The following is a 60,948-nucleotide window of genomic DNA, read 5'->3' on the forward strand; positions in this document are numbered from 1 at the left end:
AAAGCTAGAACTGGAACAACTCTTCCATCTCCAACATTCAGGAATCTTTTTTCTTCTTCAAATCTCTCACTGACTTGTAGTCCCTGCAACAAATTGCAAATATTAAAAGAACTACCGGTATCTAATACCCAAGTCGAATTATCACAAACAGAAAAATTGCAAGGTGTTATCATATAAGTACCTTGGTTGGCAACTGATTGCCCACTTTTCTTAGGCCTGTTCGGATCAAGGGATGCAGTGTAAAGAGGATAATTCCTCTTCCAATGTCCTAGCTTCTTGCAGAAGAAGCACTCCGCCTTACTTTGATCAACCTTTCTCTTCTTTGTCTGACTAGGCTGAGCATGATGCACTTTTTTATTTTTCTTTTTCTCTTTCTTAAAGGGACGACCTTTGGAAGATCCTCCCACTAAGTTTACGATTTTCTTCAGAAGTTGGTGATCATTCTCAAACATCGGTAGTAACCCCAACAATTGGTGATAATTCACTACAGGTTTCGTCATACGAAAATGAGTGAGAAAGGGACGGTATGATCTAGGCAATGAGTTTAGTATGGCATCCTTCCCTAATTGATTATGAAGGGGAAAGCCAAGAGAGCTTCAACGCTCGATCAACACAGTACATGATCAGTTACCGAGGTTCCATCTTTCATTCGGGCATTGAAGATGACACAACTGGTTTTGTGCCTCTCAATGTCGTCGGGAACACCGAATGATTCATTCAACACTTGAATGATATCTTCCGGCTGCGCATTCTCAAAATGCCTACTAAACTCATCATTCATTGCAGCAAGCATAATGCAACGAACTGTGATATGATCACTGAGCTACTTCTGATAAATATCTCTGACCGTACCCCGTACATTAGCAGCGGGCTGCTCAGGTGGTAGATCCGTTATCACATAAAGGATTCGTTCATGCTATGGCACAACTTTTAGTTTCCTATACCAATTATTGAAATTGAGACCAGTCAACTTGTCATTATCCAATAATGAACGAAGTGACAAACTTGTGGCCATTTCTGCATAAAAAAAAAATTTGGCTATTAGTATATGAATTGACTAAACACAGTAGACTTGAACTTTAGTCTAAAGATACTCCCACTATTTTATACAAATTGGTAGCCTCTACTTCCAACTCGAAAAATTACTCTTAATTCTTTAGTGGGCACTAGAACCCAATAGATCGTATATAGGCCCGGTGTGGCTCGGCCAACCCATATGCACCTATTGGTAGGTTCTTAACCAATTGCTTCAACAAGCAACTTCTAGTGATGATTTTGCCCTAGGTTCTTCGGCAGGCGTGTAGCGCCTCCACCGAATACCCTAGTTAGGTCCAACCATTAAATGATAGGGTTCAGTCAAATCAACTAATAGATGACTAAGCCCGAGTGTGGCTCGGCTTACCTGACCGCCTATTAAAGGTACACTTAACTCATCATATATTGAACGACAATTTCAATGCTTGATAAGTACCAGGCGTGTCGCGCCACCAATAATTATCAAAATATTGGACCCATTATCACCCAACTTAATGGGAGGCTATGATCTAGTTATCCCCATAACCATTTCATTTTAAGAACCTACTAATTTTAGAGGATTTCATAATTAGGATAGATGAGAAGATCCGGTTAGTCTAATTTCTCCCACTGACTTCACCAAATCAGATTAGACTCAAACCGATTAAGGAGGCACCTAAATCAGTCAAACTGATTTTCCTTATAGGCATGAGCTAACTTGAATCATTAAGTGATCCAATCAAAATATGATTGGCCATGTTGGCCAGGTAAGTGAGATCGGTGAAAGGGATATGCCATTAACTTGACAAAGATGAATCAGTGCGAGTAGCTCCCAATTAAAAACCACCGGTCGAGTCTGCCAAACTTACCTTAGACATCAACTGGTTAATCAATTTCGATTTGATCACTCAAATGACTCGGGCTCTACCTCTGAGCCTAAATCAAGTTTCATCTTGGTCTAATCAAAGACATGGAATTGATCAATCTACAACTACTATATTTGACCTAGAGTTTCCTTGACCTAATCTAGTTACTACTTAATTAGATTTGATCAATTAACACTAATTAGACCATGTTTGATTCTAACCCTAGTTCTAACCCAATCCTAAGAACTTGATTTGAGCTAATCCAAATGCCCCATGAATTATGCAATTGTCATTTAATTGAGTTACAATTCTAGATCTAGATTTTCATATCACTTAATTCTCCATTAAGTATAAACTTATGAAAATTCAGATCATTGCATAATTCTTAATTACATATTAATTATAAAGTTTCAGTTCTTAAAAGTTATTTTTCAGATCTGAGATTTGTAATTAATCATGTTAAAATTCAGATTTAATTCATGTTTAAATCTTAGATGATTTATGTTCATATATCATATATACAAACTAATATGAATTAACTCAAACAACATACATCTTATGTATTTATTTATTTTTATTATTATTTTTAGATCTGATTTGTTCTTTAAAATCAGAGATCAATTGAATCATTAATTTTATTTAGATCTAATCTAAATAATATTATGATTTCAGATTTCTTTATGTTACAAATCTTAACGCAAACATGCATCATATGCATTCAAAATTTCAGATCTAGTTAATCATGCATAATCAGCAATTAAATCAATCATAAAAAATACTTTAGATCTAATCTAAATATGTTCATGATTTCAGATTTAATTGCAAGAATTAAAACATAAAAGTTTAAACAAGAACCTGGCTCTGATACCACTGAAAGTGAATCCAAGATTCTTCGGTGTTAAGCATGCTGAATTTTTTTTTTTAAAACCATGGCTGAACCTGATCGGGTTGCCTACATACCCCTTCAAAAGGGGGATCAAGCCATACATAGTTATTTTTAAGTTTTAAAAACACAGCGGAAAAATCGAATCAAACAATTTAATTTGTGCATGCTTACAAGATCAAATCTAGAAATCAGTATTGTAAGCACACATAGGATTATGCCGGAATCATTTAAACAATTATGCTAAAATTTTATGTATGATTAACTATCAGATCTGAAAGGTAAACACTCTAGTCTGATTAATCTTCGAATATCCATCGAATGGATTCTGGAAATAACTCCATGAGGAGCCCCAAAGGAGGGTAAAATCTCGAGGAATCGGACCTAGACCCTGACTCCAAAATAAAAGATTAATCTAGAATTAATACCTTTTATGATGGAAGAAACTTATGGATCTGATTCTTGACTTTGCAGCCACGCACACGAATATCTTCTATGAGAAGTACACACGAAGCCCTAGGTAGATCGTTTTCCGCAGGACTGCTAGCTCGCGCAGGAACACTGCAGTGGCTAAAGCTTTCTCCTTCTAAACACTCAACTTTTGATTGTTCTTCAAGGAGATGGAGGATGGACATGAGGAAGAAGGAGAAGAAGGGATGAAGGCCATCAGAGAATTTTTTTAGAATTTTTTGAAATATCTAAATATTGTATATTTTGAACCCCAGGCATGGGGGTCTTTTATAGCCAAAAGATCCCCCCACGCCTCACACCTAATTTAGCCAATTAATTTGGCTGATAAAATCTCCAAAAAATTCTAGTGATTTAATATCTAAGATGAGATAAACATATCCAAATTTTGTGCATTTTGGATCCCTAAAAGATAGGAATTCATGCATCCAAAGTTCAGCCGCAGACCACCCTTTTTCATGCACCATGCAATCCCTACAAATAAATCTTTTTAGGATGATTTGAGGCACCATTTTTATAACAAATATAGCCCCACGCCTTCTCTCTTCTCACGCCAATTTTTGGCCAAAAATAAAGAGGATAGGCAAGGAAAATATTGAAAATAAATCAAGGTGTCATTCTTCTCCAAGAAGATAAGGATGGGTTTCTAAAATTTAGGGATTCTTCTCCTTATCCAATTCTGATTATTTGGACTCATAATCCTCATCAAATAAGGTCTTCTAATTGATTTGGATCAAGCCCAATCCAATTGGATCAAGTTCCATCAATTGGGTCAAGCTCAATCAACTTGGGTTGAACCCAATCCAATTAGGTCAAACCCAGATGCAGCCCAAATTGAATCCTATTCAATTTAGCTCAACCTAAGCCCAATTACTCAATCAAATTGAGTTCATTAGCTATCTAATTGCTAATTAATCCTCCAATAATTCAATAATTATTTTAATGCAACTTTTGCTTAGGATAATTTGTCAATCAAATTGACCAAATTATCCCTGAATAATTCTTAATCATCAATCAGCCATTTGATCGACCTAAAAATTTCTATACGTGTGACCTCATAGGTTCAAACCTAAGCCGGTAGTATAGGAACATCTTTCTATACTAATCGATGTGACCATCTAGCAATGGTACTCGACATCCGGATATGTGGAATATATGCGAAGCAAATATTCTAGAACCTTGGACTATGTTACTGTATAATTCAATCCCTTTGACTCCTAATGCCAGGATGACTTAGAGCTTACTGTCAACCCTATAATTAGTACATCTATTATGTGATTAACTTTAGATATTCCGTGACTCCTCACTGGGATTACCCTAGCCAAGGTTTTGCTAAATTAATCACAAGATATTATCACCTATTTTCAGGAGGGGTCAATTCCATCTCGACTCACAACTGACTATGCAAGTACTTGACTGCACCCAGTGACCTTCCGTCACTGAATTAGAAATTCAGGTAGTCCGGTACCAAAGTACAGTGAGTTGCTTGCTAGTCATAGGTTGCGGTCTCAGGTCAGAGGGCCAAATTTATACCCATATCCACTCGGAACATCTCTTGACGGTAAAGCATTCCAGAATTGGTCATGTTCAGTGAAATGTACTCCTACACTTCACATGTGTGGTATACCAATGTCTCCACACTCTTTGGTTAAGAGGACAACCAACGTATATGTCACACAACGATCTAATCTCGATAATGTTATCGTCCTAGTAACAACATATCATTTGGTCGCGAACAAGTTTAAAGACTCAAAGATAAATCCTCCTTTATCATAACATAATTCCTAAGGACTTCATCATATAAGAGTTCATTTGAAGATGAAATGATGAATAATGCCAAATTACACTTTATTAATTTGTCAATTCATTTACAAAATTTAATCATCAACATGTTGACGATTGATATTTAGGATACAATTCCCAACAAACTCAACAGCAAGGATAGTGTCTCTTGAACCTTTCAAGGCTTCTTCAGCAGTTACCAACATATTCAACAGTTTAGTCTTAGTGCATTCAATCTTATTCATGTGGTAGTTTACTATAAACTACCCAAATGAATCAGAAAGGGAGTGTAGGATCAGATCTACTTGCAATTCCTTGTGCAAATTCATACCGAGCTTCTCAAACTCCTCTAAGTCCTTGATCATAGTCAGTCCGTGATCATGGACAGACTGCCCCTTGCGCATCTTTGCCTTGAAGGGCCTCTTGGACACTTCAAAGCGAGTTGTTGTTGCCCAGAGGTGCAGCGCAAGAGGGGGGGTTGAATTAGGTCTTTAAAAATTAAGCATGTGAAGGATGTGAGTTATTGTTATCTTTCAATAACTTGCAGATTTAGCAGCGGAAATAAACTTGCACAAATGAATCAGTGAATAAGAAGAGGAAAGCAATCAGGAATATGCAGTGGAGAAAGAGAGAAAACCACAAATGCAAACACCAAGGTTTATAGTGGTTCGGTGCACTCTCAGCACGTACGTCCACTCCTCAAGCCAAGCTTGAGATTTCACTATAATCCAGCAGATTACAGCCTGATTATTTTTTGGGCTCACAATCAAAAATTTAGTTGGTTTTCCCAGGCAACCAACCAAAAATCTTTTGTTTTTCGGGATTACAAACAATCCAGTTGGTTTTTAGATAAACCAACCAAAAACTTTACATCGTTTGTTTTTTCGGACTCACAAACAACTTAGTTGGTTTTGAGATAAACCAATCAGAAACTATTTCTCTTGCTGAATACTTCCGATTCAGCAACTTCCAATCAAGGCTTGGAAAAGCCATTACAGGTTTCAAATGAATGAAACTGTTACAACGACAGTTAATCCAAATAAATGAAAGTTGTAACTGGAAAACTTAAAACTTTAGAATATATAGAATGAATCAATAAAAATAAAGCTGAAGCCGATGAAGAAGTTGGCTGTGGAAGAATGTCCAATGCTTAAGCAACAGCTATTCTCGATTCAATGAGAAACTTTGACTGATTTCCTCATAGGAGTAAGTTTCAGATGAGTGCCGGTGAGGATGATGAACGGTTAAGCTTTTTCTTCTCTTTTTCTCAGTGAAAACCTTTTTGTTTTTTTTATAGAATCTTTTTTCCTTTTCTTGTTGTTTCCATTCTAGGTTTCCTCGTATTTATAGACAAATTCTTCGGCGGAATTTGAAATTCTTTCTTCCCGTTCTGATGAGAATCTTTTTCTGTTACAGAAGAAGACAACAGTCGTTCAAAGCTTCCCGTTGTGGTCCCAGCAGTACAAGGGTCGACTCATGTATCTCAAGGGTCGACTCATGTTCACTTTTGTGGAGTGATTGATTAAAACCCTATTTGATTTTGATGAGCTCAAACAATTGAGTATATCTTTTGTTTACTAATGAATTCAATTGAGTGTTTCAGTGAAAATCTTGTCTAAGTGTTTCTAGACTTGGTTCAAGATATTTTGGATAAGTTAAGAAGTCAGTTTGAACCAAAGTCTGAGACTTGAGTCGACTCCGGGATATTACGAGTCGACTCCAAGCGTATCAGAATCACTGGCACGGGCTCGAGTCGACTCCGGATCATTACGAGTCGACTCCGACTTAGAACTGACAGACGAACAGAAAGACTCAACTCAAAACCTGTCAGCGAGTCGACTCCTGAAGTGCGTGAGTCGACTCCGATGATTACCGAGTCGACTCCGGAGTAGTATGAGTCAACTCCAAGGAGTTACAGACAGAAAAGTCAGAGAGCGATTTTCGACCCTGAGATTCGAGTCGACTCCTGTGGAACGCGAGTCGACTCCGATGGTTGGCAGGTCGACTCCAAAGAAAGCAAGAGTCGACTCTCAGTGGTACACAAGGCAAAAGTCAGAGAGCAGTTTTCGGACTCTGAGATCCGAGTCGACTCCCGCAATGCGCGAGTCGACTCCGAGACAGCGCGACCCCAAAAAGACAGAAGACCGAATTATTGTCTCTGAGAGCCGAGTCGACTCCCAGACAGCTCGAGTCGACTCCAAGGCAGTGCTACATCAAAAAGGCAGAAGGCTGTGTTTCGGAAACTGAGAGCCGAGTCGACTCCGGAACAGTTCGAGTCGACTCCAAGACTGGACGAGCCAAAAGACAGAAGATCGGGAGTTCAGGCTCTGAGCGCCGAGTGGACTCCCAGGATTGTCGAGTCGACTCGAGTGGGCCAAGTTGAAAAATTAGCTCCATGGACTTCATGGGATGAGCCGACTCCGAAAATGGCAAGTCAGCTCCAGAAGTTGGCGAGTCGACTCTAGGTTAAGTCGAGTCGACTCCCAGTCGCGGAGGTCACTTTAATTCAAATCCGGAACAGTTGCCGAGCCGACTCCAGAAAAGCATGAGTCGACTCCCGCTACAGCCGAGTCGACTCCAGATCGCGCGAGTCGACTCCGACCCCAACGGACATATTGTCAGGATGTGCAGAGTGTGCAGAACGGGCAGAAAAAGGTGTCTAACGGCTAGTTTCCGTGGGGGATGGCTTAAATAGCCATAGAGGACTGTAGCAAGGCAGAGAAGCACCATTCCACTCAAAGAAATCAAGCATCCTATCTCTGCCAACTGTTTTTCAACAGAAAAGAAGGAAGAGCGCCATTAACTCCATCCAGCTACCTCTTCCCAGCATTTAAAAGAAGTCTCCTTCTGCCTTCAAGTCGACCAGACATTCAAGAGGAGACTCACAGTTCAAGAAGCCCTACTCTACTCCTACTCAAACGTGTTTGAGGGCTCTTAACTTCTCTCTAGTTTATATTGCTGTATATCTGTTTTTTAGAAACTCTGTTTTTCTGTTTGTCCTTGTTCTTTCCATCTTGTCTTTGCTTGATTCAATCAGGGGATTGAATCAAGAGTGTAGAGGTTGGTTGGTGAGCCGAGGGTAAAACCAACGTGTAAGGGTTCGATTGTGATCCCGGGAAAACAATCGGGGTGGTTCTAGTCGGTGAGCCTGGGAAAACCGATCGAGTTCGTTGTAAGCTCGTAAAACAACAAGTTGGGTTGTGAGCTTGTAAAACAACCGGCTGTAATCCAAGGGGTTATAGTGAATTCCCAAGTGAGACTTGGGGAGTGGACGTAGGAGCAAGGGTTAGCTCCGAACCACTATAAACATTGTGTTTGTGATTGCTTGTGTCTCTCTCTCTCACTCTCATTTCACTCACAGCACATAGCAACTAATTAATCATCTTGCAAAAGTATTAATTAGTCATCCTCAAACATTTTAATTGCAAAATTATTTTAAAACCCAATTCACCCCCCCTCTTGGATTGTCTATCTGGGCAACAAGTGGTATCAGAGCCTAAACTCTTCTACCCTAGGAGTAAAAGATCAAAATGACAACCCCATTTGGATCTTTCCACATTGAGGGTCAGTCCACCCAAAGACCCCCATTCTTTAATGGATCCGACTACTCATATTGGAAGGCTAGGATGAGAATATTTATCCAAGCCCAAGACTATGAGATGTGGACCATTGTAGTAAATGGACCATACATCCCATCCATCTATGTAGAGGGTGTCACTGTACCCAAACTCGAAAAGGATTGGGATGACCATGACATGAGAAAGGCACAACTCAATTCCAAAACAATGAATGTGCTTTACTGTGCATTAGATAGGAATGAATTCAATAGAGTCTCTACTTGCAATTCTGCAAAAGAGATTTGGGATAGACTTGAAGTGACCCATGAGGGCACGAATCAAGTCAAAGAATCCAAAATAAACATATTGGTTCATAAGTATAAACTATTTAAGATGGATTCTAATGAAACAATCACTTGCATGTTCACTAGATTTACTGACATTGTCAATGGCCTAAAAAGCCTTGGCAAAAACTATACTAACAGTGATCTTGTCAGGAAGATTCTTCGCTGTCTACCAAGGTCATGGGAAGCCAAGGTGACGGCAATCTAAGAAGCCAAGGACTTGAACAAGCTACCACTTGAGGAGCTTCTTGGATCCCTAATGACGCACGAGCGAACAATGAAGCAACACAGCGAAGAAGAGTCCTCCCATAAGAAAAAGGTAATAGCTCTCAAATCTACATCATCTAACAAAGACTTGTCTTGCAGTAGCAGCAGTGAAGAAGAAGATCACGAGGGAGAGGATGATGAGGCTCTTCTCGTACGTAAGTTCAGAAGATTCATCAACCAAAAGAAGTCCTTTCATCAAAGGAGAGGCCCCTCAAATTTCTATTGAAAGGATAAAGGTAAGAAAAGGAAAAATGAGGGGATTGGATGTTATGAGTGCAAGAAGCCGGGACACATCAGAGCTGAGTGTCCTTTACTGAAGAAGGGGAGCAAGTACAAGAAGAAGAAAGCCCTTGTCACCACCCTATCGGACTCCGACACATCATCATCATCATCGGATGAGGAACAAGGAGAAAAGGCCAATTTCTGCTTCATGGCCAATGAAAATGAGGTAACATCCGCACCACATTTAGATTTTACTTTCGATGAATTATATGATGCTTTCAATGAATTAATGGATGAATACAAAATAATAAATGTTAAAAACAAAGAACTAAAAGTAACTAACCAAACTCATCTCCATAAGTATGATTCATTAGTTAAGGATAAAGATGTTCTTATCAAAGAAAATGCAGAACTTAAAACAAGCAACCAAATCTTGATACAAAAGAATAATACCTTAACTAAAGAAAATGAAAGGCTGAACAAAGAAACATTAGAACCCAAAAACAATAAACATATAAATGAGAGTCTCACAAAAGAACTAAATGATCTAAAAGCAGAAAAACAAACACTAACTAAAGAACTTGAAAAATACAAACTCTTGGTTGAAAAATTTACATATAGTTCTGAAAAATTGAATATGATACTTAATAGTCAACGAGCGGTATTCAATAGAGCGGGTTTAGGGTGTAAACCTAAACATAAGCAAAAACTTCTTAGTAACTTCTTTGTTAAAGCAGGAGAAAGTAAAACTAAGAAAATAACCTGCTTTTGTTGCGGAACTTTAGGACATAAAGCAAATGTGTGTAATTATAGGAAAGGGAAAACTAAAAGAAAAATTAAGAGGGTTTGGGTTCCAAAAGGAACCAACATTACTAACCATGAAGGACCCAAGAAAACTTGGGTACCTAAGATTATATGATTTGCTTGTGTAGGAGTGTCTTGCAGCCAAGGTCGACAAAAATTGTTGGTACTTGGATAGTGGCTGCTCAAGACACATGACGGGTGACAAGGATCAATTCTTCACCCTTGAAGCTAAGAAGGGAGGTGTTGTGACTTTTGGAGACAATAACCAAGGTCACATCATTGGTATAGGTAAAGTACAAATTACCCCTTCAACTTTTATTGATAATGTTCGATATGTTGATGGTCTTAAGCATAATTTATTAAGCATTAGTCAATTATGTGATAGAGGTTATAATGTTATGTTTAAACCATCACTATGCATCATAACAAACCCAAATGACAATAGTTTAGTTTTTAAAGGAATAAGACGTGGAAATGTGTATGTTGTAGACCTTGAGAATCTTGCCAAACACAACCCATGTTTAGTTGTTAATGAAACTAAGGATAATGATGCTAGTTGGTTATGGCACCGTAAGTTAGGTCATGCAAGCATGGACATCATATCTAAACTAGTTAAAAGAGATTCTGTGATAGGTTTGCCAAAATTAAAGTTTGAAAAGAATAAAATATGTGAAGCATGTCAATTTGGCAAACAATCAAGGAACTCCTTTAAATCTATAAATTGTGTCTCTACCTCTAGACCTCTAGAACTACTACACATGGACCTATTCGGACCAACTAGAACCACAAGTCTAGGTAGAAATAAATATGGTTTAGTTATCGTAGATGATTATTCTAGATATACTTGGGTCATGTTCTTAGGCCATAAGGATCAAGTATTTTCAATTTTCAAGAAATTTCATAGAGAAGTAACAAATGCTAGAGATACTTCAGTAATAGCTATTAGAAGTGACCATGGTACCGAATTTGAAAATCATTTATTTGATGAGTTTTGTAGTAAAAAGGGGATAACACACAATTTTTCTGCACCTAGGACACCTTTTTACAGCAAAATAGAGTTGTGAAGAGAAAAAATAGAACTCTAGAGAAAATGGCTAGAACTATGTTGTGTGAAAGTAACCTCCCTAAGTACTTTTGGGGAGAAGCCGTCAATACTTCTTGTCATATATTAAATAGAGTTTTATTAAGACCCATCATAAAGAAAACACCTTATGAACTTTGGAAAAACAGAAAACCAAAAGTGAACTATTTTCATATTTTTGGATGTAGGTGTTTTGTTCATAATAATGGAAAAGATAATCTAGAAAAATTTGACTCTAAATCTGATGAGGGTATATTCTTGGGGTACTCCACAACTAGTAAAGCCTATAGAATCTTTAATAAAAGAACCCTAGTTATAGAAGAATCCATACATGTTGTTTTTGATGATTTTAGTGATATCTCTTCTAGCAAGAGAGTTAATTTTGATGATGATGGTGAAATTCTTGAAGAGAAGATAGATGAGATGACATTACAAGATGATAATCAAAAATTAATTGGAAATGCATCATCAAGCCAAGAGGCTATTATGGATCATGGGCTGACTAAGGCTTGGAGGTTTGCTCACGGGCATCCTAAGGAATTAATTCTAGATGATCCATCTCAACCTGTTAGGACTAGAGCATCTCTTAGGAACTTAAACAATCATCTAGCTTTCGTTTCACATTTTGAGCCCAAACACATAGAAGAAGCTGAAAAAGATGTAAATTGGATAAATGCAATGCAAGAAGAATTAAACCAATTTACTAGAAATAAAGTATGGAATCTAGTTGAAAGACCTACTGAATATTCAATTATAGGTACCAAATGGATTTATAAAAATAAACTTGATGAAAATGGAATTGTAATAAGGAATAAGGCTAGATTAGTAGCAAAGGGTTATAATCAAGAAGAAGGTATAGATTTTGATGAAACCTTTGCTCCTGTAGCTAGACTTGAGGCAATTAGACTTTTACTAGCATTTGCATGCTCTAAGGACTTCAAATTATTTCAAATGGATGTAAAAAGTGCATTCTTAAATGGGTATATTAATGAGGAGGTATATGTAGAATAACCTCCTGGTTTTGAAAATCATCAATACCCTAATCATGTATATAAATTAAACAAGGCACTTTATGGTTTGAAACAAGCACCTAGAGCATGGTATAAGAGGCTTAGTAAATTTCTATTAGAACATGAGTTTTCTAGGGGTAATGTAGATACAACATTGTTTCTAAAGAAGAAAAACAAAGATATGTTGTTAGTGCAGATTTATGTTGATGATATTATTTTCGGTGCTACTAACAATCGCCTCTGCGAAGAATTTGCTGACTTGATGCAGAATGAATTTGAAATGAGCATGATGGGAGAGCTGAATTATTTCCTCGGGCTTCAAATCAAACAATCTGAAGAAGGCATCTTCATCAATCAAGCTAAATACATCAAGGAGATGCTTAAGAAGTTTGATATGGAGGGGAACAAGTCAATTAGCACCCCCATGAGCTCATCATGCAAATTAGACCAAGATGAATCAGGTAAATCTGTAGATCAGAAACTATATAGAGGTATGATAGGATCTTTATTGTATCTTACTGCAAGTAGACCTGATATCATGTTTAGTGTTTCCATGTGTGCTAGATATCAGTCTAATCCTAAGGAATCTCATCTAATTGCAGTCAAGAGAATCTTTAAATACCTAATAGGAACAAAGAATATAGGGTTATGGTATTCTAAAGAATCTAGCCTAAACTTAATAAGATACACAGATTCAGACTTTGCTGGATGTAAACTTGATAAAAAAAGCACCAGCGGGTCATGTCAATTCCTAGGAGAAAACTTAATCTCATGGTTTAGCAAGAAACAAAACTCGGTTGCATTATCTACTGCTGAAGCTGAATATGTTGCAGCCGGAAGTTGTTGTGCTCAAATCTTGTGGATCAAACAACAATTGGAAGATTATGGCATTAAACAAGATAAAATTTCTATTAATTGTGATAATACAAGTGCCATTAATCTAACTAAAAATTCAATTCAGCATTCAAGAACTAAACATATTGAGATAAGACATCACTTCATAAGAGATCATGTACTGAATGGTGATGTGACACTTCAATTTGTTTGCACTGATGATCAATTAGCTGACATTTTTACAAAAACCTTAAGTGAAGAGAGATTTAGTGTGCTTAGGAGGGGATTGGGAGTGATTGATCCATCCTAGTGGTATTTTCCACTAGTTCATTGATTTTGATAATTAGATTGTGGCTAATTTAGAGTTTCTTTACAATGATCATCAAATCAGATCATAACTTAGTGATTTTTCCTCATTCGGCACGAACATAGCATGATTTTTAGGTGTGTGCCAGAGTTCGAGATGACTCGAGCAAGTTTCAGAGTCGGCTCGTAACGGAGAGTCGACTCGCATACAGTCGGGAGTCGACTCGAGGTCAATAGGCGCATAAGGAGAGTCGACTCGCGCATACTTTGGAGTCGACTCGAGGTCGAGTCGACTCGCGACTCAGAGGAGTCGACTTGCAGTCGGGATCCGATTTTTTAACCCTAACTTCATCGTTTACTCAACACTTCTATTCACCGCCGCCACTGTTCACAAGCCCTAGAGCCGACTCCTAGAGCGTCTCCGGCCGACCTTAAGGTTTTTCCCGTCCATCTTCCTCGCTTCTTTAGGTTCCTTCCCCTTCCCTAGGTCAAAATGCCTCGTAAAGCCGTTGTCCGGAAGAGACCCCAACCCGCGACCGGTGCCGAGCGGCGTTCCAAGGCTCGGAACGATCCCGCGAGGCCACAACCTCCGGCTCGTTCCCCGCCGAGGGAGGTTCCCTCGAGGCCGTGCGCCGGGAAGGCGGTCTCCACCGGGAGATACGTCGATTTCGACTATCTCTCCCGGGAGGGCTTTACTATAGGAGAGAGACTGCGGGCCCAGGGCTTAGAGTATTTTTGTTCCCTAGATCTCCCCACATACCCTGGCCTAGTTAGGGAGTTCTACGGTACTGTACATAGGGGCGATGGGGGTATCGAGGGCATGGTAGCCGGTGTCCCATTGTTCATTTCGGAGGATATCATTGCTCAGATCCTCCATCTTCCACAAGTAGGGGTGGCTTCCACACACCCCGAGGATAGGACTGAGGCCCTTACGGCCATTCTAGGACATCCACCTCAGTCCCCCTTAGATGAGGTATCCGCTAGCTCACTTTCAGTTGAGATGCGGCTCCTCTTGAGTATCATCTCTAGGTCCCTCTTCCCGAAGACTGGCCGCTTCGATTTTGTATCTGAGAGAGACCTAGCTCTTATGTTCTACATCCTCCAGGACACCTCAATCAACTTTCCCAAGATGATGTATAGATATCTATGTGAGCCACTAGATAGACCTAGGCTCACCCTCCCCTATGGCATGATGTTCACTCTTCTATTTAGGGAGGCCGAGATTCCCATTCCTGAGGGGGAACCCTCTCGCGCATTGCGATGGACAGATCGCATGCGTCCGGGAACCCTACACAGGATGGGGTTTCGGAAGGTCGAGGGAACCTGGGTTAGGAAATCATCCACCTCCACACATACCACCAGACATTCTCCCAGTCCTGACCCAGACTCAGACTATCCTACCTTTCCCTCCACCTCTGCTCCCACGACCTCTGCCGGACCCTCCTCCTCAGCTCCACCTACTCAGCCCATGGAGGTCCGGATCTCTCCTGAGCAGCTCCGGGAGTTGCGGCAGGAGATAGTTAGAGATCTCCGGGACGACCTGCTTAGGGAGCTCCGAGGTTCAGTGCCTGCTCCCTCTCCTGCACCTTCTTCAGCGTTGGTCCCTTCCCTGTCAGCAGTGACTGAGATGACGGCCCATGTGCGGGAAGAAATCTACAATGTAAGGAGCCTGATCCAAGCCCAGTTCCACAGCATGAGCGAAGTCACGAGCACCACTCGGAAGATGCGCGATGACATGCGACACGACATGGGCACCACTACCCAGGGGGCCGAGCGCTTGGCGAATGTGCTCATCGCCAAGCTTGACACACTTCAGCAGTCGGTGACCGAGCTCGATACGACACATAGCAGGGCCACCTCGGCCATTATCCGACAGCTCGAGCACGTCACCAATGCTGTCACACTACTTGCAGAGCGCATGCCCCGGAGAGCCGCATCCTCCTCGAGGAAGCCTTAGATATCTTTTTGTATTTTGACATGTATTCTTTTTGCTTTACTTATTGTATTCACAAATGTATTTACATACACATCAATACAATGAGTAGACATATTCTCTTCAATTTTGTGCAATTTGCTCTCTAATTGATTGCGTGTTATACTCACTTCCTTTTTGATACGATGACAAAAAGGGGGAGAAATATTTAATAGATATGTAAATGGAATCAACATAAAAGAAATCAAAAATTAAAAATTAAAACATAATTTGTTCTTAGTGGATTTGGTACCTCGAGGCTCATTATCTCTCTGTTGGGGCTCCTAATGGAGTAATCTCCAGAATCTATTCAAGGGATATTCGGAGATTAGTTGAATCCTACTCAAGAACAAATTGACAGATTTTCTCTCTAAAAACCAAAAATTTCAGTTCAAAAACTTCAATGCATTAAAAGGAAATTCAGAGAATCAAAACAAAGTAGAATGCATATGTTGAGGGGGAGAATCTGAATTTTTAAGAAAGTCAAATCATTAAATATATATAAGCCAAATAATTGAGTGCATGACATGAAGGCTTATATAATTCCAAATGAAAGGGGGAGCTTTAACTCCAAAATTTATTGTCTCACACCTTTCAAGTTTGGATAAATTAAAAAAATCAGACACTTGAATTCATTTATAGATTTCATTTTCTTGTTTATTGAGCAATTCACTTTACATATACTCAATGTTTTGTCATCATCAAAAAGGGGGAGATTGTGGAGTGATTGATTAAAACCCTATTTGATTTTGATGAGCTCAAACAATTGAGTATATCTTTTGTTTACTAATGAATTCAATTGAGTGTTTCAGTGAAAATCTTGTCTAAGTATTTCTAGACTTGGTTCAAGATATTTTGGATAAGTTAAGAAGTCAGTTTGAACCAAAGTCTGAGACTCGAGTCGACTCCGGGATATTACGAGTCGACTCCAAGCGTATCAGAATCACTGGCACGGGCTCGAGTCGACTCCGGATCATTACGAGTCGACTCCGACTGAGAACTGACAGACGAACAGAAAGACTCAACTCAAAACCTGTCAGCGAGTCGACTCCTGAAGTGCGCGAGTCGACTCCGATGATTACCGAGTCGACTCCGGAGTAGTATGAGTCGACTCCAAGGAGTTACAGACAGAAAAGTCAGAGAGCGATTTTCGACCCTGAGATTCGAGTCGACTCCTGTGGAACGCGAGTCGACTCCGATGGTTGGCAGGTCGACTCCAAAGAAAGCGAGAGTCGACTCTCAGTGGTACACAAGGCAAAAGTCAGAGAGCAGTTTTCGGACTCTGAGATCCGAGTCGACTCCCGCAATGCGCGAGTCGACTCCGAGACAGCGCGACCCCAAAAAGATAGAAGACCGAATTATTGTCTCTGAGAGCTGAGTCGACTCCCAGACAGCTCGAGTCGACTCCAAGACAGCGCTACATCAAAAAGGCAGAAGGCTGTGTTTCGGAAACTGAGAGCCGAGTCGACTCCAGAACAGTTCGAGTCGACTCCAAGACTGGACGAGCCAAAAGACAGAAGATCGGGAGTTCGGGCTCTGAGCGCCGAGTCGACTCCCAGGATTGTCGAGTCGACTCGAGTGGGCCAAGTTGAAAAATTAGCTCCATGGACTTCGTAGGATGAGCCGACTCCGAAAATGGCAAGTCAGCTCTAGAAGTTGGCGAGTCGACTCCGGGTTAAGTCGAGTCGACTCCCAGTCGCGGAGGTCACTTTAATTCAAATCTGGAACAGTTGCCGAGCCGACTCCAGAAAAGCATGAGTCGACTCCCGCTACAGCCGAGTCGACTCCAGATCGCGCGAGTCGACTCCGACCCCAACGGACATATTGTCAGGATGTGCAGAGTGTGCAGAACGGGCAGAAAAAGATGTCTAACGGCTAGTTTCCGTGGGGGATGGCTTAAATAGCCACAGAGGACTGTAGCAAGGCAGAGAAGCACCATTCCACTCAAAGAAATCAAGCATCCTATCTCTGCCAACTGTTTTTCAACAGAAAAGAAGGAAGAGCGCCATTAACTCCATCCAGCTACCTCTTCCCAGCATTTAAAAGAAGTCTCCTTCTGCCTTCAAGTCGACCAGACATTCAAGAGGAGACTCACAGTTCAAGAAGCCCTACTCTACTCCAACTCAAACGTGTTTGAGGGCTCTTAACTTCTCTCTAGTTTATATTGCTGTATATCTGTTTTTTAGAAACTCTATTTTTCTGTTTGTCCTTGTTCTTTCCATCTTGTCTTTGCTTGATTCAATCAGGGGATTGAATCAAGAGTGTAGAGGTTGGTTGGTGAGCCGAGGGTAAAACCAACGTGTAAGGGTTCGATTGTGATCCCGGAAAAACAATCGGGGTGGTTCTAGTCGGTGAGCCTGGGAAAACCGACCGAGTTCGTTGTGAGCTCGTAAAACAACAAGTTGGGTTGTGAGCTTGTAAAACAACCGGCTGTAATCCAAGGGGTTATAGTGAATTCCCAAGTGAGACTTGGGGAGTGGACGTAGGAGCAAGGGTTAGCTCCGAACCACTATAAACATTGTGTTTGTGATTGCTTGTGTCTCTCTCTCTCACTCTCATTTCACTCACAGCACATAGCAACTAATTAATCATCTTGCAAAAGTATTAATTAGTCATCCTCAAATGTTTTAATTGCAAAATTATTTTAAAACCCAATTCACCCCCCCTCTTGGGTTGTCTATCTAGGCAACAACTTTGGATTGGCACTTCAAGATGTTGAGAAGGCTTATGCTGTGATATCTCCAAGGGGTCGACTCTTTATCCTAAAGGGTCGGCTCATCTTCATCAGGAGTTGCCTCTTCAGACGCAAGGATCGACTCATGATATATTTTTTTGGGCTGACGCTGAGACTGAGCAGGGGTTGACTCTTCAAATGCAAGGGTCGACTCTTCAATTTCGGGGGTTGACTCATTTTGAACAAGGATCGATTCTTCAGACTTTGTCTCAGGCGGTGAAGGCTTTCTGTTTACTTTGAACTACACAAGGGTCGACTCATATTTTGCAGGGGTCGACTCATTGACTGTGTTCTTTGAATAAAATATATCAGAGTCAACTTAAACTTATCCTTTTTGCTGAGGGGTTGACTCAAGTCTTTCAAACAGAAATCTTTAGACTTCATCTCTGATCTCCATGGATTAGATTAAGATCATTTTCTTTTAGATCATGTCCAATGAGATGTTTGCAAAGAACTTAAGATTTTGCAGTACTTCAATTCTTCTGATTTTTCTTGACTTGTAAAGCTTCACAATTAAACCAATGTCATTAGTACACAACATCATCTCAAGTATTTTGTAATCATCAAAATTCATCCTTTAGGGTTGACAATCTTCCCCTTTTTGATGATGACAAAACCATTGGGTTAAAAAGAATTTTGCAATAAATTTCATAGCAATTATCAAAATTTTATAATGAAGTTCAGAGCAAATATAACATTCAGAGATATATGCATAATTTCAATAAATTAAAGAGAAAAGTCTTCCCCTATCAATTACAAACATTTGAATTATGCAGAGTACCTGTTCTTTATCATAATTTAAATCTCCCCCTATATATTATCTTTAGTGTGGAGATTTGTATTCTGAATTCTTTTCATAATTCTTATATCTTATTTCTCATTTCTAAGATTAGAATTCTTTTCATATTTCTCATTTCTCATATTAGAATTCTTTTCATATTTCTCATTTCTCAGATTAGAATTCTTTTCATATTTCTCCCCCTTTTTGTCATCAACAAAAAGAAGGAAGCTAAAAATAATATCTGATACCAACATTAAGGAATAATTAAAGATTTTGATATGTATCAGATGCAATATGTATCAAAGCAGTATATAAGCTAATGAAGACATATATTTCAAGAACAGTAATCATTCATTGCATTGGGTAAATAAAGTACATTTGATAAATCAGAGGATTACAATTTGTATCAATTGATATCAGTCAGCATACAAGTGTGCCAAATAATCATGAAACTTCGCTTAGTACAAGGTTATGTTTTGAAAACATGGGTTTCAGTCTAAGCTTTGGTTAGGTTCAGTCTAAGGTCAGTCTAGGTTCAAGGTTTTGAGGATGAAAGTTCAAACTGATCTTCCTTTGGCTCTTCTATCAGCTTGTCATTTTTATTGTTTAGTGTAGTGATGGAACAAGTGAGCTGAGTGTGTTCTTCTTTCAATTCTTGTATTGAGCCTTGAATAGAATTTTCTTGTTCTCTCAACTATTTTTCAATCTCAATAATTCTCCTCTGCTGGTTAGCTGCTAGTTGCCTCAATCCTTGCAGTTCAGATTTTACTTCTTTTACCAAGTCAATGAGGTCAACAACCGAATTCCAATATACTCCAGAATTGAACATTGCTTTTATAATGTTATCTCCAATAAATTTTAGTTGCCATTTCTCAAGTCTGAGTAGAGGATCTGATGGCCTTTGGACTGGAGGAGGTTCACTGGCTGGAGGCTCTGTTGGAGGTACTTGTGTAGGGATTCTTTTGCCTTTAAGTGGTGTTGGAGTGTCTTGACCACTTCATCTTGAATTTCTTTCCCTTTATGAGTTCATTTGCCCTCATTTTTGACAAATCCCATTCTTTTCAATGATTTGTCATTGTAGACATCAGAAGACAATAGTTCCTTCTTGGTCTCCCCTTCTAGATTTACATTGAAGTAACAGAAGACTCGAGTTAAGACCATACCATAAGAAAGTGAAGCTCCTTTTCTCTGTCCTTGAGCTTCCATGTATCTAAGCATCAGATAGGGCAAGTTCAGTGGGAGTCTTTGTAAGACATGATGCATTACTAGTATATCCCGTTCTGAAACATGATCAAATTTTTTGGTCTTCGGGAGGAACATTTTGTTGATCATGTGATGCAGCAAGCGCATCTCAGCATTCAGTTGATTGGCACTGATTTCAGTCCAATCTTTTGTGATTTCTCTATTCAGAATGGTACTTATCCCTTCATTCCTATTCTCTAGGTGATCTCTGTTTTCTCCATCATTTGGAATCCGAAGGGTATCTAAGAATCTCTTCAGTAATTAAAATAGGGACATCTTTTACCTTAGATGAGATTTGTTCTTGTCCATATCTGGCATTGCTGTAGAACTCTCGTACTAGGTCTGGGTAGGTTGGCACATTCAGTAAACATAGGTATTCCTAACCCATATCCTTTAGATTCTGCCCAAGTGGTAAATTTTCCTTTTCCAAGAACTCGAAATCCACTCTCCTTCTTGTGGATACATTTCTTATAGAGAGAGGTTCTTGTTTCGAAACTGAGGACGGAGGTGACAGAGGGGCCGTAATGGGTTGAGGTGGTAGTGTTACTTCCCTTTGTGGGTTCATTTTCTTTTCTGCCCTAGCCTTCGTTCTCCTCTCTGTGTGTGGAGTGGTATTCTTCCTCTTTGGCCCAGATGTTACTTGCTTGATTCTCACCATTGGAAGATCAATCAGAACCTCAAAAAGGTTTTCTAGGGTTTTGGAAGTTTTTATTTGAGGGAGAGTTTGAAGAAAAAAAAGGCGCTCTACGAGGTATGAAATGTTTCAGGTTCAAAGTTTCAGAGAGAGAAGGAAAAAGCCTTTTAAAATCAATTTCGAATAGTTTCCACTTTAGTCGACTCATTCAACTCATGAGTCATCTCCTATGAACTAGGAGTCGACTCTTTTAACTTAAGAGTCATCTCCTGTAAGTTAGGGGTCGACTCTTTTAACTTAAGAGTCGTCCCTTACTACGTGAGTCGACTCCTCATTTATATGAGTCATCTCCTCAGACTGTTTAAGAGACAAAATCTTTTTGAATAAGATTTGAAACTCAATTGCAAACCACGGATCAAATCAACTAAAATTCAACCAATAATAGTCAATCAAAATACACAATTTATCATTCATAATCAGTGAACAAAATGGATCACAAATACATAATTCACCTCTAAATTTACAAAATACTTCTTCATTAAGAGGTTTAGTAAAAATATCTGCAATTTGTTTATCAGTATTTATAAATTCCATTTTTATATCCTCATTTTGAGCATGATCTCTTATGAAATGATGTCTGATTTCTATATATTTAGATCTTGAGTGTTGTATGGAATTTTTAGTTAGATTTATGACACTAGTGTTGTCCCACCTTATAGGTATTTTATTTTGTTTTATGCCATAGTCTTCAAGTTGTTGCTTAATCCATAGAATTTGGGCACAGCAACTTCCTGCAGCAATATATTCAACCTCAGTTGTAGATAATGCTACGGAATTTTGTTTCTTGCTAACCAAGAAATTAAGTTTGTTCCAAAAAATTGACAAGTTCGATTTGTACTTTTTCTATCTAATCTACAACCAGCAAAATCAACATCTGAATTTTCAATTAAGTCAATTGTAGATGTCTTAGAATACCATAAGCCTAAGTGTAGTGTTCCGTTTAAGTATCTTAATATCCTTTTAACAGCAATTAAGTATGATTCTTTAGGATTTACTTGATATCTTACACACATACAAACACTATTCATTATGTCAGGTCTACTTGCTGTAAGATAAAGTAAAGATCCAATCATTCCTCTATACAGCTTTGAATCAAGGGATTTACCATGCTCATCTTTTTCTAATTTACAAGAGAGGCTCATAGGAGTACCTATTATTTTTGAATCTTCCATACCAAACTTCTTTAAGATTTTTTTTGTGTACTTGCTTTGGCAGATGAAGATTCCATCTCTTATTTGCTTAATTTGGAGTTCAAGGAAAAAGTTGAGTTCACCCATCAAATTCATCTTGAAATCACTTTGCATGAGCTTAGCAAATTCTTCACATAAACTTTCATTAGTAGCACCAAATATAATATCATCAACATATATTTGAACAATTAGAATGTCTGCATTTTTCTTTTTAATAAACAAAGTTTTATCAACATTTCCTCTTAAAAAATTACTCTTTATTAAAAAATTTCTTAGTCTATCATACGAAGCTCTAGGAGCTTGCTTTAGGCCATAAAATGCTTTATTCAATTTAAAGACATGATCCGGAAGTTTATGATTTTCAAAACCAGGTGGCTGTTCTACATAAACTTCTTCTGTTATGAACCCATTTAGAAATGCACTTTTGGCATCCATCTGAAATAATTTAAAATTCATGAAGCATGCAAAAGCAAGTAATAGCCTAATAGCTTCAAGTCTAGCTACAGGTGCAAAAGTTTCATCAAAATTAATTTCTTCTTCTTGATTATATCCTTTTGCAACTAATCTAGCCTTATTTCTAATTACAATTCCATCTTCATTTAATTTGTTTCTGAAAACCCATTTTGTTCCAATTACAGAAATATTTTTAGGCCTTCTAACCAAATTTCAAACATTGTTTCTTTCAAATTGTTTTAGTTCTTCTTGCATTGCCATTAACCAATTGTTATCATTTTCAGCCTCTTCAAAAGATTTTGGTTCAATTTGAGAAACAAATGCAAGGTGATTACAAACATCTCTAATAGAAGATCTAGTTCTAATGCCTTAAGAAGGATCACCAATTATTAAGTCTCTAGGATGACTATGTGCATACCTCCATTCTTTTGGTAGACTAGTTTTATCTTTAAGCATTTGATCTTCTTCTTCTTGATTTTCATCATGCTTTGAATTTTCAGATGCAGAAACATCCTTTAGGGTTAAATCTTTGACTTGTTCATTTAGTTCTTCTGCATCATCATTGAGATCTACATTCTTCCTTGAAGAAGAGTCATTAGATTCATCAAAGATAACATGTATTGACTCTTCTACGACTAGAATTCTTTTGTTAAATATTCTATATGCTTTGCTTGATGAAGAATATCCAAGAAAAATAGCTTCATCTGATTTTGAATCAAATTTTCTCAAGTTGTCCTTACCATTATTTAGAACAAAATAGATGCAATCAAAAACATGAAAGTATGAAAGATTTGGTTTCTTATTTTTCAAAAGTTCATAAGAAGTTTTCTTTAGAATTGACCTAACAGTAACTCTATTAAGAACATAACAAGCTGTATTCATGGCTTCAGCCCAAAAATATTTAGGTAAGTCACTTTCACATAACTTTGTTCTAGCCATTTCAGTAAGAGTTCTATTCTTTCTCTCTACAACACCATTTTGTTGTGGTATTCTTGGTGCAGAAAAGTTATGATCAATACCATTTTCAGTGCAGAAATTTTCAAAGTCATGATTTTCAAATTCAGTTCCATGATCACTTCTAATCTTGATGGTCTGCAGTCCATGTTCATTTGAAATCTTTTTATACAGTTTAGTAAAAGCTGAAAATGCTTCACTTTTGTGTGCCAAAAATAAAACACATGTATACCTAGAAAAATCATCAATAACAAAACCATAATGCTTTCCACCTAGACTTGCAGTTCTAGTTGGTCCAAATAAGTCCATATGCAAAAGCTCTAGAGGTCTGTTTGTGGAGACAACATTTTTTGATTTGAAAGAGGTTTTGGTCTGTTTTTCTAGTTGGCATGCATAACAGATTTTATCCCTTTCAAATGATAATTTTGGCAAGCCGAAAATAAGTTTTTTTCGAATAAGTTTTGAAATTAAGTCCATGCATGCATGAGCTAATTTTCGATGTCATAACCAGCTAGCTTCACTGTTTTTGGTTTTCATTGCTACCAAACAGTCCATATTTTTCATGAGTATTTGATCTAAATCAACCAAATACACATTTCCATGTCTATGTCCAGTAAATATTATACCACTATTATTAGTACTAGAAACTAAGCATATTGATGATTCAAAAGTCACAATATATCCCTTATACAGAATTGACTAATGCTTAGCAAATTATGTTTTAATCCATCTACCTATAAAATATTTTCAATAAAAGTAGTTGGAGTAATCTGAATGTTACCAATACCAATAATTTTGCCTTTTCCATTATCACCAAAGGTAACCATTCCTCCATTTTTCTTTTTAAGGGACATGAATTGGGATTCATACCCTGTCATGTGTCTAGAGCACCCACTGTCCAAATACCATTTTCTGTTTGATGCTTGGGATGCTAGACACACCTGCAAAATAGAAATTTAATTTCTTATCCTTGGTATCCAAGCTTTCTTGGATCCTTGAATGTTAGCAATGATGGTTCCCTTTGGAACCCATATTTTTTTAATTTAAATATTGCTTATAAGTTTTTGGCTTTTAGGATTGCATGCAGTGTATTCTTGTTTCTATTATCTAATTTAAACAATGTAGATTTTGGTTGAACATAAGTTGGCTTTACAAATATGTTCTTCAATGATTTCTATTTCTTCCAACGATTATATCCTTAACCAGCTTTATCATAAACAACTTTCTGACTCTCTAGGATTAGATTTAATTTCTCAGAGTTTAGGATGAATTTATCTACTATAGGTCTCAGTTTTTCAAGTTCTTTAGCTAACTTTTATTCTTCTTTATGTAGTTCCTTCTTATTTTTTCAGAAGCAGAGCATTTTCTTTTTCCAACAATTGGTTTTTAATCTTTAGCTCCTTATTCTTTAAACTAAGCTTTTTATATTCAATCATAAGCTTAGAAAAAGCATCTTGAAGTTCATCAAAAATGAAATCATATTCAGTTTTTAAATATACCTCACTTTCTGTGTCATTGGACACAGATTTGCAGCTTCTTGTTGTTGTTCCTCTTCTCCACAGCTGGATTCATCACTGTCACTCCAAGTAGCCAGCATAGCTTTCTTCCTTAACATTTTTGGAGCCTTTTTTAATAGAGGACAGTCTGTTCTGAAGTGTCCAAGCTTTTTGCACACATAATAGACATATTGCTCCTTATTTTCTTTGCTTTGCTCCCCCTTGATTACAAGCCTTTTCTTAAAGTTTTCTCTATTTCTTCTAAAGAATTTTCTGAACCTTCTTGTAATCAGGGTCATTTCTTCATTATTTTCAGATTCAGAGTCCTCGCTCTCATCTTCATGTAGAGTGGACTTAAGAGCAATGGTTCTGCGCTTCTTGGGTTCGTCCTCCTCAAGGTTCTATTTCATTGAAAGCTCATGAGTCATTAGGAAATCTAGCAGTTCTTCCAATGGAAGAGAGTTGAGATCTTTGGCTTCTTGAATGGTAGTGACCTTTGCTTCCCATGCTCTAGAAAGAGACCTAAGAATTTTTCGAACAAGATCATTGTTCGAGTAAGATCTACCAAGACTTTTCAAGCCGTTTATAATATTAGTGAATCTAGTAAACATTTTAGTTATAGATTCAATATTTTCCATTCTAAAAAATTCATACTTATGCACTACTATACTGATTTTAGATTCTTTGACCTGGTTAGTGCCTTCATGTGTAACTTCCAGCTTATTCCAGATTTCTTTAGCGGTCATGCAAATAGATGTACGATTAAACTCATTTGTATCTAAAGAACAGTAAAGAACATTCATGGCTTTTGCATTTAGCTGAGCCATTCTTTTATCATGGTCATCCCATTCAATCTCAGGTTTGAATAAGGTGATGCCATCTACAATCTTAGTTGGTTTGCGAGGTCCATTGACAATAATAGTCCATAAATCATAGTCAAGTGTTTGAATAAAAATACGCATGCGTGCTTTCCAATAAGAAAAATTTGTGCCATTGAAAAGAGGTGGTCTGTTGGTAGATTGCCCTTCGGCAACAGAGGATCCCATAGTGGCTGTCATGACCTTTAACTCTTGATTGTTAGATCAAAAAGTTACTGTGAGTACCAGGCTCTAATACCACTTGTTGCCCAGAGGTGCAGCCCAAGAGTGGGGGGTGAATTGGGTCTTTAAAAATTAAGCGTATGAAGGATGTGAGTTATTGTTATCTTTCAATAACTTGAAGATTTAGCAGCGGAAATAAACTTGCACAAATGAATCAGTGAATAAGAAGAGGAAAGCAATCAGGAATATGCAGTGGAGAAAGAGAGACAACCACAAACGCAAACACCAAGGTTTATAGTGATTCGGTGCACTCCCAGCACCTACGTCCACTCCTCAAGCCTAGCTTGAGATTTCACTATAACCCAGCAGATTACAGCCTGATTGTTTTTCGAGCTCACAATAAAAAATTCAGTTGGTTTTCTCAAACAACCAACCGAAAATCTTTTATTTTTCAGGATCACAAACAATCCAGTTGGTTTTCTGATAAACCAACCAAAAACTTTACACCGTTTGTTTTTCCGGGCTCACAAACAACCCAGTTGGTTTTCAGATAAACCAACCAAAAACTATCACCCTTGCTGAATACTCCCGATTCAGCAACTTCTAATCAAGGCTTGGAAGAGCCTTTATGGGTTTCAAATGAATGAAACTGTTGCAGCGACAGTTAATACAAATAAATGAAAGCTGTAACTGGAAAACTTAAAGCTTCAGAATATATAGAATGAATCAATAAAAATAAAGCTAAAGCCGATGAAGAAGTTAGTTGTGGAAGAATGTCGCAATGCTTAAGCAGCAGATGTTCTCGATTCAATGAGAAACTTCTACTCCTCACAGGAGTAAGTTTCAGATGAGTGCCGGTGAGGATGATGAACAGTTTAGCTTTTTCTTCTTTTTTTCTCAGTAGAAATCTTTTTATTTTTTGATAGAATCTTTTTTCCTTTTCTTGTTGTTTTCATTCTGAGGTTCCCTCGTATTTATAAACAAATTCTTCGGCAGAATTTGAAATACTTTCTTCCCATTCTGATGAGAATCTTTTTCTATTACAGAAGAAGACAAAAGTCATTCAAAGCTTTCCGTTGTGGTCCTAGCAGTACAAGGGTCGACTAATATATCTTAGGGGTCGACTCATGTTCATTCTGGATCGACGCTTCAAGATGTTGAGAAGGCTTATGCTGTGATATCTCCAAAGGGTCGACTCTTTATCCTAAAGGGTCGGCTCATCTTCAGGAGTTGCCTCTTCAGATGCAAAGGTCGACTCATGATATATTTTTTTGGGCTGACGCTGAAACTGAGTAGGGGTCGACTCTTCAAACGCAAGGGTCGACTCTTCAATTTCGGGGGTCGACTCATTTGGAACAAGGGTCGACTCTTCAGACTTTGTCTCAGGCACTGAAGGCTTTTTGTTTACTTTGAACTACACAAGGGTCGACTCATATTTTTCGCGGTCGACTCATTGACCGTGTTCCTTGAATAAAACATATCAAAATCAACTTGAACTTGTCCTTTTTTCTTAGGGGTTGTCTCAAGTCTTTCAAACAGAAAACTTTAGACTTCATCTCTGATCTCCATGGATTAGATTAAGATCATTTTCTTTTGAACATGTCCAATGAGATGTTTGCGAAGAACTTAAAGATTTTGCAGTGCTTCAATTTTTCTGATTTTTCTTGACTTATAAAACTTCATAATTAAGCCAATGTCATTAGTACACAACATCATCTCAAGTATTTGTAATCATCAAAATTCATCCTTTAGGGTTAACAGCTGTGCAACTCTGCTCACCATACAACTCTTACAGGTGTGCCAATATCTCCCTAGCAGTCTTCGTATTCTCATGCTGGCATTGGAGTTCATTGGTCATGGATGCCATGATATAGCACTTGACCCTAATGTCATCATCCGTCCACTTTTGATGCGTCTCACGCTGATCATCAGTAGGACGTGCTGGTAACCTGAGGATATCATTTTTGAGGATATAGCGTAGTTTCTCGCAATTCAAAATGATTTTGAGGTTTCTAAGCCAGTACTTGTAATTGGCTCCGGTCAGTCGGTTGGTCTCAAGGATACGGATCAAAGGGTTAGAAACTGACATTATGATATGTAGAGAGTAAAGATTCTAGTTAGACTTTGTACTTAATCTTAATTTGTTCTAGGATCTTTTAGAACAAACATATCTCCCACTATTTTCTTGAATCTCTCACACTCCTCTGGTAGAGAAACGAAAACCCTACGCGACTAAGGTTTCTAATGGGTACTGCGGTCCCACCGATTTACATGCCACCTCACCTAACAGTTATTTGTGACACATAAAAGGATGAGTGTACAACTCTTGTACAATGCTTCTCAAGCATATTGCAGTGCTACTTGGTCTCTAAGTCATGAAGACCTCACCTAACAATTATTGGCCCCATTCCTTAGTTAAGTCAGGCCCACCGTATAACCGTAGAAATAAAGTCATCATGGCCCCAACCCTACCTTTACCCCTACAATATCTCATATCTATAGAGAAGTCCAGTCCCCCGATGCAACTTGCCCACTATGTCCAGCCGAGACAAATCAACACCGGAAAGTCCTTAGCAGCTTTACTACGGTGGAAGACCTATGGACTTAATATTGTGTAATCATGTCTTAGTGTTTGCAACCTTGAGCTCTTCATAAGAGGTAATAAAGCAATTAGCCAGATAAGTAGGTGGGAGGCTCCCCTTACTCAGAGAGTAAGGTCCTAATTAAGTAACCACCTTTCATGCTTTTCTAGATTCCAATTAGATCAATTAATTTAATATGACTCGCTCATGTTGGTTCACTCTCGACTGATTGAGGAGATTTTAATTTAGGTCTCTTTCGATTGACTATCCACATCTAATGCAAATATATATCTACCCGCTATGCATAGATATAAACATAAACATCCAGGCATAATAACCAAGTAAATGTAACTGGTGATGATCATGGATCCAGGATGGGGTCATAGTACAAGCACATGCACGTCAATGGGTTAGATCGCCTTCAACTCTTGACTCGATCTTGATCCCTTAGGTTCAATTGTGATCAACTTCTTGATCCATCTTCAATCAACCCTTGATCTCGATCCGCGCAAGTCTTGCTTGTAGGGGTATGCATCGATCAACCATCGACGTGCAACACACATCACAGATTACATCCGAGATAAATTTAAAAATAAAAGAATAATTGCAACCCTTTTCTTAAGACACACAGATCTCTAATACATGAATTTAAGATGCATGCAGGCATCTAAAAATCTAAATTACATATCATCACATAACATCACAGAACATTGCAGAACATTTCAGCACATTCACAAAGGATCATCCATGATCATCACCATACGCATCTCATGCATAAATATAATTTACAGATCTATAATTTAGCTAATTATGTCATCTCATGAGTTGCTGATCATGCAAGATATGATTCTAAATATTTGTAATCATATTATCAAAGCAATAGAATCATTAATCCAAGCATACAAAAAATCAGCATGCAGAAAAATCAGCAACCTGAAATGCTGCACGCAGAAAATTTTACAAGAATAATCTTTTAAATTTCAGATCTAATATGCCTCAATCTCATAATCCTAATCTTAATCTACGTAACCATGGCTTTGATACTATTGTTGGGATCCCTCACACGCCGCAGAAAAATTCTGAACATAGCGAAAGGTATGCGCGAGATCCCGTTCATCACATGAACAATATTTAAAACGGTTGTTCATAGATAGATTAGGATTAAAAACTTTTTAAACCATTAGGAAGATCAGATCTTCATCTTGTACGGATAGATGATCACCGTAAACTGATGTTCGTGATTTTGGATGAAGGTTCGCTTGAAGCTGCATACGCATCCGGCCTCTACGGGTATCCACACGAGGTAGAGGACCGATCAAGCTCTCTTGTCTCCCTGGGGTGCTAGCTCCCTTGCAAAGACAACTTTAGATGTCTGATATCCTCCCTTTGAATCAACCTTTGATTGTGCTTGGGAGGAGGAAGAAGAAGGATGAGTCTTGGAAGAAGAACACAAGCACCTTGCAGCCTTTTCCCTTGCTTGCATTGGAACCCAAGAGAGTGAGGAAGGGCGGCTGCCAATGCCTTTCTTTTCTTCTAGCTGGTGGCGACTAAAAACCAAGAGGAGGCAGGGGGCTCACGGCTAGAGAAGAAAGGGCTTCAATGCCCTAGGTGCCGCCCCATGTCCCCTTTAAATGACGTGTGGAGCTCCTAATTAATTTCCAAGAGGGGCACCAACCCCTCTTTATTTTGCCGCACCAATTAAGAGAAAGAGGCAGGGCATACGCCCCTCCTTCTTGGTTAACCTTGTCATCCTATAAGGAGGATTAGGTGGCCCTCTTTTGGTTAGGTCCTAATCTAATTAGGCTTAGACCAAAGTGTGAACCAATTTGGGTTTAATCCATGCAAGTCCTAATCCAATTAGAACTCAAATGAATCATGACTCAATTGAACTCTTCAATCATAATCCAATTAGGAGTCATGTTAATTCATTAGATTAATAATTAATTATGACTTAAGAAATCCTAATCCAATTAGGACTTATTCAATTTTAGTCCTAATCTAATTAGGACTTTAGAAATCCTATTCCGAATAGGACTCTAATTTGAATCCGAAGTCCTAATCCAATTAGGACGCTAGGAATCCTACTATAAGTAGGACTCTAATTTGAATTCCAAGTCCTAATCTAATTAGGACTCTAGGAATCCTACTCCAAGTAGGATTCATGTTTTAAGTCCAATTAATTAAATTCCATTATTTCTTCTTCAACTCACTAACTCTTAGTGGGTTAGTCTAATTATCAATCAGATTGATAATTATAAATTATTTGTGATTCCTAATCACAATTCAACCATCGAATTAGTCAATACCTCTAATGTGTGTGACCCCATAGGTTCTATTCTGTCTAGTAGTGAGATATACTACGATCTCTATCATAATATCATTGAAAACTTCTTTCAATGGGTTGGAACAATTCCAACTCAACTCATTAGGAATTATCGACCATCGAGATAGTCCCTGTGAGTCTCACCATCCATCAGTGACATCTAGCAGCATGTAGTGGCTATCCAGCAGAATGGAATGATGAACTCTAGGTGCAGTTATCGTATAATACAGTCCTTCTATCGTGGATCTCTACAGGACGAAGGTCATGGACAACTCGTCAAACCCCATCGTCTGTCATATGTCAAGATTTATTTGACTTAAGTTCGAGAGTGAAAAACTCTTTCTTCACTATGCGTATTGCCCCGGTCGAGGTCTTACGAACTCAGTCTTATAAATCACATAGGATCACTCCTCATCTTTCAATATCGATAGATTTCATGTAGGTGCATACCCTACTCCTATAGTGAAGCTACTGCAGCCAATCTGCACTACAAGGATCCATATGTCTAGAGACCATGTATACGTGCAGTCAAACTACAATAACCTCACTGTGAGTAGCCGAAGCACCGCAGGTCAAAGGACCAGTCACACAACTGCAACATTAAGTAAGTCACTGACGAGTGGACAGACATCCAAGTGACTTCTTGTCTTAGTCACGCTCAGTACCCTTGTTCTCTAACAAGCACCTGCACTATCACTTTAGTGTTCCTACACTGTGGACTCGAGACTCGTCCATCCATAAAGAAAGCGATCCGTGCACTAATCTTATCGGATCGATCACCGTCCTCATGATGATCCATTGATCAGGAATATTTAGAAATTAATCTCCAATGATACATGGCTCAAATTCTCAACTCTTGAGAATATGCATCATCATCTTATTAATTTCTTGGACGATTCATAGATACATAAACAGTATGAATAAAAAAGATGCCCATTTATTATTTAATAATAATAAAGTCAAGTACAAAATTATGTCCTAGAATTAATAATGTGTCAGCCAGATTGACTTCTAGGCAAACATCTAACACCAATCTGCACCACAAGAATCCTGATAGATAGGGCCCATGTTTATGTGCTCGTTAAACTACAGCAACCTCACCATGAATGATGGAAACCAGGATGCAGCCACCAAGCAACCTAAGGAGGGACTATCCAAGGCCGTGGGAAGCAAGGAGCAATGTATGGAGCATTCTGGTCCGATACATCTTGATGATCCATTACAAACTGGTGGAGGACCAATCACTCGGTCCAAAGCTAAAAGAATGAAGGAAGCACTCAATGGGCTGATTGAGGAAGCTTGGAACCAGCAAGAGGCTATTGGAGTGGATTTGGACGTGAAGATAGCTTGTGGACTAGTCAACATGATCCATGCAATTATTAGGCCAAATTAGATGCTTACTTGGTGGAAATATTGCTGGAGTTTTCAGATTTAGTTTTATGTTGCTGAATGTTCTAGGAAATTGTCTTCATTAATTCCTAGGAGATTGAACTTTGACTAGTGGAGTTTCATTAATGTTCTAGGAAACTGTCTTCATTAATTTCCTAGGAGACTGAACTATGACTAGTGGAGTTATTATTGTTCTAGGGATTAGACTTTAATTAAAGGCTGGTAGGTTTCCCTTTGGGCTATAAAAAGGGTGTTCCTTATGTAAACAGGTAGATCTAAATTGGAATGAAAATTGTGAGGTTATTCACTTCTTTGGTTCTTCATTGAACTTAGAACTTATCAAGGCAACCCTTGTGGCCTTCAAGTGACTTATCATCCTGATTCTAATTAGGGTGTGGCGTCAACAACCTTCTATACCTTTGGTTCATATTTTGCTAAACATTGGGTCAAGGTTCTATCTCTTCCAAACTGATTTCCAGACTTTCTTGGGTTATTCATCAACTTGTTCGTGGGTTTCTAAGAATCCATCTTACGGGGTTCACATCAGTTGGTATCAGAGCATAGGTCTTCTAAATCAGTTTCTATCCTTGGTGCTTCTTATTTTATTTTGGCCTTTTCATCTTCTTCATTGTTGCTTTCCATATTTTCAATTTCTATTCCTTGAAGTTTAAAGTGCCTCTATTGTGCTTTATATATATAAAAAAAAAATCAGAAAAAAAAAATTGTGAGGCAAAAAAAAAAAAAATTGTGTGGCTTCGGTTTGGAATTCTGAAACAGATTTGAACTGAAAAAGAAAGTAAGTATTTGACTTGTTATTCTTGATCCTTTTCAATTCTTGTCCACCCTCTGAGTTTCGTGGATAAGTTGTTTGTACATCGCAAGGTAATTGCTTTGATTTGAGTTTCTCTAGTTCCTTGAAGAACTAATTTAAGTGAATTGAGAGGTAAAAGGCAAGAGTGAAACACTTGGTGAGTGACATATCATTGGGGTAAAACACCTGGGGAGGGAACTTGTGAGGTTTTCTTAACATTCTTGACAGGTTACTACAATGATGTCAAGTGGCGAGGAAGAAAGGACGGCAGAGACACTTGAACAACGAGCTATGCGACAACATTTTGAGCGCATGGAAGTCAGATTTGGTGAAATTTTGGACAGGTTGGAAAGACAAGATGCGAACATTGCTGCGTTGCAAAGGAACCATGCACGTGAAGGTCCTAATGTGCAAAGGCAAGCAAGGCGTCAATTCCAAGTTGAGCATGAGGATGCGAACGATGATGTTTTTGATGAAAAAGCGTCTTATAACATGTCCGACCATGCTAGAGTTGATAGAGGTGGTTGGAGAGGAAGGCGGGTAGATGATGTTGATCGCAGCTTGGGAAACATTATGTGGAGTGATCGATTAAAACTCCGTTTGATTTTGATGAGCTCAAAGCATTTGAGTATATCTTGTGATTACTAATGAATTCAATTGAGTGTTTCAGTGAAAATCCTGTCCAAGTGTCTCTAGACTTGGTTCATAGCATTTTGGATAAGTTAAGAAGTCTGCATGAACCAATGTCTGAGATACGAGTCGACTCCCGAGTTTCACGAGTCGACTCCAAGCGTATCAAGGTCACTGGCACGAGCTCGAGTCGACTCCTGATCAGTACGAGTCGACTCCGACTGAAAACAGACAGAAGGACAGAAGAGCAGTTTTTCAGGTCTGAGATTCGAGTCGACTCCAGTGGAATGCGAGTCGACTCCCAGCGGTACACACAGAAAAAGTCAAAGAGCGTTTTATGGACTCTGAGATTCGAGTCGACTCCAGTGGAACGCGAGTCGACTCCCAGCGGTACACAAAGAAAAAGTCAGAGAGCGTTTTATGGACTCTGAGATTCGAGTCGACTCCCGCAGTACGCGAGTCGACTCCGAGACTGTGCGACCATCGACAGACAGAAGACCATGTTACTGCCTCTGAGATTCGAGTCGACTCCCAGACAGCTCGAGTCGACTCCAAGACAAGCTTCACGTCAAAAGGCAGAAGACCAACTTTCGGAAACTGAGAGCTGAGTCGACTCCAAGGAAGTTCGAGTCGACTCCAAGACTGGATGAGCCAAAAGACAGAGAATCGGGAGTTCGGGCTCTGAGATTCGAGTCGACTCCCAGGACAGTCGAGTCGACTCGAGTGGACAAAATTCAAATTTGGATCCACGGACTACAGAGGATGAGCCGACTCCAAAATTGCCAGGTCAGCGCCAGAAGTTGGCGAGTCGACTCCGGGTCAAGACGAGTCGACTCCCAGTCAAGACGGCAACTTTAATTCAAACTGGGAACAGTTGCCGAGTCGACTCCGGAAAAGCTCGAGTCGACTCCTGCTACAGCCGAGTCGACTCCTGATCGCGCGAGTCGACTCCAACCCACCAACGGTCACATTGTCAGGCTGCGCAGAGTGTGCAGAACGGCCAGAAAAAGCAGAGTAACGGCTAGTTTCCGTGGGGGTTGGCTTAAATAGCCACAGAAGACTGTAGCAAGGTAGAGAACACACATTCCACTCCTAGCATTCAAGTCTTCAAGCTCTCTAAGTGCTCTTCAACGAGAAAAAGGGAAGATCTACATTTACTGCTCCACCAACATCTTCCCAGCATTCAAAGCTTCCTCCTCCTGCTTTCAAGTCGATCACTCTTTCAAGAGGAGACCGAAGTTCCAGAAGCCACACCTCTTCACCATCTTAAAAGCGTTTGAGGGCTTCTAACTCCTTTACGATTATATTGTTTTAAATCTGCTTTTTGAGAAGCTATTTTCTGTTTTCTTCTATCTCGTGTATTTACTTGATTCAATCGGGGGATTGAATCAAGGGGATTAAGGTTGGTTGGTGAGCCGGTTTAAAACCAACGAGTGTAAGGGTTTGATTGTGAGCCCGGAAAAACAATCGGGGTTGGTTCTAGTCGGTGAGCCTGGGAAAACCGACCGAGTTCGTTGTGAGCTCGTAAAACAACAAGTTCGGTTGTGAGCTTGCAAAACAACCGGCTGTAATCCAAGGGGGTTATAGTGAAATTCCCAAGTGAGACTTGGGGAGTGGACGTAGGAGCAAGGGTTAGCTCCGAACCACTATAAAACTTTGTGTTTGTAGTGCATTGTCTCTCATCTTCTTCCCCACACATTACTCACAGCACTTAGCTTTAATTAAATAACTGGCTATAGTATTTAGTTAATCATCCACAAAGTTTTAATTAGCTAAGTTAATTTAAAAACCCAATTCACCCCCCCCTCTTGGGTTGTCTATCTGGGCAACAAGTGGTATCAGAGCCAAAAACTCTTCCACTCAAGAGTTAAAAGATCAAAATGACAACCCCATTTGGATCTTCTCACATTGAGGGTCAGTCCACCCAAAGACCTCCTTTCTTCAATGGATCCGACTACTCATACTGGAAGGCTAGGATGAGAATATTCATCCAAGCCCAAGACTATGAGATGTGGACCATTGTAGTGAATGGCCCATACATCCCATCCACATATGTAGAGGGTGTTAAGGTACCCAAACTAGAAACGGATTGGGATGAACATGACATGAGGAAGGCACAACTAAACTCTAAAGCAATGAATGTGTTTTATTATGCCTTAGACCGTAATGAATTCAATAGAGTTTCAACTTGTAATTCTGCAAAAGAAATTTGGGACAGACTTGAAGTGACCCATGAGGGCACGAATCAAGTCAAGGAATCCAAAATAAACATCTTGGTTCATAAATATGAACTATTTAAAATGGATTCGAATGAAACAATCACAAGCATGTTCACTAGGTTCACTGATATTGTCAATGGCCTAAAAAGCCTTGGCAAGAACTATACTAACAGTGAACTTGTCAGGAAAATCCTTCGGTGTCTACCAAGGTCGTGGGAAGCCAAGGTGACGGCGATCCAAGAAGCTAAAGACTTGAACAAGCTTCAACTTGAAGAGCTCCTTGGATCCCTGATGACGCATGAGCTTACCATGAAACAACACAACGAGGAAGAGTCCTCCCATAAGAAAAAGGTAATAGCTTTAAAATCTACTTCTTCTAACAAGGACCTGTCATGCAGCAGCAGCAGTGAAGAGGAAGAAGATGAGGAAGATGGTGGTGAGGCACTTCTTGTGCGCAAGTTCAAGAAGTTTATCAACCACAAGAAGACGTATCATCAAAGGAGAGGTCCCTCAAATTCCTACCGCAGAGACAAAGGTAAGGAAAGGGAAAATGAGGGGATTGGGTGTTACGAGTGCAAGAAGCCGGGACACATAAGAGCAGAGTGCCCCTTACTGAAGAAGGGGAGTAAGTACAAGAAGAAGAAGGCACTTGTCACCACCCTATCGGACTCCGACGCATCATCTTCATCATCGGATGAAGAACAAGAAGAGAAGGCCAATTTCTGTTTCATGGCCAACGAAAATGAGGTAATTTCCGATACGCATTTTGATTTTACATTTGATGAACTTTATGATGCGTTCAATGAATTAATGATTGAGTATAAGAATATAAATGTTAAAAACAGAGAACTAAAAGTAACTAACCAAAGTTATATTCATAAGCATGATTCATTAATTAAGGATAAAGATAATCTCACCAAAGAAAATCTAGAACTTAAGACAAGCAACCAACTCCTAATTAAGAAGACTAACACCTTAACGAAAGATATTGAGAAACTAACAAAGGAATTTTCAGATCTCAAAAACCATAAACAAGTCTTAAACAAGGATCTAACTAAAGAGCTAAATGATCTAAAAACCGAAAATCAGACATTAACTAAAGAACTAAACAAATACAAACCCTTAGTTGAAAAATTCACATATAGTTCTGAAAAGTTAAACATGATACTTAATAATCAACGAGCCGTATTTAATAAAGCGGGTTTAGGGTATAAACCAAGGAATAAGCAAAAACTTCTTAGTAACTTCTTTGTTAAAGCTGGGAAAACTAAAATTAAGAAAATAACTTGCTTTTGTTGTGGAATAGTAGGACATAAAGCAAATGCATGTAATTTTAGAAAAAGTAAAACTAAAAGAAAAAATAAAAGGGTATGGGTTCCAAAAGGAACCAACTTGACTAACCATGAAGGACCCAAGAAAACTTGGGTACCTAAGATGACATGATTTGCTTGTGTAGGAGTGTCTTGCAGCCAAGGTCAACAAAAACTGCTGGTATTTGGATAGTGGCTGTTCAAGGCACATGACGGGTGATAAAGATCAATTTTTCACCCTTGAAGCTAAGAAGGGAGGTGCTGTGACTTTTGGAGACAACAACCAAGGTCACATCATTGGTATTGGTAAAGTTCAAATCACCCCTTCTACCTTTATAGATAATGTTAGATATGTTGATGGTCTTAAGCATAACTTGTTAAGCATTAGTCAATTATGTGATAAAGGATATGATGTTATGTTTAAACCATCACTATGTATTATAACAAATCCTAATGATAATAGTTTAGTTTTTAAAGGGATGAGACGTGGAAATGTATATGTGGTAGATCTAGAAGACCTTACAAAACATAACCAATATTTAGTTGTTAATGAAACTAAAGAAAATGATGCTAGTTGGATATGGCACCGTAAGTTAGGTCATGCAAGCATGGACACAATAACTAAACTAGTTAAAAGAGACTCCGTGATAGGTTTGCCAAAATTAAAATTTGAAAAGAACAAAATATGTGAAGCATGTCAATTTGGCAAACAATCTAGAAACTCTTTTAAATCCATAAAATGTGTCTCTACTTTTAGGCCTCTAGAATTACTACACATGGACCTATTTGGTCCAACTAGAACAACAAGCCTAGGTGGAAATAAATATGGTCTAGTTATAGTAGATGATTACTCTAGGTACACATGGGTCATGTTTCTAGCGCATAAGGATCAAGCATTTTCTATGTTTAAGAAGTTCCATAAGGAAGTAACAAATGCTAGAGAGTCCTCAGTTATAGCTATTAGAAGTGACCATGGTACCGAATTCGAAAATCAATTATTTATTGAATTTTGTAGTAAAAAGGGGATAACCCATAATTTCTCAGCACCTAGGACACCACAACAAAATGGAGTTGTGGAAAGGAAAAATAGAATCCTAGAGAAAATGGCTAGAACGATGTTATGTGAAAGTAACCTCCCTAAGTACTTTTGGGGAGAAGCCATTAATACTTCTTGCCATGTATTAAATAGAGTTCTATTAAGACCCATCATAAAGAAAACACCATATGAACTGTGGAAAAACAGAAAACCAAAGGTTAACTATTTTCATGTTTTCGGATGTAGGTGTTTTGTACATAATAATGGAAAAGATAATCTAGGGAAATTTGATCCAAAATCTGATGAAGGAATATTCCTAGGTTATTCTACAACTAGTAAAGCCTATAGAATCTTTAATAAAAGAACCCTAGTTATAGAAGAATCTATACATGTTGTTTTTGATGACTCTAGTGACATCTCATCTAGTAAGAAGGTTAATTTTGATGATGATATTGAAATACTTGAAGAAAAGATAGATGAGATGGGATTACAAGATGATAATCAAAAGTTGATTGAAGGAGAATCATCAAACCAAGAGCCTATAGTGGATCATGGGCTAACTAAAGCTTGGAGGTATGCTCATGGGCATCCTAAGGAACTAATTCTAGATGATCCATCCCAACCCGTTAGGACTAGAGCATCCCTTAGAAATTTGAATAACCATCTAGCTTTTGTTTCACACTTTGAGCCCAAACATATAGAAGAAGCCGAAAATGATGTAAATTGGATAAATGCAATGCAAGAAGAACTAAACCAATTTACTAGAAACAAAGTGTGGGATCTAGTAGAGAGACCTTCTGAATATCCAATTATAGGTACAAAATGGATATATAAAAATAAGCTAGATGAAAATGGAATTGTTATAAGGAATAAGGCTAGACTAGTAGCAAAGGGTTATAATCAAGAAGAAGGTATAGACTTTGATGAAACCTTTGCTCCCGTAGCTAGACTTGAGGCTATTAGACTATTATTAGCATATGCATGCTCTAAGGACTTCAAGCTATATCAAATGGATGTAAAAAGTGCTTTTCTAAATGGGTTTATTAATGAGGAGGTATATGTGGAACAACCTCCTGGTTTTGAAAATCATCAATACCCCAATCATGTGTATAAACTGAACAAAGCACTTTATGGACTAAAACAAGCACCTAGAGCATGGTATGAGAGACTTAGTAAATTTCTATTAGAACATGAATTCTCTAGGGGAAATGTAGATACAACATTATTTCTGAAAAAGAAAAATAAGGATATGTTATTAGTACAGATTTATGTTGATGATATCATTTTCGGTGCTACTAACAATCGCCTCTGCGAGGAATTTGCTGATTTGATGCAGAGTGAGTTTGAGATGAGCATGATGGGAGAGCTGAACTACTTCCTCGGGCTTCAAATCAAACAATCTGAAGGAGGCATCTTCATCAATCAAGCTAAATATATCAAGGAGATGCTCAAGAAGTTTGATATGGAGGGAAACAAGTCAATCAGCACCCCCATGAGCTCATCATGTAAGTTAGACCAAGATGAATCAGGTAAATCTGTAGATCAAAAACTTTATAGAGGTATGATAGGTTCTTTACTGTATCTTACTGCAAGTAGGCCTGATATTATGTTTAGTGTGTGCATGTGTGCTAGATATCAGGCTAATCCTAAAGAATCACACCTAGCTGCAGTTAAGAGAATCTTTAAATACTTAATAGGAACTAAGAACATAGGGCTGTGGTACTCTAAAGAATCTAGCCTAAACTTAATAGGGTACACAGATTCAGACTTCGCTGGATGTAAGCTTGATAGAAAAAGTACCAGCGGGTCTTGTCAATTTCTAGGAGAAAACCTAATCTCATGGTTTAGCAAGAAACAAAACTCGGTTGCATTATCCACTGCAGAAGCTGAATATGTTGCAGCCGGGAGTTGTTGTGCTCAAATCTTGTAGATTAAACAACAATTAGAAGATTATGGCATTAAACAAGATAAAATCTCCATTAATTGTGATAATACAAGTGCCATAAACCTAACTAAAAATCCAATTCAACACTCAAGAACTAAACACATTGAGATAAGACATCACTTCATAAGAGATCATGTATTGAATGGTGATGTGACTCTCCAATTTGTTTGTACTGATAATCAATTAGCAGATATTTTCACAAAACCCCTAAGTGAAGAGAGGTTCAGTGTACTTAGGAGGGGATTAGGAGTGATTGACCCATCCTAGTGGGAGTTTCCACTAGATTAATTGATTTTGATGATTAAAATGAGGTTAAAATAGAGTTTCTATTCAATGATCATCAAATCAGATCCCAACTAGGTGATTTTCCCTCATTTGGCACGGTTATAGCATGATTTTTAAGTGCGTGCCAAGGTTAGAGACGACTCGAGTAAGTTTCAGAGCCGGCTCCTAAGGGGGAGTCGACTCGCGCATTTGGGGGAGTCGACTCGCAAAGTTGGCAGCTGAGGGGGAGTCGACTCGCACATTGTCGGGAGTCGACTCGAAGTCTACAGGCGCATAAGGAGAGTCGACTCGCGCATTTTCTGGAGTCGACTCGAGGTCGAGTCGACTCGCGACTCAGGGGAGTCGACTCGCAGTCGGGATCCGACTTTTTAACCCTAGGTTTGTCGTTTCGCAAACACTTTTTCTCAAGCCGCCACTGTTCACAAAGCCCTAGAGCCGACTCCTAGGTCATCCTCGATCGTCTCCAAGCCCTTTTCCCGTCGATTCTTCGCCGGACATTGAGTTTCCGTCCGTTCCTAGGTCTTTTCAGGTCAGTCCCGAGCTTCCTCTATCGATCCTTCTTCGTTCTCTAGGTTTTCATCTCGTTTAGGTCAAGATGCCTCGCAAGGGAGTTGTTAGAAAGAGGTCCCGTCCCGTGGCCGGTCCCGAGCGGCGCTCCAAGGCGCGGCACGATCCCGCGAGGCAACCTCCTCCGGATCGTTCCCCGCCTAGGGTGGTTCATGTTAGGCCGTTGGCCGGGAAGGCCGTCACCTCCGGGAGGTATGTCACTTTCGACTATCTCTCCCGGGAAGGATTCACCATAGGCGATAGGCTTAGAGCCCAGGGTCTAGAGTACTTCCTCACCTTGGACCTTCCCACCTATCCTGGCCTAGTTCAAGAGTTCTACAGTACCGTCCATCGGGGAGATGGAGGTATTGAGTGCACGGTATTAGGTGTCCCATTGCGTGTCACAGAGGACCTCATTGCCCATATCCTCCACCTTCCATTAGTAGGGGTGGCTCCTGCACATCCTGAGGATAGATTTGAGGCCCTTACGATCGTCTTAGGGCATCCACCTCAGTCTCCCCTAGATGAGGTATCTGCTAGCTCACTTCCTATTGAAGTGAGAATCCTTTTGAGCATTTTGTCCAGGTCCATCTTTCCTAAGACAGGGAGATTTGATTTTGTGAATGAGAGGGACCTAGCTATTATGTCTTACATTCTTCAGGACACCCCGGTCAACTTCCCCAAGCTCATTTATAGGTATATGTGTGAGCCCCTGGATAGACCTAGGCTCTCCCTCCCATACGGAATGATATTCACTCTTCTCTTTAGGCAGTACGAAATTTCCATTCCTGAGAAGGAACCCTCTCGTGCCTTGCGATGGACTGATCGCTTGGGTACGGGGACCATGCACAGGATGGGATTTCGGAAGAGAGAAGGGATCTGGGTTAGGAAGTCCACTCTCACCGCTCAGACCACCAGACCATCACCCAGTCCTGAGCCAGATTCTGACTACCCAGAGTTCCCAGACCATCCAGACCTTCCATCCACTCCTCCTGCTCCTACCACCTCTGCCGGACCTTCCTCCTCAGCTCCACCATCTATGGAGGTCCGTATTGATCCAGAGCAGCTCCGGGAGCTGCGGCAGGAGATCGTCCGAGATTTGAGGGACGAGCTGCTCCGGGAGCTCCGAGGTTCCGTGCCAGCTCCCACTCCTGCACCCACTCCATCCTCAGCATTGGTCCCATCCTTGACAGCCGTGACAGACATGACGGCTGAGGTGCGGCAGGAGATCTACAACATTAGGACCCTGGTGCAGGCCCAGTTCCACAGCATGAGCGAGGTCACGAGCACCACGAGGAGGATGCGGAATGACATCCGCCGTGACATGCACACCACCACCGAGGGGGCCGAGCGCTTGTCGAATGTGCTCATCGACAAGCTGGACGCACTTCAGACCTCGGTGACTGGGCTTCAGACGTCGGTGACTGAGCTCTCCACTACACATAGCAGAGCCACCACGTCTATTATCACGCAGCTGGGCCATGTTACAGAGGCAGTCGCCCTCCTCATGGAGCAGAGCCGATTGAGAGGAGGAGTCACATCCTCGAGAGGAGGAGCTACATCCTCCAGAGGAGGAGATGTATCCTCGAGAGGGGGAGCTACATCCTCCAGAGGAGGAGATGTATCCTCGAGAGGGGGAGCCACATCCTCCAGAAGAGGAGATGTATCCTCGAGAGGGGGAGCCACATCCTCGAGGAGGTCATAGATGATTTTGAGTTGTGTTTTGTCTTCTTTTGTATTGTTCTTGCTTTACCTATTGTATGCTCAAATGTATTCACCTTCATATCAATACAATGAGTAGACATCTTATCTTCATTTCTGTGCCATTTGATGATTGACTGTGCCATTTGTGCCATTGATTGTGTGTGATTACCTCCTTTTTGGTATGATGACAAAAAGAGGGAGAAATGTGTAAGTATAAAATATGTAAAAGGGGAGAAATATTAAAAAAATATGAAAAAGAAATCAATGGAAATAAATAAAATGATAAACTCTTAAAAACACACATAAATTTGTTCTAAGTGGATTCGGTACCTCGAGGCTCATTATCTCTCTTTTGGGGCTCCTAATGGAGTAATCTCCAGAATCTATTCAAGGGATATTCGGAGATTAGCTGAATCCTACTCAAGAACAAATTGACAGATTTTCCCTCTAAAAACAAAAATTTTAGTTCAAAAATTTCAAAGCATTAAAAGAAAATTCAGAAAATCAAAACATAGTTGAATGCATATGTTGAGGGGGAGAATCTGAATTTTAATCAAGCTAAATCATTAATGTCATATAAGCCAAACAATTGATTGCAGAATATGAAGGCTTATATAATTCCAAATGAAAGGGGGAACTTTAACTCCGAAATTTAATGTTTCACTCCTTTCAAACTTGGATAAATTAAATTATCAGACATTTGAATTCATTTATGGAGTTTATTTCATTATTTACTGAGCAACTCATTTTACATATACTCAAAGTTTTGTCATCATCAAAAAGGGGGAGATTGTGGAGTGATCGATTAAAATCCCGTTTGATTTTGATGAGCTCAAAGCATTTGAGTATATCTTGTGATTACTAATGAATTCAATTGAGTGTTTCAGTGAAAATCCTGTCCAAGTGTCTCTAGACTTGGTTCATAGCATTTTGGATAAGTTAAGAAGTCTGCATGAACCAATGTCTGAGATACGAGTCGACTCCCGAGTTTCACGAGTCGACTCCAAGCGTATCAAGGTCACTGGCACGAGCTCGAGTCGACTCCTGATCAGTACGAGTCGACTCCGACTGAAAACAGACAGAAGGACAGAAGAGCAGTTTTTCAGGTCTGAGATTCGAGTCGACTCCAGTGGAATGCGAGTCGACTCCCAGCGGTACACACAGAAAAAGTCAGAGAGCGTTTTATGGACTCTGAGATTCGAGTCGACTCCAGTGGAACGCGAGTCGACTCCCAGCGGTACACAAAGAAAAAGTCAGAGAGCGTTTTATGGACTCTGAGATTCGAGTCGACTCCCGCAGTACGCGAGTCGACTCCGAGACTGTGCGACCATCGACAGACAGAAGACCATGTTACTGCCTCTGAGATTCGAGTCGACTCCCAGACAGCTCGAGTCGACTCCAAGACAAGCTTCACGTCAAAAGGCAGAAGACCAACTTTCGGAAACTGATAGCCGAGTCGACTCCAAGGAAGTTCGAGTCGACTCCAAGACTGGATGAGCCAAAAGACAGAGAATCGGGAGTTCGGGCTCTGAGATTCGAGTCGACTCCCAGGACAGTCGAGTCGACTCGAGTGGACAAAATTCAAATTTGGATCCACGGACTACAGAGGATGAGCCGACTCCAAAATTGCCAGGTCAGCGCCAGAAGTTGGCGAGTCGACTCCGGGTCAATACGAGTCGACTCCCAGTCAAGACGGCAACTTTAATTCAAACTGGGAACAGTTGCCGAGTCGACTCCTGCTACAGCCGAGTCGACTCCTGATCGCGCGAGTCGACTCCAACCCACCAACGGTCACATTGTCAGGCTGCGCAGAGTGTGCAGAACGGCCAGAAAAAGCAGAGTAACGGCTAGTTTCCGTGGGGGTTGGCTTAAATAGCCACAGAAGACTGTAGCAAGGTAGAGAACACACATTCCACTCCTAGCATTCAAGTCTTCAAGCTCTCTAAGTGCTCTTCAACGAGAAAAAGGGAAGATCTGCATTTACTGCTCCACCAACATCTTTCCAGCATTCAAAGCTTCCTCCTCCTGCTTTCAAGTCGATCACTCTTTCAAGAGGAGACCGAAGTTCCAGAAGCCACACCTCTTCACCATCTTAAAAGCGTTTGAGGGCTTCTAACTCCTTTACGATTATATTGTTTTAAATCTGCTTTTTGAGAAGCTATTTTCTGTTTTCTTCTATCTCGTGTATTTACTTGATTCAATCGGGGGATTGAATCAAGGGGATTAAGGTTGGTTGGTGAGCCGGTTTAAAACCAACGAGTGTAAGGGTTTGATTGTGAGCCCGGGAAAACAATCGGGGTTGGTTCTAGTCGGTGAGCCTGGAAAAACCGACCGAGTTCGTTGTGAGCTCGTAAAACAACAAGTTCGGTTGTGAGCTTGCAAAACAACCGGCTGTAATCCAAGGGGGTTATAGTGAAATTCCCAAGTGAGACTTGGGGAGTGGACGTAGGAGCAAGGGTTAGCTCCGAACCACTATAAAACTTTGTGTTTGTAGTGCATTGTCTCTCATCTTCTTCCCCACACATTACTCACAGCACTTAGCTTTAATTAAATAACTGGCTATAGTATTTAGTTAATCATCCACAAAGTTTTAATTAGCTAAGTTAATTTAAAAACCCAATTCACCCCCCCCCCCTCTTGGGTTGTCTATCTGGGCAACACATTAAAATGAAGATTCCTTCATTTCAAGGCAAGAGCAATCCTGAGGCATACTTGGAATGGGAAAAGAAAGTGGAGTTGGTTTTTGATTGCCACAACTATTCCGAAGAAAAAAAGGTAAAACTTGCTGCTGTTGAGTTCACTGACTATGCTATTATTTGGTGGGATTAACTTGTTTTGTCTAGGAGGCGAAACTGTGAGAAACCCATTGACACTTGGGAGGAGATGAAAGCTATCATGAGGAGGAGGTTCATTCCATCCCATTACTATAGGGACTTGTACCAGCGGTTGCAAGGCCTAACCCAAGGGTCCAAAAGTGTGGAAGAGTACCACAAGGAAATGGAGATAGCCATGATTCGAGCTAATGTGGAGGAGGACCGAGAGGCAACCATGGCACGGTTTTTGCAAGGCTTGAATCTAGACATTGCCAATATAGTGGAATTGCAACATTATGTGGAGCTTGAGGACATGGTACACATGGCCATGAAGGTTGAGAGACAACTCAAAAGAAAGGGTTCAACAAGGCATGAACGGAATTTGGGGTCTTCCACTTGGAAATCAAATTGGAGCAAAAAGGATGACAAGGTTGAATCCAAGAGTAAGGCTGAAACTTCCAAAGGCAAGGATGCGGGTTCTAGCTTGGATAAAGGTAAATCTATTTTCCAAACTTCTAGAAATAGAGATATTAAATGTTTTAAGTGCTTGGGAAGGGGACATATTGCATCTCAATGTCCAAATAAAAAAGTGATGTTATTAAGGGAAGATGGGGATGTTTAGACAACAAGTGAATCGGATAAAGATGAAGAGCCCATGCCACCATTGGAGGAGAGTGATGGAGAAGAATATCCGGTTAATGGCGAAACCCTTGTCACCAGGAAAGCTTTGAATGTGCAAGTAAAGGAGGAGGATGATGCACAGCGAGATAACATCTTTCACACCCGTTGTCACATCCAAGACAAGGTATGCAGCATGATAATTGATGGGGGTAGTTGCACTAATGTAGCAAGCACTGTTTTGGTTGAAAAGTTGAACTTACCTACTATTAAGCATCCTAGACCTTATAAGCTTCAATGGTTGAATGATTGTGGAGAAATTAAGGTCAATAAGCAGGTGCTGGTTTCATTTTTCATTGGGAGGTATCATGATGAGGTGCTCTGTGATATAGTGCCAATGCATGCTGGACATATTCTTTTGGGCCGACCTTGGAAATTTGATAGAAAGGTTATGCATGATGGGTTCAAGAATCGGTATTCTTTTAAAATGAATGGCAAACCTATAACTCTTATACCATTAACACCTCGGCAAGTGTATGAGGATCAAAAGAAAATCAAAAGTGATTGTGAGAAAAGAAGTGAGGCCGAGAGAAGTGGTAAAAAGAATGAGAATGAAAATGAAAATGAGGCTAAAAACAAAAAGAAAGATAAAAAAGAAAAGCCTCAAGAGCAAGAAAAAAAAAAGGGAGCTTTTTATGCAAAAGAAAGTGAAGTTAAGAGAGCTTTCTTTTTAAAACAGCCAATGATTGTACTTCTGCACAAGGAGGCTTATACTAACGACCTTAACCCTTCTTTGCCTAGTGTTGCTATATCTCTTTTGCAGGAATTTGCTGATGTTTTTCCCAATGAGGTTCCCTATGGATTGCCACCACTTAGGGGAATAGAGCATCAGATTGATTTCATCCCTGGTGCATCAATTTCCAACAGGCCAGCCTATAGGAGTAACCCCGAGGAGACGAAGGAACTCCAAAGACAAGTTGAGGAGTTGATAGCAAAAGGGCATGTTAGAGAAAGCTTGAGTCCGTGTGCTGTTCCTGTTTTGCTTGTGCCTAAGAAGGATGGAACTTGGCGAATGTGCGTTGATTGTAGGGCTATCAACTAGATTACGGTAAAGTATCGCCACCCCATTCCTAGGTTAGATGATATGCTTGATGAATTGCATGGTTCTTGCATCTTTTCTAAGATTGATTTAAAATCCGGTTATCATCAAATTCGCATGCGTGAGGGTGATGAATGGAAAACTGCTTTTAAAACTAAATATGGTTTATATGAGTGGTTAGTTATGCCTTTTGGGTTAACTAATGCCCCGAGTACTTTCATGAGATTAATGAACCATATCTTGCGTGCTTTTATTGGTAAGTTTGTTGTTGTAAACTTTGATGACATTCTGATTTATAGCAAAAGCTTAAATGAGCATCTTGATCATTTGCATAAGGTTTTAAGTATTTTGCGAGATGAGAAGTTGTATGCTAACCTCAAAAAATGTTCTTTTTGTACTAGTCAAATTGTATTTCTTCGTTATGTTGTTAGTACTAAGGGAATTGAGGTTGATGAAGAGAAGGTTAAGGCAATCCGTGAGTGGCCTACACCTAAAACCATAACTGACGTATATAGCTTTCATGGGTTGGCTAGTTTTTATAGAAGGTTCGTTAAGGATTTTAGCACCCTAGCTGCACCTTTAACTGAAATTATGAAAAAAAGTGTTGGATTTAAATGGGGAAGTGAACAAGAATCGGCTTTCAATTTGATCAAAGAAAAACTAAGTTCAGCACCATTACTTGCTTTACCTAATTTTGCTAAAACTTTCGAAGTTGAGTGTGATGCTTCAGGTATAGGTATTGGAGCTGTCTTGCTGCAAGAAGGCCGACCCCTCGCCTATTTTAGTGAGAAACTCAATGGGGCAGCTTTGAACTATCTAACTTACGACAAAGAGATGTATGCTTTGGTAAGAGCCTTGGAGACTTGGCAGCATTATTTGTGGCCCAAGGAGTTTGTCATTCATACAGATCATGAATCCTTAAAGCATTTGAAGGGCCAAGGTAACCTGAACCGACGCCATGCTAAATGGGTGGAGTTCATCGAGTCATTTCCTTATGTGATCAAGTACAAACAAGGTAAGGAAAACGTGGTTGCGGATGCTTTGTCTCGAAGGTACACTTTGATCTCTACTTTGAATACTAAATTGTTAGGATTTGAGTACATTAAAGATTTGTATTCTAATGATTCTGACTTTGGTAATGTGTTTGAAGCTTGTGAACATGCGGCATTTGGAAAATTTTATAGGCATGAGGGATTTCTATTTAGAGAAAATAGATTGTGTGCCTAATTGTTCTTTGAGAGAGTTATTAGTTCGAGAGGCTCATGGTGGGGGACTAATGGGACACTTTGGTGTGAGGAAAACCTTAGATGTCTTGGCTGAACATTTCTTTTGGCCACACATGAAACGAGATGTAGAGAGGGTTTGTGCGAAGTGCATCACTTGTAAGCAAGCTAAATCTAGATCTTTACCTCATGGATTGTATGAGCCATTGCCAATACCTAGTGAACCTTGGGTAGATATTTCCATGGACTTTGTGTTGGGTTTACCGAGGTCAAAAAGGGGTATGGATTCTGTTTTTGTGGTTGTAGACATGTTTTCTAAAATGGCACATTTCATTCCATGTCATAAAACTGATGATGCTAACCATATTGCAGATTTGTTCTTTAAAGAGATAGTGCGACTACATGGCGTGCCAAGGAGCATTGTTTCAGATAGAGATGCTAAGTTCTTGAGCTACTTCTGGAAGACTTTATGGGGTAAGTTAGGTGCTAAGCTCATGTTTTCTGCAACTTGCCACCCACAAACTGATGGGCAAACCGAGGTAGTTAATAGAACTTTATCTACTTTATTGCGTGCCATCATTCAGAAGAATTTGAAGAATTGGGAAGAGTGTTCGCCACATGTTGAATTTGCTTATAATAGATCCGTGCATTCTGCTACTAACTTTTCTCCTTTTGAAATAGTGTATGGGTTTAATCCTTTAATTCCAATGGATTTGTCACCTTTACCTATTGATGAGCATGCTAGTTTAGATGGCAAAAGAAAAGCTGAAACGATGAAGCAATTGCATGAGAAAGTTAGGCAAAACATTGAGAAAAGAACTGAACAATATGCTACTCAAGCCAACAAAGGGCAGAAGAAAGTGATCTTTGAACCAGGAGATTGGGTTTGGGTGCATATGAGAAAGGAAAAATTTCCAGCAAAACGGCGTTCTAAGTTGCACCCTAGAGGAGATGGGCCATTTCAAGTCATTGCTCGCATTAATGATAATGCATATAAGCTTGACTTACCAGGTGAGTATAATGTTAGTACTACATTTAATGTTTCTGATCTTTCCCTTTTTGATGCAGGTGATGAAGATTCGAGGACGAATCCTTTTCAGGAGAGGGGGAATGATGGAAACCAGGATGCAGCCACCAAGCAACCTAAGGAGGGACTATCCAAGGCCGTGGGAAGCAAGGAGCAATGTATGGAGCATTCTGGTCTGATACATCTTGATGATCCATTACAAACTGGTGGAGGACCAATCACTCGGTCCAAAGCTAAAAGAATGAAGGAAGCACTTAATGGGCTGATTGAGGAAGCTTGGAACCAGCAAGAGGCTATTGGAGTGGATTTGGACGTGAAGATAGCTTGTGGACTAGTCAACATGATCCATGCAATTATTAGGCCAAATTAGATGCTTACTAGGTGGAAATATTGCTGGAGTTTTCAGATTTAGTTTTATGTTGCTGAATGTTCTAGGAAATTGTCTTCATTAATTTCTAGGAGATTGAACTTTGACTAGTGGAGTTTCATTAATGTTCTAGAAAACTGTCTTCATTAATTTCCTAGGAGACTGAACTATGACTAGTGGAGTTATTATTGTTCTAGGGATTAGACTTTAATTAAAGGCTGGTAGGTTTCCCTTTGGGCTATAAAAAGGGTGTTCCTTATGTAAACAGGCAGATCTGAATTGGAATGAAAATTGTGAGGTTATTCACTTCTTTGGTTCTTCATTGAACTTAGAACTTATCAAGGCAACCCTTGTGGCCTTCAAGTGACTTATCATCCTGATTCTAATTAGGGTGTGGCGTCAACAACCTTCTATACCTTTGGTTCATGTTTTGCTAAACATTGGGTCAAGGTTCTATCTCTTCCAAACTGATTTTCAGACTTTCTTGGGTTATTCATCAACTTGTTCGTGGGTTTCTAAGAATCTATCTTACGGGGTTCACATCAATGAATAGCTGAGACATCACAGGACCAGTCATACAACTGCAGCATCAAGTAAGTCACTGACGAGTGGATAAACATCCAAGTGACTTCTTGCTTTGATCACGCTCAGTACCCTTATTCTCTAACAAGCACTTGCACAATCATTCTAGTGTCCCCACACTATAGACTCAAGACTCGTCTATCAAAAAAAGTGATATGTGCACTAATCTCATCGGATCGATCACTGTCTTTCGTAATGCTCCATTGATCAAGAGGAGCAAATTAGGAATTAATCACCAATGACACATGTCTTAAATTTTCAACTCTTGAGAATATATGTCATCATCTTCTTAATTTCTTGGACGATTCATGGACACATAATAACATGAATGAAAAGAATGCCCAATTTTATTAATTAATAAAAAGGTCATATACAAATACAATGCATCTGCCAAATTGGCTTTTAGGGCATACTTCTAACAGTTTGTAGCAACACTCCAAGCGGGGCTGAAGTTCTCCGTGCACGGATTGTGAACGAGGTCCTAGCGACTTATCGCCTAGTCCCAATGGAACTCGCTCCGAATTCATGGAAGATAATAGCTAGCTTCCTCGGTTTGTGCCTTGCATATAACCTCCCCCTTCGGTCCAAGTCTTTTGGAGTTGCTTCATATTGAAAGGCAACCCCGCAAGCAAAGGGTGGTGGTACTTCTCCTTTCGGAGAGGCCGCACATTCTTCCGAGGCACCCCTTCTTCCAATCATGGGTGGAAGAGTAAATTTTTCTTTCTTTTCTCTGAGCAGTCGTGGGGGTTTGATGATTAACAACAGACTCCCCCAGCTGTCACAGCTCAAGCAGGCGACTTTAGAGGCATTGCTTGGCTTGGAAGAAAATCCACGACTCTCTAACTTGCTTAGCGAGGAGGTTCTGGTGAATGTTGGCTTGAGCTCGGCTCATCCCGAAAGTAAGGGTGACCCGCTCGTCTATCAATTGAGGTCAGGCTGCCTCCACGAGCCGCAAAAGGGGGCGCAGCGGAGCGGGCGGTTGCAGCGCCTGCTGGAGCTTGGAGTGCCCGGAAGGTCGTCCGGTCGCCCCGATCGAGTCTCGAGTTAGGGGGTGAGCTTGGAGCTCCACCACCTTCTAGGGTTGCAGCCTCGCTCGAAGCTCGTTCTATTTCTTCTGGGGCCGAGAGAAAGCCCTTTCAACCCAAGTGCCAATTATCCGAGGATGACACGGTGCTGGAGTCCAGCGAGGTCGCCCGCGAGCTCGTCCGTTGCGCCTTGCTCCCGCGCGATCGAGCTCAACTAGGGAGCTAGGGGTGACCGGAGTTGTGGACGAGGCTTACACCACCAGTATTTTGGTAAGTGATATCACCTCTGCATTGATGCTTGCCCCGGCTAACTTTTATTTTCTTGTGCGAGGTCGCTCCATTTGGTTGACATATTGGGGAACATCGTGCTCAACTCCCGAGAGCGAATTTGGGAGTTGCAGTCAGAAGTGAGGGTCATAGAGTGGCGAAGGGAGGAAGCCGAGGCCTGAGCTGCCAATGCCGAACAGCGGCTAGTGCAGGCAGAGCAGAAGTCAACGGCTGCCGAGCAGGGGCGGCAGCAGGCCGAGACACTTGTCAAGGCCAGGCTCGCCCAAATCTAGAGAATGGAAGCCGAGCTCCTCCAAACTCGCTCGACTGCCGAGGGTCATATCTCAGAGTTGGAGTCTACGCTAGCTAGCTAGAAGCACAAGGCCCAGACTTTGAGGCTAAAGACCGAGGAGCTCGATTGGCTGGCAAAGGAGCAAGTACTGATGGCCATCTAGAACATCCATGAGTCCGAACAATACTTCAACAAGCTGGCAGAGGGGGAGACTGGCGCCATGATCTGGGGTTTTGAGAACTGCCAGGATCAGGCTCAGAGACTTTGCCCTAAGGTCGACTTCAACGACTTGTGTCCATGTCTAGATGGGGGCACCGAGGTGAAGGTCGGAACCGAAGTCGAAATAAGCAAGCTTGCAAAAGCGCACGAGCCCACTGCCGAGGTAGGGGCCACCCCCGAGGTCGAGCCTGAGGTGGCCCGAGCTGGCTAAGCTCCTGCTTACTATGTATATACATTTTTTTCCTTTTTGTAATGTCAACCACTTTGGCCTTTTGTATTCAGCTCGATCTCAAGGTCGGAATTTTTTGTACTCGACCCTTGCCCTTTTTAATATCAATGAAATATGCATTCCTTTTAGTATTTTGTACCTCTAAGATTTAGCAAGTATTTGAGCTCGTTTTGCCGTCTTTGAAATCTGATTAGGTGCTCGAGCTCGCCCTACTTCGTGTTCGGCTATTGTCATCCGAACTGCGTTTGCTAGGTCTGAACCTATCTCGCGTAGCAAGAGCCGTGTCAGGTGTTCACCAAGGTTCTTGTGCTCGGCTTTCACTTCCGGCTGGGCCTTGGAGAGTTCGACGGAGCCTACTATTCCTGAGCTCGTCTGTTGGCGCACTTTAGGCGCACTTGGAGCCTTGTTTTAGCTTTCGTACTGTAGCTTACTAAGGCATCTGTAGGATAGAGAGCCGTTGCAAGCTTTGATGCTTTTCAGCCTTAAAAATTTCTATAAGCCTCGCTGGGGCACCTAATCCAAGGTCGGGCCACGCTTGGGCCCTGCGCGCTTGGTGGATAGCTGCAGTCGGAAGAGTTCTTTAATGGCTCTCTGTTGATGCCGCAGGGTGCCCCCCGCTCAGATCAAGGGCGCGTTTGTGGATAATTGCAGTCCGGAGGAGCTCTTCAATGGCTCCCCATTAATGCCGCAGGGCGCCCTCTGCTCAGATCAGGGGCACATTCGTGGATAGCTGCGGTCGGAGAACTCTTCAATGGCTCCCCATTGATGCTGCAGAGCACCCCCTGCTCAGATCAGGGGTGCACTTCATGGATAGCTGCGGTCGGAAGAGCTCTTGAATGGCTCTCCATTGATGCCGCAGGGCGCCCCCTGCTCAGATCAGGGGCACGCTTGGTGGATAGCTGCAGTCAGAGAAGTTCTTCAATGGCTCTCCATTGATGCCGCAGGGCGCCCCCTGCTTAGATCAGGGGCGTGCTTCGTGGATAACTGCGGTTGGGGGAGCTCTTCAATGGCTCCCTATTGATGCCGCATGGCGCCCCCCGTTCAGATTTGGGGTTGTTGAGTGATTGTTGTTTCCATATTTGATTTTGATGAGCCCAAAATACTTGAGTATATTTCATACTATACTAATGAATTCAAGTGAAGTATTTTAGAAAATATATTATTATATATGTTAGGATGGCTTATAAAATTGTTCAGGATTGTTAAGATCAGTTTTTATAATGTTTGGAACCATTTTAGTCTTGCCCTGCACTCGAGTCGACTCCAAGGTTTCTCGAGTCGACTTTGACATAAAAGTTGTTATCCGGCACGACCTCGAGTCGACACCCAGGTTGGGCGAGTCGACTCCTGATAGATTGGCATAAAGTGGAATTACCGAGTATAGAGCCCGAGTCGACTCCGCCTAATATCGAGTCGATCCTGGAGAAAAGACAGAAGACTCATTTTAACCCAACTGATACCGAGTCGACTCCACCTGATACCAAGTCGACTTCAGCAAAAAGACAGAAGGTCCATTTCTCAACTCAAGTTGACTTCGATTGTTACCGATTCGACTCCAAAAAGTAAAACAGAAGATTATTTTTCTACGGGACAAAGATCGAGTCGACACCTAAAGATTGCGAGCCGCCTCCAACTTTTGGCGAGCTGACTACAGATGGCGCGAGTCGACTCCGATAAAAAAAAACAGAAAGATTAGATTCTGGCACACTAAGATCGAGCCGTCACTTGAAGGATGTGAGCCATGTTCCATTTTTGGCGAGTTGACTACAGAATGTCACGAGTCGACTCTTGAAAAATAGCCTGATGAGTACTCTTAAAAGATACAGTGAGCGAGTCGTCATCTAAATAACATGAGTCGCCTCCAGCCACTATCGAGCCGTCTCCAAATCACACGAGTCGACTCCAATCTCAACGGTCATATTGTCAGGTTGCATAGTTGAGTCAGAACAGCTATTTTACCTTTTGTAATGGCTAGTTTTCAAAAAGGAAGGCTCTGAAAAATGTTTAAAAGGAGAAAGGAGACAAAAACAAAGTATTCATTGAAGATCATTCAAGTTTACATCCACCAAAAAGGATTAGAGCCTTTTTCAAAGCAAAAGAGGAGTAATTGCCCCAACATCAAATTCAAAAGTACTTCTCACATTTAAGGCTCGATTATCTGATCCTCAACCATCAGCATATTCAAAAGATGATCCAGAAGGGAAGAAGCCACATCCTCCTTCAACATAAAATCTGTTTGTGAGCTTCTTCCCTTTAATATTGTTTATATTGTGTTCTAACTCTATAACTCTCATATTCTATTTATATTACTTGATTCAATTAGGAGATTGAATTAAGGGGAACAAGGTTTGTTGGCGAGCCAGTGTAAAGTGTTAGGTTATGGTTGGTGAACCAGGAAAAACCATCTGGGTTAGATTGTATGCCCGAAAAAAATAATTAAGTTGGTTGTAGTCGGTGAACCTGTGAAAACCAACCGAGTTTGTTGTAATCTTGTGAAAATAACAAGTTATGTTATGAACTTGTAAAATAACCTGCTGTAATCAGAAAGATTATAGTGGAATTCCCAAAAGGACTTGGGAAGTGGACATAGGAGCAGGGTTGGCTTCGAACCACTATAAAATTTGTTGTGTTTGTGGTGTGGTTCCTTGTATCTCATTTCCATTGCTTTCTTTATAGTTAAGATTAATCTCTTAGATTAAAATCAAGAAAGCTTTCATAATCACATTAGACATTTCGTAAAGAAACCAAAGTCTTTATTCAAAACCCAATTCACCCCTCCTCTTGGGTTGTCTACTGGGCAACAAGTGGTATCAGAGCAGGTGCTCTTATAGTGATTGTTGTTCTAATCAAAACTAGAGTAAAAGACCATGACAACTCAAATTGGTTATTTTCTTCCTGAGGGACAGTCAGCCAATAGGCCCCAATTGTTTAATGGTACTAATTACACCTATTGGAAGGCTAGAATGAGAATCTTCATTCAAACCCAAGATTATGATGTATGGAGCATCATTGAAAAAGATCCACACATCCCTACACACACAATAGATAATATCTCTATTCCTAAGCCTAAAAAAAAGATTGGGATGATCATGATAGGAGAAAATCTTAACTAAATGCTTAGGCAATGAATGCATTATATTGTGCCTTAGACCCTAATGAATTCAATAGGATCTCCTCTTCTGTTTCAGCTAAAGAAATATGGGTAGACTTGAGGTTACTCATGAGGGAACTAATCAAGTAAAAGAGTCTAAAGTAAACATATTAGTGCATAGATATGAACTCTTCAAAATGAAACCTATTGAAACCATTACTTTCATGTTTACAAGGTTCACTGATATTATTAATGGACTAAAATATCTTGACAAATCATATACTAACAGTGAACTTGTTAGGAAAGTGCTACGTTCTTTACCTCGGATATGGGAAGCTAAATTAACAGCAATCCAAGAAGCCAAGGATCTCAACATGCTTCCACTCGAAGAACTTCTTGGATCCCTGATGACCCACGAACTGACTATGAAGGAACACACCAAGGATGAAAGCCAAAGAAGAAAGGTAATTGCACTTAAATCCACTGCTAAAGAAAGTACTGGCAGCAACAGCAGTGAGGATGAAAAAGAGAGAAGTTGATTAAAAAAGTTTCGGAATTAAAAATGACTAATCAATCTATAAAAGACTGCTTAACTAATAACACAAACTGAAAATTGAAAATCAGTTTTTAAGTAAGGAAGTTAATAAATATAAACCAATTGTTGCAAAGTTCACTCTTAGCTCAGAAAAACTGAAAATGATTCTTGATAGCCAAAGTTGTTTTTAATAAAGCTGGTTTAGGATACAAACCTAACAACAAATAGAAATTACTTAAAAATTTCTTTGTAAAAGCTAAAGATACTCAAACTGAAAGTATAGCACATTTATGTAGCGAAAAATTCAGGCATGAAGGGAGTTGGTACTTAAGACAGTAGCTACTCAAGACATATGACGAATGACAAAGAACATTTCTTCACCCTTGAAGCAAAAGAAGGTGGTGTAGTGACTTTCGGTGATAACAACCAAGGTCATGTAAAAGGCATTGGTAAAATTCAAATCATCCCTTCTACCTATATTGATAATGTATTATATGTTGATGACCTTAAGCATAATTTGATTAATTTCAGTCAACTATGTGATAGAGGATTTGATGTTTTATTTAAATCATCATTATGCATAGTAATCAATCCAATTGACAATAGCATAGTATTTAAAGGACTAAGACGTGGAAATGTATACATGATAGATCTAGATGATCTCACTAAAACTCACTAAATCTTATTAGGAGTATGGGATAATAACTCACCCTTGGATTAATGCCAAGTGTCCAATCCTTGTGCTCATGGCGCCATCAAATAGATGCATGACATGTATCCACTTAATCAATTTCCTAATCATATTAGGTCTCGATCAATTTCCTAGATAAGCATAATTCCTAATCAAATTAGGACTTAGGCTAACTCCTAATCATATTAGAATAATTAATTTGGGAGCATGCATCATACGACGCCATGGGGACTTTAAAGTCTGCATAGTGTGAACACAACTTAAGTCATATTCATTCTATGACGACATGTAGACTTTAAAATCCGCACAAATCTTGATTTAATCAAATTAACCCAATCATGAACCCAAATCAATTTGGATCGAACCTAATTTGATTTGGCTCATTAAATTAGCCCAATTGCAATCAATTACAATCAATTCCATTTAATGCTTCTTTCATTAACTCACTAACTCTTAGTGGGTTAATTCAATCACCAATCATATTGATGATTGATTTCTATTGTGATTCCAAATCACAATTATGATAGTCTGACTAATTAAATCCTCTATGTGTGTGACCCCGTAGGTTCTATTCTGACTGGTAGTGAATCATATTGAGATCTCCATCTCAATATCACTTTCAGTGGACTGAAACAATTTCAGTTCTACTCTTAGGGTTCACTGATCACTAAGTGAATACCTTCGAGTCTTACAATCCACTAGTGACACCTAGCAGTATGTGGTGGCAACCCAGCAGAATGGAATATCTGAAACTTTTGATGCAGTTAGCGTATGATACAGTCTCTCTATCATGGATCCCGACATGACGGAGGTTATGAATATCTCGTCAAATCCCATCGTCCGTCATATGTTAAATTTATTCGACTTCCAGTTCAAGATATGAAAAACTCTTTTTCCAAAATACCTAGTCAGAAATTTATCGAACTCAGTCTCATAAATCACATAGGATCATTCCTAATCTATCAAAATCGATAGATCCCATCTAGATGCAACCCTATTCCAAAATGAACCTACTGTAGCCAATCCGCACTACAAGGATCCGAATGGCTAGGGCCCAAGTTCTCATGCTCGTCAAACTACAGCAACCTCATAGTGAATAGCTGAGGCATCGCAGGTTAAAGGACCAGTCATACAACTGCAGCATAAATAGTCACTGACGAGTGGATAGACATCCATGTGACTACTATCTTTGGTCACGCTCAGTACCTTATTCTCTAACAAGTACTCGCATAATCACTCTAGTGTCTCTACACTGTGGACTCGAGACTCGTCCATCTGACTAAGTGATCTGTGCACTAATCTCAGCGGATCAATCACTGTCCCTCGTGATGGATTTATCGATCATGAGCATTTAGAAATTAATCCTTAATGACACATGCCTCAAATTCTCAACTCCTTGAGAATATGTGTCATCATCTATTAATTTCTTTGGACGATTCATGGATGCATATAAACATAAATGATAAACAAATTGCCCAATCTTATTTATTAATAAGTGTCAAATTACAAATTTATGCTCCAGACTTCAAATATACGTCAGCCACGTTGGCTTTTAGGGCATACTTCTAACAATCTCCCACTTGCACTAAAGCCAATTAGACATGTATTTAAGTCCCATTTTCTCAAGATGGACTTCTAATTTCTTCTGACTCAGCTGCTTAATGAATGGGTCCGCCACGTTATTAGTGGAGTCTACTCTCTGCACCTCTACATACTTCTTTTCGAGGTAGTCGCGATGAAATCGCCGCTCTATGTACTTGGACTTCTGGTGAGACCTCGGCTCCTTAGCCAGTGTTATGGCGCCGTTATTATCGTAGAAAAGGGTTATGACATCTGATGACTTGAGTCCTAGCTCTTCGACAAACTTTTTGTACCAGAACGCTTCCTTTGCAGCATCCAATGCAGCAATGTACTCTGCTTTCATGGTAGAATCTGCAATAATCGGTTGCTTGGAACTCTTCCAATTTACCGATCCTCCATTGCATAAGAATACATATCTTGATCTAGACTTTCTATCATCAGGGTCAGTTATGAAGTCTGAATCAGTATATCCTTCTACCTTTAACTCTGTGTCTCCCCCAAAGACCAAAAACATATCCTTAGTCCTTCTCAAGTACTTAAGGATATTTTTCACAGCCATCCAATGCTCCTCGCCTGGATTTGACTGATATCTGCTCGTGACACTCACAGCATGTGCTATATCAGGTCGAGTACATAGCATGGCATACATGAGGCTCCATATTGCCGATGCATAAAGGATCCTACTCATGCGCTGAATCTCCTCAGATGTTTTGGGACACATCTTCTTGGAGAGATTTATCACATGCCTTAGGGGTAACAATCCTCTCTTAGAGTTTTCCATGCTGAACCTCTTCAGCACTTTCTCTATGTATATTTTCTATGATAGGCCAAGCATCCTCTTAGATCTATCTCTATAGACCTTAATCCCCAAAATATAAGACGCTTCACCTAGGTCTTTCATGGAGAATTTCTTAGACAACCATAACTTGACCGATGTGAGCATGGGAATATCATTCCCAATCAGGAGTATATCATCCACGTACAATACGAGGAATACTATAGCCCTTCCACTGACCTTTTTATACACACATGGTTCCTCTTTGTTCTTGTTGAAATCAAACAATTTGATCACATCATTGAAACGAGTGTTTTAACTTCGAGATGCTTGCTTTAGTCCATAAATGGATCTTTGCAGCTTGCAGACCTTATGATCACCATCACTGAAAGTGAAACCCTGAGGTCATTCCATATATATATCTTCCTTAAGATATCTATTAAGGAATGCAGTTTTCACATCCATCTGCCATATCTCATAATCATGATAAGCTGCAATGGCAAGCAACATTCGAATGGATTTCAGCATGGCTGCCGGTGAAAAGGTATCCTGATAGTCAATGCCTTCGCGCTGACTATAACTTTTTGCCGCAAACCTTGCCTTATAGGTCTCTACCTTGCCATCCGAACCTATTTTCCTTTTGTAGATCTATTTACACCCAATAGGTACTATACCTTCAAGCGGATCTACTAAGGTCCATACTTAGTTGGAATGCATGGAGTCTATTTCTGACTTCATCGCATCCATCCATTTTTCGAAGTCGATGTCTAACATCGTTTCATTGTAGATCTTGAGATCATCACTATGATCTCTTTCTCCCATGAGAAACTCTTCCTCTATTTTCTCTGTAAGCATATCTAAGTATCTTTCAGGAGGATGGGAGATCCTACTAGATCTACGAAGTGGACGAGGTTCTTCATGTATTGGCTCGATGTGAATAGGGTCACTAGGCTCAATTGCTCGTTGCTCTCCAAAGACTTTTTCTTCGAGCTCAATTTTTCTCCCACTGCCTCTATCAAGGATAAACTATTTTTTCAAGAAGATGGCATGTCGGCTCACAAATACTTTGTGATCCTCTGGGATGTAAAAATTATATCCTAACGACTCTTTAGGATATCCAATGAAACGTGCACCAATTGTCCTAGCCTCTAACTTGTCTGCCTGTTGTCGCTTGACTTGGGCCGGACATCCCCAAATCTTGAGATAACCAAGACTTGGTTTCTTACCATGCCATTGAAAGTTAATACTAGGTTCTTTGGTGTTTAGCATGCTGAATTTTTTTTTTTTTTTGGAAAACCATGGCTGAACCTGATCGGGTTGCCTACGTACCCCTTCACAAGGGTGATCAAGCCACACGTAGTTCTTTTTAAGTTTCAAAAATGCAGTAGAAAAATGAATCAAACAATAAAATCATGCATGCTTACAAGATCAAATCTAGAAATCAACACATTAAGAATACATAGGATTATGCCGGAATCGTTTAAACAATTATGCTAAAACTTTTATGCATGATTAACTATCAGATCTAAAACTTAAGAACTCTATTCCAATTAATCTTCGAATATCCATCGAATGGATTTTGGAGATATCTCCATGAGGAGCTCCAAAAGAGGGTAAAATCTCGGAGAATTGGACCTATACCTTGACATCATAATAAATGATTAATGCTAGATTAATATCTTTTATGATGGATGAAAGTTGTGGATCTGATCTTTGACTTTGCAGCGACGCACACGAATG

General features: G+C 40.0%; 1 pseudogene; it reads left to right on the forward strand.

Moving 5' to 3' along the window:
* Positions 1-32,001: 32,001 nt before the first annotated feature.
* Positions 32,002-49,924, forward strand: LOC148702252 (uncharacterized; annotated as a pseudogene).
* Positions 49,925-60,948: the final 11,024 nt, after the last annotated feature.

This window comes from Phoenix dactylifera, chromosome 10 (genome assembly GCF_051530095.1).
Source record: "Phoenix dactylifera cultivar Ajwa chromosome 10, Ajwa_hap1_PhDact_Kaust_v1.1, whole genome shotgun sequence".
Taxonomy (NCBI): Eukaryota; Viridiplantae; Streptophyta; class Magnoliopsida; order Arecales; family Arecaceae; genus Phoenix; species Phoenix dactylifera.